Raw genomic sequence first — 72,089 nt, forward strand, 5'->3', positions numbered from 1 at the left:
TTGTAACCTCCTCACCTCCTTCTCACTTCCCCACTCTCAGCAGACAGTGACTGGGATGATTTTAACCTAACATGTGTCAGTAAACTGACAGGATCAGGTGTGATACTAGTTGTACACTCCACACAATTGTAATCTCCATTGAAGTTGAAGTTGACGGAGAACGATATTGGGCAGGTGTAAAATCAGCATTCTAACCAATCCCATGGGATTACCATCTGATGAATGAGGTTAGAATCACCCCAAGCAATGGATCTGTGAAATGGCAAAGATGATCAGAGAGGAGAAGACACATTAGGGATAATATTAGCCTGCAAGATATGAAACAGACAAATAATCAAGCTTTATTTCATTTTAAATGTTTTATTTCTTAATCTTAACTGTACTCATGCCTAGGATTACCCCAATAAGTCATGTGACAGAACTGTAGATATTCTGACACAGCGGTGTTATGTACTTGAGGATTATCTCTTAGCCAACAGTTTCAAGGTTTTGTGTGATGTATAAGCATTACACGCAGTGTCAAGTACAGCTTGAACTACTTTAGCAACCGTTTCCCAAGAAACAGATGTGTCATTGGATTGCTGTTGCTTCTTTAGTAACTCGATCTGTTCCTGCATCATCTGAGCTTTCGTTTGAAAACCTTTCTCCATTAATTCCTTCTGTTCTTTCAGTCTGCTGTCCAGTGCCATGCTCTGCTCTCTCTGCAAGTTCTCTTTCTCTTCCTCCATCTTTTGCTTCAGCTGTTTGACACTCTCATCATAAAGCAGCTTCTCGTTGTTCCTCATCTTCTCTATGGTCTTCACTGCCTCTTCCTGAGTTTTTGCCTCTTGTTCGGCCTCAGCAGCTCTCTGCTTCTCAACTTCAAAAGTAGAAGAGAAACTCATCAGTAGTGACATTTACACACAGCCGCAAATAAGCACACGTATGCAAACATGCGCATGTACATCCATATTTGCGTGCACACACGTGCACACATGCACACTCTGCACTTCATAAATAACTTCTAAATTCTCTAAATTTACTGGCACACACATTGATTTTGATGCATTATATTTTTTATTCGCGATATCCTCCTTCTAAAGGAACGATTATAGACGTCCTGGTGACATTGAGCAATTGTGCATGTATCTGTTGTCGTAACGTTATTGGCTCCAATAATCAGTATGCAAACCCACATAATTCTGATTCGTCTTGAATTTCAAATTATGAGGGGTTTGATAAAATAAATGGGGAAAAACTGTTTCCTCTGGCAAGTGGGTCGGAAACCAAAGGCCATAGACTTAAAATATTAAAATCTGGATTCGCTACCTGAAAGGATGGTGGAATCAGATTCCAGAGGAATTTTCATAAGGTAATTGGACATGTATCTGAAGAGGATTAATTTGCAGCATGATAGGGAAAAAACTAGGGTTTGGTGCAAAAGTGGATATTACTTTGAAAACGCCGGCACAGTCTCAATGGGCCAAAGGAGCTCCTTCTGTCAATATAAGAATATATGAAATAGGATAAGAACTACATCAGATGGCCCCTCGAGCCTGCTCTGCCATTAAATACGTTCATGACTGATCATGGACTGCAGTTATTCTTTCCTGCCCAATTCCCATATCCTTGATTTCCCGAGTCTAATAATCTATCCATCTCAGCTTGACTATACTGAATGACTGAGCCCTCTAGGCTACAGAATTTTAGAGATTCACAATCCTTTGAATTTAAAAAATTCTCCTCATTTCAGTCTTAAAGGATCAACCCCCTATCCTGAGACTATGCCCCCTAGTTCTAGATTCTCTACTTTAAATACAAGATAGCCTGCAGGCATTTACCCTGTCAGCCCCCTCAGAATCTTATATGTTTCAAATGAGATCACCTCAGGATGGTGTGGTTGGAGTTGAACTTGCAGGTGCTGGTGTTCCCATTGCTCTGCTGGCCTTGTCCTTCAAAGTGGTAGAGGTCGTGGGTAGGGTTGGTGTATTGCTGCAGTGCATCTTGTAGATGGTACACACTGCTGCCACTGTGAGTTGGTTGTGGAGGGAGTGAATGTTTGTGGACAGGATGCCAATCAAGTGGGCTGCTTTGTCCTGGATGGTGTCGAGCTTCTTGAGTGTTGTTGGAGCTGCACACATCCAGGCAAGTGGAGAGTATTCCATCACACTCCTGACTTGTGCCTTGTAGATGGTGGAAGGCTTTGGGGAGTCAGGAGGTGAGTTACACGCTGCAGGATTCCTGGCCTCTGACCTGCTCCTGTAGCCACGGTATTTATATAGCTACTCCAGTTCAGTTTCTGGTCAATGGTAATCCCAGAATGTTGATAGTGGGGGATTCGTTGATCGTAATGCCATTGAATGTCAAGGGGAGATGGTTAGATTCTCTCTTGTTGGAGAGAGTAATTGCCTGGCACTTGTGTGGCGTGAATGTTCCTTGCCACTTATTGTCCAGGTCTTGCTGCATTTCTGCACGGACTGCTTCAGTATGAGAAATCACAAATGACGCTGAACACTGTGCAATCGTCAATGAACATCCCCACTTCTGACCATATGATTGAAGGAAGGTCATTCATGAAGCAGATGTGAATGATATTAGGATACTACCCTGAGGAACTCCTGCAGTGATGTCCTGGAGCTGAGATGATTGACCTCCAACAACCACAACCATCTTCCTTTGCACCAGCAGAGAGTTTTTCCCCTGATTCCCATTGACTCCAGTTTTGCTAGGGTTCCTTGATGCCATACTGAGCCAAATGCTGCCTTGAAGTCAAGGGTATTCACTTTCACCTCACCTCTTGAGTTCAGCTCTTCTGTCCGTGTTTGAACCAAGGCTGTAATGAGGTCAGGAGCTTGATAGCACTGTCGATAACACCTTCCATCATTTTACTGATGATCGAGAGTAGACTGATGGGGCAGTAATTGTCCGGGTTGGATTTGTCCTGCTTTTTGTGTCCAGGACACATCTGGGCAATTTTCCATGTTGTAGTATTGTAGCTGTACTGGAACGTCTTGGCTAGAGGCACGGCAAGTTCTGGAGCACAGGTCTTCAATACTATTACCGGAATATTGTCAGGGCCCATCGCCTTTGCAGTATCCAGTGCCTTCAGTCGTTTCTTGATATCACATGGAGTGAATAGAATTGGCTGAAGACTGGCATCTCCGATGCTGGGAACTTCAGGAGGAGGCCAAGATGGATCATCCACTCGGCACTTCTGGTTGAAGATTGTTGCAAATGCCTTATCTTTTGCACTGATGTGTTGGGATCCCCCATCATTGAAGATGGGGATATTTGAGGAGCCACCTCCTCCTGTTAGTTGTCTAATTGTCTGCCACGACTGGATGTGACAGAACTGCAGAGCTTAGATCTGATCTATCGGTTATGGGATCACTTAGCTCGGTCGAGAGCATGCTGCTTACATTGTTTGGCATGTAAATAGCCTTGTATTGTAGCTTCACCAGGTTGACACCTCATTTTTAGGTATGCCTGCTGCTGCTCCTGGCATGCCCTCCTGCACTCTTCATTGAACCAGGTTTGATCCCCCAGCTTGATGGTAATGTTAGAATGGGGATATAACAGACTATGAGGTTACGACTGTGGTTGAGCACAATTCTGCTACTGATGATGATGGTCCACAGTGCCTCATGGATGCCCAGTTTTGCATTGCTATATCTGTTTGCAATCTATATCATTTAGCATGGGGGTAGTACCACACAACACAATGGAGGGTACCCTCAATGTCAAGACGGGACTTATGTCTCCACAAGGACTGTGCGGTGGTCACTCAGAGTTCTACAACACAGAAACAGGCCCTACAGCCTACATTGTCCATGCTGGCCATCAAGTTCCTATCTATTCTAATCCCATTTTCTAGCACTTGGCCCGTAGCCTTGTATGCTATGGTGTTTCAAGTGCTTATCTAAATACTTCTTAAATGTTGGGATGATCCCGGCCTCTATCACCCCCTCAGGCAGTGCGTTCCAGATTCCAACCACCCTCTGGGTGAAAATTTTTTTCGTCAAATTCCCTGTAAACCTCCTGCCCCTTACCTTAAATCTATACCCCCTGGTTATTGACACCTCCACTAAGGGAAATAGTTTCTTCCTATCTACCCTATGTATGTCCCTCATAATTTTGTATACCTCAATCAGGTCCCCCTCAGCCTTCTCTGCTCTAAGGAAAACAACCCTAGCCTATCCAGTCTCTCTTCATAGCTGTGACTCTTCATAGGGTGACTCCCACCCGACTGTACACCACTGTGCCGTCACCTCTGCTGGGTTTATCCTGCTGGTAGGACAGGACATACTCGGGGATGGTGATGGTCATGTCTGGGACATTGTCTGTAAGGTATGATTTGGTGAGTATGATGATGTCAGGCTGTTGCTTGACTGGTCTGTTAAACAGCTCTCCCAACTTTAGCACATATACAATGGGCTCATCACAGTCTGAAAACATAAAAACTGGGTTTGTGTTTCAGCTGTGAACTCTTCATCAGAGTCAGCTTAACCTTAGAGGAAATCTGAGCTGAGCCCTGTCCTGTTCACCTTCAATATTATAAGACCCCTGCAGATGTTAATAAGGATGACTTTGCAGGGTCGACAGGGCTGGGTTTGCCGTTGTCGTTTGCCGGTGCCAAGGTTGATGCTGGGAGGTCCATCTGGTTTCATTCCTTATTGACTTTTTAGTGGTCAGGTGCAACTCAGTGACTTGCTAGGCAATTTCAGAGGGCATTTTAAGAGTCAACCACATTGCTTTGGATCTGGAGTCACAGGGAGGCCAGACCAGGTAAGGACAGCAGATTTCCTTCCCTAAAGGACTTTAGTGAACCAGATGGGTTTTTGTGACAATCGACAATGGTTTCATGGCCATCATTAGACTAGTTTTTTTAACTCCTGCTGTTGCTATCACTGCTATTGCTGCTACCGCTTGTACGACTGGTACTGCTGCTACTAACTACGACTAATACTGGCACTGATATTACTATTGTTACTAGTACTGTTGCTTGTGTGCATGCATTTGTACAGTGGCTTGAACAATGTCCCAGTGTGTTTGAAAAAATAACAAACCGGCACACCGAACTACAGACGGCCTCCTCATCACTGTCCAGTGGTCCCTGCTGCAAACTGCAGGGGTCTTATAATATTGAAGGTGAACAGGACAGGACTCAGCTCAGATTTCCTCTACGGTTAAGCTGACTCTGTTGAAGAGTTCACAGCTGAAACACAAACTCAGTTTTTATGTTTTCAGACTGTGATGAGCCCATTGTATATGTCATGCATTGTTGATCTCCAACCGGCAGGTATTTTCCATTTTTATTACTTCTACTACATGTCCATGACTCTCTTGCACAGCACATTAAATTGCTTAATTCTTAACCCTTTGATTCCTTCACCAACAAAGTTACTGTAACATCCTTACCTGCCAGTTCTTTAGCCTTGTCTGTAAGCACCTTGTCAGCCTGCAGCACAGAATTAGCTTCTGGACCTTTCTGTTTCATAAAATTGTTCAAGGCATCTTCGGCCTGTGGATGTGGAGAATTTCAAATACAATTAAGAAAATGTCTGAAGGGGGCAAATTTACTGGGCAGGACATAACACTGATTTATTATTGAGAATTAGACCTGCTGGGGAGGGAGAGGTCACTAATTTATTATTGAGAATTAGACCTGCTGGGGAAGGAGAGTTCACTGATTTATCATTGAGAATTGGACTTGTTGGGGAAGGAGAGCTCACTGATTTATCATTGAAAATTAGACCTGTCAGGGAAGGAGAGTTCACTGATTTATCATTGAGAATTAGACCTGTCAGGGAAGGAGAGTCCACTGATTTATCATTGAGAATTGGACTTGTTGGGGAAGGAGAGCTCACTGATTTATCATTGAGAATTGGACTTGTTGGGGAAGGAGAGCTCACTGATTTATCATTGAGAATTGGACTTGTTGGGGAAGGAGAGGTCACTAATTTATCATTGAAAATTAGACCTGTCAGGGATGGAGAGTCCATTGATTTATCATTGAGAAGTAGACCTGCTGGGGAAGGAGAGCTCACTGATTTATCATTGAGGAGTAGACCTGCTGGGGAAGGAGAGTTCACTGATTTATCATTGAGAAGTAGACCTGCTGGGGAAGGAGAGTTCACTGATTTATCATTGAGAAGTAGACCTGCTGGGGAAGGAGAGCTCACTGATTTATCATTGAGGAGTAGACTTGCTGGGGAAGGAGAGTTCACTGATTTATCATTGAGACGTAGACCTGCTGGGGAAGGAGAGTTCACTGATTTATCATTGAGAAGTAGACCTGCTGGGGAAGGAGAGCTCACTGATTTATCATTGAGACGTAGACCTGCTGGGGAAGGAGAGTTCACTGATTTATCATTGAGAATTAGACCTGCTGGGGAAGGAGAGCTCACTGATTTATCATTGAGACGTAGACCTGCTGGGGAAGGAGAGTTCACTGATTTATCATTGAGAATTAGACCTGTTGGGGAAGAAGAGCTCACTGATTTATCATTGAGGAGTAGCCCTGCTGGGGAAGGAGAGGCCACTGATTTATCATTGAGGAGTAGACCTGCTGGGTAAGGAGAGTTCACTGATTTATCATTGAGAATTAGACCTGTTGGGGAAGAAGAGCTCACTGATTTATCATTGAGGAGTAGACTTGCTGGGGAAGGAGAGTTCACTGATTTATCATTGAGAATTAGACCTGCTGGGGAAGGAGAGGCCACTGATTTATCATTGAGGAGTAGACCTGCTGGGGACGAAGAGCTCACTGATTTATCATTGAGGAGTAGACCTGCTGGGGAAGGAGAGTTCACTGATTTATCACTGAGAATTAGACCTGCTGGGGGAAGGAGAGGCCACTGATTTATCATTGAGAATTAGACCTGTTGGGGAAGAAGAGCTCACTAATTTATCATTGAGGAGTATACCTGTTGGGGAAGGAGAGCTCACTGATTTATCATTGAGGAGTAGACCTGCTGGGGAAGGAGAGTCCATTGATTTATCATTGAGGAGTAGACCTGCTGGGGAAGGAGAGGCCACTGATTTATCATTGAGGAGTAGACCTGCTGGGGAAGGAGAGCTCACTGATTTATCATTGAGAATTAGATCTGTTGGGGAAGAAGAGCTCACTGATTTATCATTGAGGATTAGACCTGTTGGGGAAGGAGAGGCCACTGATTTATCTTTGTGAGGTAGACCTGTTGGGGAAGGAGAGTCCACTGATTTATCTTTATTTTTTTTTAGAGATACAGCACTGAAACAGGCCTTTCAGCCCACCGAGTCTGTGCCGACCAACAACCACCCATTTATACTAACCCTGCAGTAATCCCATATTCCCTATCACCTATCTACATTAGGGGAAATTTACAATGGCCAATTTACCTATCAACCTGCAAGTATTTGGCTGTGGGAGGAAACCGGAGTACCCGGCGAAAACCCACACGGTCACAGGGAGAACTTGCAAACTCCGCACAGGCAGTACCCAGAATCGAACCCGGGTTCCTGGAGCTGTGATGCTGCGGTGCTAACCACTGCGCCACTGTGCCGCCCCGTTAACCTTTCAACCACTTGGTTCTCAAGAATCCATTTACCTCTGCCTTAAAAATATTTAAAGTCTCTGCTTCTCCCACTTTTTGAGGAAGAGTTCCAAAGACTTACAACCCTTTGTGAGGTAGACCTGTTGGGGAAGGAGAGTCCACTGATTTATCATTGAAGTAGACCTGTTGGGGAGATAGATCATACAAACATGCAAAATAGGAGCAGTTGTAGGCCACTCGGCCCCTTGAGCCTGCTCTGCCATTCAATAAGAATATGGCTGGTCTGATTGTAACCTCGACTGCACATTGCCGCCTCCCCCCCGATAACCTTTCAACCACTTGTTTCTCAAGAATCCATTTACCTCTGCCTTAAAAATATTTAAAGTCTCTGCTTCTACCATTTTTGAGGAAGAGTTCCAAAGACTTACAACCCTTTGAGAGAAAAAAGTTCTCCGCATCTCTGTCTTAAATGTGTGACCCCTTATTTTTAATCAGTGACCCCTAATTAGTTCTAGATTCTCCCACATCCTTTCCACATCCACCCTGTCAAGACCCCTCAGGATCTTATATGTTTCAATCTAGTCACGTCGTTCTATTCTAAACTCCAGCGGATACAAGCCTAGCCTGTCCAACCTTTCCTCATAAGACAATCCGCCCATTCCATGTATTAGTCCAGTAAATGTTCTCTGAACTGCTTCCAACATATTTACATCTTTGTTAAATAAGGAGAGCAATACTCCAGATGTTGTCTCACTAATTCCCTGTATAACTGAAGCATAACTGCCCTACTTTTGTATTCAGTTCTCCTCGCAATCAATGAAAACATTCTATTAGCTTTCCTAATTACATGCTGTACCTGCATACTAAATTTTTGCGATTCATGCAGAGGGATCTGGGTGCCCTTGTGCATCTCAGATCTCTGCAATCACTCACTATTTAGATAATATGCTTCTTTTTCATTTTTCCTGGCAAAATGGACAATTTCACATTTTCCCACAATGTACCCCATTTGCCAGATCTTTGCCCATTCACTATGGGTGGCACAGTGGCGCAGTGGTTAGCACCGCAGCCTCACAGCTCCAGCGATCCGGGTTCAATTCTGGGTACTGCCTGTGTGGAGTTTGCAAGTTCTCCCTGTGTCTGCGTGGGTTTTCTCCGGGTGCTCCGGTTTCCTCCCACAAGCCAAAAGACTTGCAGGTTGGTAGGTAAATTGGCCATTATAAATTGTCCCTAGTATAGGTAGGTGGTAGGGAAATATAGGGACAGGTGGGGATGCGGTAGGAATATGGGATTGGTGTCGGATTAGTATAAATGGGTGGTTGATGGTCGGCACAGACTCGGTGGGCCGAAGGGCCTGTTTCAGTGCTGTATCTCTAAACTAATCTTTCTATATCCCTTTGTAGCCTCCTTATGTCCATTTTCTCAACTTACTTTCCTACTTATCATTCACTCATCAGCAAATTTAGCAACCATACCTTTAGTCCCTTCATCCAAGTCATTTATATAAATTGTAAAACGTTGAGGCCCCAGCACTGATCCATGTGGCATTCCACTCATTACATCTTGCATCTATGACAACCAAAAATTACCCATTTATGCCGATCCTCTGTTTCCTGTTAGCTAGACAATCTTCTATCCATGCCAATATGCTAGTCCCTACACCATAAGCCTTTATTTTCCACAATAACCTTTGATGTGGCACCTTTTCAAATGCCTTCTGGAAATCTAAGTACAGAACATCCACTGGTTCCCCTTTATCCATAGCACATACTTCTTCAAAGAACTCCAATAAATTTGTTTAATACGATTTCCCTTTCAAAAACCATGTTGACTCTGCCTGATTACCTTGAATTTTTCTAAGTGCCCTGCTATAACATCTTTATTAATAGCTTCTAACATTTTCTTTCTGACAGATGTTTAGCTAACTAGCCTGTAGGTTCCTGCTTTCTGTCTCCCTTTTTGAATAAAGGAGTTACATTCACTATTTTCTAATCTAATGGAATCTTGCAAAAATCTAGGGAATTTTGGAAAATTAAAACCAACACATCAACTGGCCACTTCTTTGAAGACCCTAGGATGAAGTCCATCAGTACCGGGGACTTGTCAGCTCCCAGCTCCAACTTTTCTCAGTACCACTTTCCTGGTGACTGTAATTTTCTTGAGTTCCTCCCTCCCTTCCATTTCCTGATTTACAGCTATTTCTGGATGTTACTTGTATCCTCTATGTGAAGACCAATGCAAAAGACCTGTTCAATTGATCTGCCCCCATCTTCTTATTTTCCCTAATTAATTCCCCAGACCCACTTTCTATAGGACCAACACTCACTTTGTTAACTCTTCTTTTTTAGATGTCTATAGAAACTCGTCTTATCTGTTTTCATATTTCAAGCCAGCTTTTACTCGTACTCTAATTTTTCCCTCTTTATTAATCTTTTGGTCATTCTTTGCTGTATTTTATATTCTGCCCAATCTTCTGACCTGACACTCATCTTTGTGCAATAGTATGCTTTTTCTTTTTAAGTTTGATACTACCTTTAACTTTTTAAAGTTAACCACAGCTGGTGGGTCCTCCCCTTGGAATTTTTCTTTCTCATTGCAATGTATCTATTCTGTGTATTCTAAAATATCCCCTCAGATGTCTGCCACTGCATCTCTACTAACCTATCACTTAACCTAATTTGCTATCACTTTAGCTGGCTCTGCTTTCATGCCCTCATAATTGCCCTTGTTTAAGTTTAAAATACTAGTCTTGGATGCATTCTTCTCTCCTTCAAACAGAATGTAAAATTCAATCATATTATGATTGCTGCTACCTCGTAACGGCTTCACCATGAGGTCATCAATTGATCTATATCGTTGCACAATACCAGGTCGAGTGTAGTCTGCTCTCTGGTTGGTTCCAGAATGTGCTGTTCAAAGAAACTGTCCCGAAAACATTCGATGAACTCCTCATCTAGGCTACTTTTGCCAATCTGACTTTTCCAGTCCATATGTAGATTACCCTCCCACACCCCCTCCCCTTCCAATGGTTACCTTTCTGACAAGGTCCCATTATTTCTTCCTTTGTATTCTGTCCTACCGTGTGGTTACTGTTCGGGGTTCTGTACACCACTTGCCGAGTGACTTTTTGCCTTTATCGTTTCTCATCTCGACTTAAACTGCTTCTACTTGCTGGTTTCCAGAACTTAGGTCATCCCTCTCAAATACCATAATTAATTAATAGAGCCACCTCTACACTTTTTCCTCACTTTCTAAATGTCATGTACCTTCAATATTCAGGTCCCAATCTGTGCCATCCCTCTGTAATGGCGATCAGATTGTAGTGATTTATTTTTATTTGTGCTATCAGTTCATCTGTTTTGTTCGAATATCATAGAGAAATACAGCACTGAAATAGGCCCTTCGGCCCACCGAGTCTGTGCCATACATAAACCACCCATTTATACTAATTCCACATTAATCCCATATTCCCTACCTTCCCTCAATTCTCTGACCACCTACTTACACTGGGGCAATTTACAATGGCCAATTTACCTATCAACCTGCAAGTCTTTGGCTGTGGGAGGAAACCAGAGCACCTGATGGAAACCCACGCAATCACAGGGAGAACTTGCAAACTCCACACAGGCAGTACCCAGAACTGAACCCGGGTCGCTAGAGCTGTGAGTCTGCGGTGCTAACCACTGCGCCACTGTGTCGCCCCAAATGTCATGTGCATTCAGATACAGAGCCTTTAGTTTTGTCCTTTTATTATTTTTGTAACTTATAGCTTCGACTGCTGATTTACTCTAAGATTTGTGCTCTCTGTCCCTTCCTGGCACGGTTTGTTTATTATTGTCCGTATTAATATCTTTCTCTCTTGCCTTGTCTCTACTCTTGGATTTATCACATCCTCCAAAATTTGATTCCTTGCCCCCACTATTTAGTTTAAAACCCTCTCTACTTCCCTGGTTACACAGCTCGCTAAAACACCAGCCCCAGCACGGTTCAGGTGTAGACCATCCCAATGGTACAGCCCCCACTTTCCCCAGTTCTGGTGCCAGTGCCCCACGAACCAAAACCCACTTCTATCACACCAGTCTTTGAGCCACTCATTCATTTCTGTCATCTTATTTGCCCTATGTCAATTTGCACGGGGCTCAGGTAATAATCCAGAGACTATTACCTTTGAAGTTCTGCTTCTTATGTAGAACCTCCTTCATTGTCCTGCCTATTTCACTGGTACCTTCATGGACCACGACAACTGTATCCTCCCCTCCCACTGTAAGTTCCTCTACAGTCCTAAGCGGAAGTCCCAAACCCTGGCACCAGACAGGCAACACAGCCTTCTGGACCCTCGCTCTTTGCTGCAGAGAACAGTGTCAATCCCCCTCATTATACTCTCCCCTACTACTACCACTACATTCCTTTTTGCTTCACCCACTTGAATGGCTTCCTATATCATGATGCCATGGTCAGGTTGCTCATCCACCCTGCAGCCTCCACTCTCATTCAAACAAGCTGAAAGAACCTCAGACCTGTTGGACAATCGCAAAGCCTGAGGCTCCTGCACTCCTGCCTTCTGGGTCCCCTTACCTGCCTCAGCTGCCGCCACACTCTCCAGTCCCTGACCACTGATCAAATCAGAAGACTCCATCCTAAGGGGTGCGACCACCTCCTGGTAAAAAAAGGTATCCAGGTAACTTGCCCCTCCCTGATGTGTTGCAGTTTCTGCAGCTCAGCTTCCAGCTCAATGACTCTGAGCCAAAGCTCTTCAAGCCACAAACATATATTGCAGATGTGTTTGCCCTGGACCACACTGGCATCCAGCAGCTCCCACGTGCTGCAGCCATGATACATCACCTGTCCTGCCAATCCTTAATGTGTTTTAATTAACTACTTAATTATTTTATTCAATCATTTATTTTCCTTTTATAAATATTTTGTTAACTTTACCACCTGTTCCTGTACTATTTTAAACATTAGGAATAAAATAGACCTTACCCACTGACCAGATACTCACAAAACAGCTAGCTTCTTCCCTTGTGGTAGAGCAAGAACCAATTCCTACAGGGTGTAAAAGTTAGAAAAAGCAAAGGAGTACCTCCTTCCCCTCCTCACCCAACTCCTTCACTGATTTGTCATTGAGAAGTAGACCTGTTGGGGAAGGAGAACTCAATGATTTATCATTGAGGATTAGACAATGTTGGGCAGGATGCCTCACTGGTTTCGGAATTACATCTGCTAAACATGCCTGGGGTAGGAGTATTCTCGTTCATTACTGGGCAAATCTGTTGTCCCGTTGGGCAGGAGTGCTCAATGGTTTATTATTGAGAAGAGGCACTGGTTCTTTTCCAGGTTAATGGAGTCACTGATGAAGGTAATTTGGAGAAGGATTGAGTTAATGTAAAATTGGAATACATTCCCTGATCATAAATCAGATCTAAATGGGTGCGTTGTATTTACCTTATTACCCTTTCCAATAGCAGAGCGGAATTGCAGAATCATCTTCTGGCGATCCTCTTCATAAAGCTGATACCCACCAGGGCGAGAGTAAATCCCTTCTTGCATTTTCCTCTCCATTTCGGTGGACAGGGAGACCAGCAGGTTTGTGCATGTCTCCATGGAAGCAGCTTCATTCTTGATGCAAAGTTCAGAATAATGCTTTTGCACCTCAGCCTGACAACCAGACAAAATCCAAATATTGAAATCAGATGTAAAGACAAATTTGGCACAGGAATCCCATTGAGGGTGTCAAGTTAGCCTGAAATACTAAAAGCATTGTTTAAAACTGTGACTGCTGGGAAATACACAGCAGGTCAGCAAACATGTGTAGACAAAATAATATAGTTTAATACTTCTGACTGAACACATCATTAATATTGAAGATGAACAAATAGAGACAGTGGTGGGGGAGAGCAGGGGAAGAGAGAGGTATGTGCAAACAACTAATAGAGCAATCACAAATGGGGAAGTTGAATGTTCTGCAACCTGCTTGAAAGGAAAGCAGGAGCTTGTGAAATGATCTAAGGAATCTTCTCAGTTGTTGGGCATCTAGTTAACAAAATATAACGTGCAAATAACTAAGTTAGCGAGAGACATACCCTTGGAAAAACAGGTGAAAATGTGGAAAGCCTGTAATTAAATTTGGTGGAGTAGATTGAGAGTGAAAGTTGGCAAGGTGGATAAATATTAGGTTAGGAAAAGGCTGGCTGGTTCGATAGTGTTAATGTTCTAGTCAATGAGCTTTCAGCAGAATTGGAAGTTAGAGATTTACCAGTTTAGAAGCAAGTCCAGAGTCAAGGGGAAAATAGTGATGGGGGATGGGGGAGTGGGAGGAAACACCTCCTCTAGACCTGACTTTTGTTTCTTTACTTGTCCAGATACTGCCCCCCTCCCCACCCGTGCCTTACACCACCATCCCTTTGGTCATTTACTTACTTCTACCCTCCCTCCCATCCCTCAACTTTTCCCTCAGGCTTTATACTTGCTTGAATGAAAACTGTTAAATCTCTAACTTCTTCCAGTTCTGGTGAAAGCTCACTGACCTGAAATATTAACCCTGTTTCCCTCTTTCCACAGATGCTGCCTGACCGACTGAGTATTTTTCATATTCTCTGTTTTTATTTCAGATTTCCAGCTTTGTTTTGTCTCTTTATATTTATTTATTTATTTATTTTATTTAGAGATACAGCTTTGAAACAGGCCCTTCGGCCCACCGAGTCTGTGCCGACCAACAACCACCCATTTATACTAACCCTACAGTAATCCCATATTCCCTAACACCTCCCCACACTCGGGGCAATTTACAACGGCCAATTTACCTATCACCTGCAAGTCTTTGGATGTGGGAGGAAACCGGAGCACCCGGTGAAAACCCACGCAGACACAGGGAGAACTTGCAAACTCCGCACAGGCAGTACCCAGAATCGAACCCGGGTCCCTGGAGCTGTGAGGCTGCGGTGCTAACCACTGCGCCACTGTGCCGTGTTTTTCAATTCACGGGATGTGGGTGTCACTCACAAAACCAGCATTTATTGCCCATCACCAATTGTCCTTGAGAAGGTGGTGGTGAACTGCCTTCTTAAATACAACTGCATAGCTTTTTAGGCCATTTCAGAGGGCAGTTAAGAGACAACTACATTGCTGTGGGTCTGGAATCACATAAAGGTCACACCAGGTAAGGACAGCAGATTTCCCTTCTTAACCAGATGGGTTTTTTTATGACAATCCAGTCGTTTCATGGTCACCATCACTGATTTTGACTTGTTTCTCAAATTCCAGATTTATTTATTAATTAAATTTAAATTCCCCAGCTGCCATGGTGGGATTTGAACACATGTCTCCAAATCATTAGTGCTGGCCTCTGGATTACTAATCCAATAACATAACCAGTATGTGACTGTATCCTAACTACATGGGTATGTTCCCCCTGTGCTGTTGGGGTATGGGGGTGCAGTGGGGGGAGGTGGGTGGTGGCAGTGGGATCGGGGTTATCTGAAAAGGCAACAGATCAGGCCTGAACAGTGTAAAATGTAAGAATGAATGAATATTTGATCATCTTTGGGGAATCAGGGTGTATTTTAACAGGATGAGTTCTCGGGAGGTGAAAAAGACAAGGTAGGAGTTCATGAAGTTGTTTGCACTGGGTCTGTGGAAGAAGCAGGTCTTTGATGGGCTGAATGGCCATTCCAATTCCACGCTTCTTTTTATGATCTCATTTTATTTTCTAAACATGGTCTGGATTCTCACCAACAGCTGTTTGTAATAAGCCTTATCCTGATCATTGAAGGAGCTCCTCATGAAGACATCAATGGCCTCTTTCCAACACTGTGTGTGCATCTTTGCCAGCTCTTCAGTTTCAGCTGGTAACTTCACCATCAGGTCCATCTGCTTCTGGTAGAGAGCTAGGCCATCTGTGACAGCTGCTGTATTTTCAATCTTAGCCATACTGGTGACAGCATCCTCTATGCAAGGTACCATCCCACTGGCAATAGTTTCAACGTAGGTTTTAGCCAAGATTGCCAACTCTGCAACAAATGACAGAATGAACAGTTCATTACAGAACATTGGTATAAATAGGGGGGAGCCACTTAGTGAGGATGACATACTCAACGACACTGCCTGCTGTCTGGCATCAACTGACACTAAATTGGTAATGTCATTCTGAGAGCAAAACCTGAGTCAAAGTGCAAAACTGGAAATTGCCACAGTGGTGCATTAAGGGATGGCATTATGAGGTTTCGACTGAAACACATCGATGAGGGAGCCTCAGTTCATCTACTGTTGACCTGGAAGCGCTTGATGTGAACACTCAGAGGGGAACACTGGGGTTCATGAATTGGAAAGTATTTCTTTGCTCACCACCAGCATCCCTCATCTTGATGAGCAGCAAACTTAAAGCAGAGAAAAAAAGAGAGATCTCACTGGACTCAACACTTCAGTGCCAAAGCCATTAAACAGCTTGGTGGATATAACAACAGCCTTCAACACTTCAGTGAGCTGACGTAGATCATTGTCCTATTGTGATGCACTTACTTCTACCATTGATCCTATGACCACCTTTGATTGTCTTAAGCTTCGATTCAATGTAGATGTACTGGCAGAACTCTTGGCACATGTCAACAAATTTTGGATCAAGCTGACTTTCTGGGAGTGTTTCCACCTGGTTTATGTTATTACTGTCAGTCGGCTGAACAAAAATGAAACACTTGCGAGACCTGAAGTAGTTCCTGATGCACTCACGGGGCTGGTTAAAATCCGTCACTTTTTTCCCAACACCTGTATTCAGCAGAAATAAAGAACAAAAATCACATCCTTTAGGTGCCTGTATGACTCTTCAGCAAAACATGAAATACAAAGCCCTTAAATCTATTTTCCCACCTTTGTTCCACATCCCTTGATACTTTTACCCAATAATAATCTATTCATTTCAATCTTGGAAAATTTCAATTTACCCAGGATCTGAACATTTTTGAGGAGAGTTCGAGATTTTCACTACCCTTTGTGTGAAAAAGTGCTTTTCGAGTTCACTCCTGAATATCTTGGCTCTAATTTTAAGATATGCTGAAAATAGAGACATGTTGCTGAAACTTTTTGTCTTGCACTTATCAGGACAATATGCAAGAATAACCAATGTAAGGGAAAACAACTTAAGTTATTCTTGTGTCTTGGAGTTATTCATGGAATGTATACGGGATGGTTTTCTGGACCAATACGTGGAGGAACCAACTAAAGAACAGGCCATCCTTGATTGGATATTGTGTAATTTCATTTATTTATTGTGTAACGAGAGAGGAATAATTGACAATATAGTTGTGCGAAACCCCTTGAGGATCAGTGATCATAATATGATAGAATTCTTCATTAAGACGGAGAGTGAAGTAGTTGATTCTGAGACTAGGGTCCCGAATCTTAATAAAGGAAACGACGAAGGTATGAGGTGCAAGTTGGCTATGATGGATTGGGAAACGCTACTTAAAGGGATGACGGTGGATAGGCGATGGCAAACATTCAAAGAGCACATGGATGAACTGCAACAATTGTTTATTCCTGTCTAGTGCAAAAGTAAAATGGGAAAGGTAGCCAAACACGGCTTACAAGGGAAATTAGAGATAGCATTAGATCCAAGGAAGAGGCATACAAATTCTCCAGAAAAAAACAACAGACCTGAGGATTGGGAACAGTTTAGAATTCAGCAAAGGGGGAACCAAGGGATTGATTAAGAAGGGGAAAATAGAGTACGAGAATAAGCTTGTGGGGAACATCAAAACTGTCTCTGAAAGTTTCTATCGGTATGTGAAGAGAAAAAGATTGGTGAAGACAAATGTCTGTCCCTTACAGTCAGAAACAGGGGAACAAAGAAGTGGCTGACCAACCAAATGCATACTTTGGTTCTGTCTTCACAAAGGAGGACACAAATAACATACCAGAAATGTTGGGGAACACAGGGTATGGTGACAGGGAGGAACTGAAGGAAATCAGTATTAGAAGAGAAATGGTGTTGGGAAAATTGATTGGATTGAAGGCTGATAATCCCCAGGGCCTGATAATCTACATCCCAGAGTACGTAAGGAAGTGGCCCTAGAAATAGTGATGCATTGGTGGTCATCTTCCAATATTCTATAGACTCTGGAACAGTTCCTACAGATTGGAGGGTAGCTAATGTAACCCCACTATATAAAAAGGGAGGTAGAGAGAAAACAGGGAATTATAGACCAGTCATCCTGACGTCAGTAGTGGTGAAAATTCTAGAGTCCATTATAAAAGATTTGATAGCACAGCACTTGGAGAACAGTGGTAGGATCAGACATGGATTTACGAAAGGGAAATCATGCTTGACAAATCTACTAGAATTCTTCGAGGATGTAGAGTTGATGAAGGCGTGCCAGTGGATGTGATTTATTTGGACTTCCAGAAGGCTTTCGACAAAGTCCCACATAAGAGATTAGCATGTAAAATTAAAGTGCATGGGATTGGGGGTAGTGTATTCCAAGGATAGAAGATTGGTTGGCAGGAAACAAAGAGTAGAAATAAACAGATCTTTTTCCGAATGGCAGGCAGTGACTAGTGGGGTACCGCAGGGATCGGTGCTAGGACCCCACTAGTCACTGCCTGCCATTCACAATGTATATTAATGATTTAGATAAGGGAACTAAATGTAATATCTCCAGATTTGCAGATGACACAAAACTGGGTGAGAGGGTGAGTTATGAGGAGATGCAGAGAGGCTTCAGGGTGATTTGGACAAGTTGAGTGAGTGGGCAAATGCATAGCAGATGCAGTATAATGTGGATAAATGTGAGGTTATCCACTTTGGTAGCAAAAGCTGGAAGTCAGATTATTATCTGAACGGTTATAAATTGAGAGAGGGAAATATGCAACGAGACCTGGGTGTTCTCGTACACCAGTCGCTGAAGGTAAGCATGCAGGTGCAACAGGTGGTAAAAAAGGCAAATGGGGTATGTTGGCCTTCATAGCGAGAGGATTTGAGTACAGGAGCAGGGATGTCTTGTTGAAATTATACAGGGCCTTGGTGAGGCCACACCTGGAATATTGTGTGAAGTTTTGGTCTCCTTATCTGAGGAAGGATGCTCTTGCTATAGAGGGAGTGCAGTGGAGGTTTACCAGACTGATTCCTGGGATGGCGGGAGTGACGAATGCGGAGAGATTGAGTCGGTTAGGATTATATTCGCTGGAGTTCAGAAGAGTGAAGGGGGATCGCATAGAAACCTATAAAATTCTTCTGGACTTGACAGGGTAGATACAGGAAAGATGTCCCTTATGATGGGGGAGTCCAGAACCAGGGGCCATAGTCTAAGAATACAGAGTAAACCTTTCAGAACTGAGATGAGGAGAAACTACTTCACCTCTGTGGTGAGCCTGTGGAATTTGCTACCACAGAAAGCAGTTGAAGCAAAAACATTGCATGTTTTCAAGAAGGAGTTACATATAGCTCTGGGGGTGAAAGGGATCAAAGGATATGGGGGGAAAGCAGGAACAGGTTACTGAGTTGGATGATCAGCCATGATCATAATGAATGGCGGAACAGGCTCGAAGGGTTGAATGGCCTACTCCTGCTCCTATTGTCTATGTTTCTGTGTCTTTATTTTCAGCAATTCTCAAGTTCTGTACTACAAAATGACTAAATTCAAAATTTTGTCCCCTTGATCTGGATTCCTCCACCAGAGGAAATCTTTCTTTCTTTCTTTTGGGCCTCCTTATCTCGAGAGACAATGGATACGCGCCTGGAGGTGGTCAGTGGTTTGTGAAGCAGCGCCTGGAGTGGCTATAAAGGCCAATTCTGGAGTAACAGGCTCTTCCACAGGTGCTGCAGAGAAATTTGTTTGTTGGGGCTGTTGCACAGTTGGCTCTCCCCTTGCGCCTCTGTCTTTTTTCCTGCCAACTACTAAGTCTCTTCGACTCGCCACAATTTAGCCCTGTCTTTATGGCTGCCCGCCAGCTCTGGCGAATGCTGGCAACTGACTCCCACGACTTGTGATCAATGTCACACGATTTCATGTCGCGTTTGCAGACGTCTTTATAACGGAGACATGGACGGCCGGTGGGTCTGATACCAGTGGCGAGCTCGCTGTACAATGTGTCTTTGGGGATCCTGCCATCTTCCATGCGGCTCACATGGCCAAGCCATCTCAAGCGCCGCTGACTCAGTAGTGTGTATAAGCTGGGGATGTTGGCCGCTTCAAGGACTTCTGTGTTGGAGATATAGTCCTGCCACCTGATGCCAAGTATTCTCCGAAGGCAGCGAAGATGGAATGAATTGAGACGTCGCTCTTGGCTGGCATACGTTGTCCAGGCCTCGCTGCCGTAGAGCAAGGTGCTGAGGACACAGGCCTGATACACTCGGACTTTTGTGTTCCGTGTCAGTGCGCCATTTTCCCACACTCTCTTGGCCAGTCTGAACATAGCAGTGGAAGCCTTACCCATGCGCTTGTTGATTTCTGCATCTAGAGACAGGTTACTGGTGATAGTTGAGCCTAGGTAGGTGAACTCTTGAACCACTTCCAGAGTGTGGTCGCCAATATTGATGGATGGAGCATTTCTGACATCCTGCCCCATGATGTTCGTTTTCTTGAGGCTGATGGTTAGGCCAAATTCATTGCAGGCAGACGCAAACCTGTCGATGAGACTCTGCAGGCATTCTTCAGTGTGAGATGTTAAAGCAGCATCGTCAGCAAAGAGGAGTTCTCTGATGAGGACTTTCCGTACTTTGGACTTCGCTCTTAGACGGGCAAGGTTGAACAACCTGCCCCCTGATCTTGTGTGGAGGAAAATTCCTTCTTCAGAGGATTTGAACGCATGTGAAAGCAGCAGGGAGAAGAAAATCCCAAAAAGTGTGGGTGCGAGAACACAGCCCTGTTTCACACCACTCAGGATAGGAAAGGGCTCTGATGAGGAGCCACCATGTTGAATTGTGCCTTTCATATTGTCATGGAATGAGGTGATGATACTTAGTAGCTTTGGTGGACATCCGATCTTTTCTAGTAGTCTGAAGAGACCACGTCTGCTGACGAGGTCAAAGGCTTTGGTGAGATCAATGAAAGCAATGTAGAGGGGCATCTGTTGTTCACGGCATTTCTCCTGTATCTGACGAAGGGAGAACAGCATGTCAATAGTCGATCTCTCTGCACGAAAGCCACACTGTGCCTCAGGGTAGACGCGCTCGGCCAGCTTCTGGAGCCTGTTCAGAGCGACTCGAGCAAAGACTTTCCCCACTATGCTGAGCAGGGAGATTCCACGGTAGTTGTTGCAGTCACCGCGGTCACCTTTGTTTTTATAGAGGGTGATGATGTTGGCATCGCGCATGTCCTGGGGTACTGCTCCCTCGTCCCAGCACAGGCATAGCAGTTCATGTAGTGCTGAGAGTATAGCAGGCTTGGCACTCTTGATTATTTCAGGGGTAATGCTGTCCTTCCCAGGGGCTTTTCCGCTGGCTAGGGAATCAATGGCATCACTGAGTTCCGATTTGGTTGGCTGTATGTCCAGCTCATCCATGACTGGTAGAGGCTGGGCTGCATTGAGGGCAGTCTCAGTGACAGCATTCTCCCTGGAGTACAGTTCTAGGTAGTGCTCAACCCAGCGGTCCATCTGTTTGCGTTGGTCAGTGATTATGTCCCCCGATTTAGATTTGAGGGGGGTGATCTTCTTGATGGTTGGCCCAAGAGCTCTCTTCATGCCATCATACATTCCTCTGATGTTTCCGGTGTCTGAGGCCAGCTGAATATGACTGCATAGGTGTTGCCAGTAGTCGTTTGCGCAACGCCTAGCTGTTCTTTGTGCAGTACTTCTGGCTGCTTTAAGTGCTGCGGATGTTAAATCGCTGGGGGCTTTCTTGTAGTTCAAAAGTGCAAAGCGCTTAGCGGCTATGACAGGTTCCAGCTCTTCATTATGAGATTGAAACCAGTCTGCATTTCTCTTCGCACTTTTGCCGTAGGTGGTCAAAGCTGACTCATAGATGGCGTCTCTGATGTGGGCCCACTTGGTCTCAGCATCCCCTGTGGGAGTGTTTTGAAGGGCTGTTACAAGTGAATTTAGAAATTTTTGTAACAGCTGTGGGTGAGAAATTCTGCTCGTGTTGATGCGCGGGTGGCCCTTCTGCTTGGAATGATGCAACTTCTTTGGTCTGAGTCTAACCTTGCTGTCCTTGCTAACCTTGCTAACCTTGCTAACCTTAATCTCTCTGTATTTACCCTATTGAATCCTTTATTCTTTTACAGACCTCAACTAGGTTCCCCTCAACCTTCTAAACTCAAGGGAATACAAGGCAAGTTCATGCAAGCTGGCCTTATAATTTTACCTTTTTAGTCACGGTATTCTGGTGAATCTGAGCTGCACTCCCTCCAAGCCAATAGTAAGCCTGTTGCACAGTAGAGATTTAGACAAGATGCTGAGGACATTTACTAGAATGGTACCAAAGATGTGGGACTTCAGTTATATGAAGAGACGAGAGAAGCTAGGTTTGGTCTCCTTAGAGCAGAAGGGGAGATTTTATAAAATGATGAGGGGGTTTTGATCGAGTAAAAAAGGAGAAATTGTTTCCACTGGTAAGAGGGTCAGTAACTGGAGGGCACAGATTTCAGGTAATTGCCAATAGAACCGGAGGGAAGATGAGGAGAATACATTTTACACAGAGAGTTATGACGATCTGGAATGCACTGCCTGAAAGGGTGATGGAAGGAGACTCAATCATAATTTTTACAACACACAAGAAATAGGAGCAGGAGTAGACCAAATGGCCCACCGAGTCTGCTCTGCCATTCAAAATGATCATGGCTGATCTTAGGATTCAACTCCACTTTCCCACCCGCTCGCCATATCCCTTGATTTACTGAGAGGCCAAAAAACTGTCTATCCCAGCCTTGAATGTATTCAACAATGGAGCATCCACAACTCTCTATAACCCTCTGGGGTAGAGAATTCCAAAGATTCACAACCCTTTGAGTGAAGTAATTTCTCCTTATCTCAGTCCTAAATGATCGGCCCCTTATTCTGAGACTGTGCCCTCGTGCTTTAGATTCCCCAACTCGCGGATATAATCTCTCAGTGTCTACCCTATCCAGCCCCTTTAGAATCGTATATGTTTCAATGAGATCACCTCTCATTCCTCTAAGCTCCAGAGACTATCGCCCCAAAAATATTTAGTCTCTCATCATAGAACAACCCTCTCATCCCATGGACCAATCTAGTGACCCTTCACTGTACTGCCTCCAATGCAAGTACATCCTTCCTTAAATATGGAGACCAAAACTGCACACAGTACTCCAGATGTGGTCTCACCAAAAGCAATACTTCCTTATTCCTGTACTCAAATCCCCTTGCAATAAAGGCCAACATGCCATTTGCCTTCCCAATTTCTTGTTGTACCTGCATGTTAACTTTCTGCGTTCCTTGTACAAGCACACCCAAGTCTCTTTGAAAATCGACACTTACAAGTTGCACACCTTTTAAAAAATATTCTGCTTTTCTATTCTTATGACCAAAGTGCACAACTGCACATTTCTCTCCATTATACTTCATCTGCCATTTTGTTGCCCACTCAGTTAACCTATCTATATTACTTTCAAAAGGGAATTGGAAAACTATTTTAAGTGGGACAACTTCCATGGTTATGGGGATAAGGCAGGTGAAGTGGGACTAATTAGAAAGCTCTTTCAAAGAACCAGCATAAACACGATCGGCTGAATGGCCTCCTTCTGAGCTGTATCATTCTCGAAGTGCACTGGCCCAGAATGGAAAGTACCAGTGATAACATGTAAAGTATAACACAATCTCACATGGGTGAAAGATATTGGATACATTGTGCAACAACCTTTTTTCAGTTGTAGACTGTGATTTAAATAGTCATCTGCTGTGGCATCCTGGCCATTGATTTTCAGTTCCAGGGTGAAATCCCGCACTGCCCAAACAAAGGCCGGAGAGACCTTCAGTAAATCTAGTTCTTCTTCATCATCATCTTCTTCATTGGCCTTCACTTTGATTAGCTCCGTCAGATTGGAAACAAAACTGTATTTTGTTAAGGAACGGTCTTTTGATCCAGACAGTTGCTTTAAAACATTGTAGGAGGTGGTTGCCTATAAACAGTTGTCCCTTACATGACAAGTCATCTCAAAGGCAAGTCACCTCCTCTGCTGCTTAATTTTTGATATTTATATGCTTTATTTTTCTGAATTGCCAGTCACAGCAGTTCTTTATCCCCCCCTCACCCCTCCACCACTCCCACCCTTGCCCCACCCCTAGTTGAATTGCTTTTATGTTTCTTGATTCTTCTTCCCATTAGCTCTACCCTTGTCCCTGGTCAGTTTCTCCTTCTACCCTGATGAAATATTTTGCCATTTGTTTCTCAGCTGCTCTGCTGCTTCCACCCCCTCTTCAATCAGTTCACCTGAATCTTTCCTTTCCCAGCTACATCTGTTCCACTCCCTGAAATGCCACAAACAACTCAACTGGGATAGAAGAGGAACCACTGTGACTGGCAGTTTATAAAAATAAAACATATAAACACCAAAAATTAAGCAGCAGAGGAGAAATTTTAAAATTCCAGATGATCAAAGGAGATGAAAATTATGACTGGAAAGACAAACTACATCCTCTATTGTATTATTAAAATTCTAGTGTAAGACACACACATCTTGTCCACCAATCCAACTTCCCTGTCATAGGTTCGGGTCACTCATTTGCATTTATTGTAAACTGCGAGGCTGACATTTCCCATTAACTATTGCCATCAATTATCATCATGTAGTTGTAGGTACAAGCCACTGAATAGACCAAGTTGATAAAAGTTTCTCTCTGAACTCCATCACTGGGCAACATTTTTCCTGATCCGACCCTCAGGGAGCCGGCCAGTCAGAAAGTCCGGGGGGAGACCACAGTTCGAGAGTCTCTCCCACGATGTGGAGCTTTAAGTTGTTCCTTTCTCCCCCATGTACTTATCTAGCTTCTCCCTGAAATGCATCTACACTTTTCACCTCTACCACTCCTCGTGGTCACAAGTTCCACATTCTCATCACGCTCTGAATGAAGAAGTTTCTCCTGAAAGTTAGAACAGAATAAAAAGATACTGGAGTTTTTCCACTGCATATTGGTCAATGGTTCCCACACTGTTGTACACGAACGTGCTGCTCAGGAGCACAGCCAGAGAGAAGATCCAGCAGTCGTTCTGCTGATCACCCTGTTAGAACATGGACATTTTGAGAAACACACCACTCGTCTCACTGTTAACAATATGAAGAACTATACAAACAGGAATGAAGGGCTTGCATTTCCGCAACCTCAGGATGTCCCAAAGAACTTTACAGCCAATTAAGTTCTTTTTGAAATGTAGTCATAGTTGTAGTGTCAGAAACACAGCAGCCAAAATGTACACAGCAAGATCCCACAAATAGTACTGAGAGAAATGGCCAGATAATCTATTTTGTTGATAATGGTTGAGGGATAAATATTGAACCAGGACACCTGGGAGAACTTCCCTAATTCTTCAAAATAGTGCCCGTATGATAGTTTACATCTACCTGAGAGGCAGATGTGACCTCAGTTTAATGCCAGTTCTGAAAGACGACATGTTCAATGGTGCAGCACCCACTCAGTATTGGCATTGGAGGGTCAGGATGGATTATGTTCCTAGGTCTCTTGAGTGGGACTTTGACTCAGAGACAAGATTACTATCCACTGTGCCAAGGCTGACACCTGTGTGAGGTGCATGTGTATATATAATTACCTGATCATATAATTTAGTTAACCAGTTAAAAAGGTATATTGAGAATCAATGAAGTCTCCTTACTTTCTCAACATCACCCAGGCCTTCTGTATCCAGGAGCACCAAGCAGTATTTAGACTTCTTAGGGTGAGGCACGCACCACATCCAGATCCCCTTGGTGTGGGATTGTACAGTGGACCCAAGAGAGAAACCTGGAGAACCAGAATTACAATCACAAAGATTAATGGACTGTTTGGGAAACCTTCAACTGTTTAAAATAAATGTCCCTCTACAGTGTTATTAACTCAAGTTGTTATTACATTGTTACGACTGGGTGAGAAAGGGGTCTAGGGCTCCCTCTCTCGGCCTCTCCTGATTTGGCCATAACAGGGTTTAACTTTTCAAAACACCGTGTTTCAGCTTCCCTCTCAGTGAGTCCTTGCTCACTGCTCTCGAATTGGAATGGAAAACAAATCAACCAGACAGGTTTTCTCAGATTTAAACAAGAAAGATGTAAGTTTATTAACCTTAAAACTCTAATTCAGTTAAAACTATTAAAAATACGTGACGCGACCATGTTAGCTTCAAATGCACGGACAAGACGGGCTGAATGGCCTCCTTCTGTGCTGTAATTTTTCTCTAGCTCTTTGGTTTTTCATATACTGACATTGTCAGGCAAACCCCCCCACCTACCAAGACTAAAGCACACCTTATTTCGCCACATGAAACTTAAAATTGTAAGCCCCTGACTGGAAGGACACTTACATAGTAACAGACAGTGTTGGAACAAAAGGGACCCAGTCGTTGCTTCCCCAATGCACAGAAGTGGTGGTCAAACCAGTTTTAGTCACATGATTAGCTCGCTGGAATTTTTTTGAATTTGAACTCCCAACAAAGGATTTGAACACACAGAACGCCATGTGCTCCTGGAACTGAAGCAAGAAAACCTCTTTCCTGCCTGCTTCCGTCTCCTTCCCACGGAACTGAATCTTGGGAAAACACGTGAAACTCAAAGAAAGAAAAGTTTCCTACGTAAACAAGGTTTTAAGAAGACTACTCGGCCCCGACGTAAACGAGACTACTTACAAAAAGGACTAAACTGTGAGCTCAAAGCACCCTAACAAGATATTGCCTCAAACTGTTCCACCTTAACTTTTCTTCTCTTTTCTGTTCCTATGTGCATGTGTATATCACGTGTGCGTGTTAGCGAGGGTGTGTCGTATATCTGTAGGCGTGAACCGTATTAAAGTTTAAGTTTTAAGATATAATAACATTTCATCTTTCTTCTTTAAACCTGAGAAAGCCTCTGTGATTTGGTTTCGTTGTCTTATAATTGGAAAACTGTGAACAAGGGTTCACAAAAAGGAGAACTCAAAACACAGTGTGTTTAAAATTAAGCCCTGTTACAATAAGACCAGGTGAAGATAGCACAGATCCCTAGACACAGTTCTCATCTGTTCATAACAGACTTGTACAGCTATTGTAATTTCATGGGCTATTCTTATTATTTCTCTCCGGTACCTCTGTGGCACCACTAACTGCTGAAGCACTGTTCACTCTTTGTCTTCAGGACCGTGAAGAGAGCTCCTCTTTCTCATCAGTACCTCATTCCTTAAATAAATCAGGGACTCCCACTGCTTCAATTTCATTCCAGGCAGCCTGTGCTAACTCTCTGATACTTGGTTGGTTCACTGAGCCTCAGCTGGGAAAGATTAATTTAATTCATTCCTTGGGTCCTCTAACTTTCCAAAGAAAGTCTCAGACAGTCAGACCTCATGGTCATCTGCCTGCAATTCAGTCTCCTCTGAGGGAGCTGGTTTGGTCATGGCCCGATTCATTACATATTCAGGGGAATTGCAGGGGACCATCTCCTGCCACTGCCCTGTCTTTCTGACCTCCTGCAGTCTCTCTTTCATTACTGGAGAAGCTACCACCTTCACCCCTGCCCGATCATTACCTAGGAGTAGTTCAACCCCATCCACAGGCAAACTAGGGACAATCCCTATGGTCACCAGTCCCGAAACTAGGTTACACTCCAAGTGCACCCAGTGTAAAGGTACATGCGAACATTGCCCTCCAATACCATTTACCACCATTCTGATATTTACTGATCTCTCTGGGAGAAAGGTCAGGGATTTTCCCAATAAAACAGATCTGGTGGCCCCTGTATCCCTGAGGATTACTGTGGGTTTGCTTGCCCCACTTGAGGGATATGGGGTTACTCTCCCTTTAGACACAAAATCCCAATGGCCTTCAGGAATCCTATTAAATTTTCCTGCACCCACAGCAATATGTTTTCTGAGCCTTACTTCTGCTGCAGTTCAAGCCACAGTTTGTTCAGCTGTGCTTTCCATCAGGATCCTTTCTTCTTCACTGAGCCAGTTTGCCCTGATTAACCCTACAAACTTTCCCTGTAGTTTACAGAAGGCAGCTCTTCGATGACCTGCCTTATTACAACAGAAGCACACAGGTCTCCAAGTCTCACTCCTACTTCCAGCATATTCCTTTTTGGCCATAGGAGGGCACTCTGTGTCTCCTGCTTTTCTCTCTCTTCCAGGACTGCCTGGGCTCTTATCACCTTCCCACTCTTTGTCCTTTTCGGATTTGTGGGGATGACTGGGAAAGGTTTTCCCCTGGGGAACCGACTTGTATATTAGAGCAAGCTCATTATAGAGAATTGCAGCTTGCCTGGCTCTTTGAAGTTTTTGTTCCTCTACATGTTTCTTAATGGAGAGTGGGAGAGAATTTTTAAATTCCTCTAGCAGAATCACCTCTCTGAGATTTTCATAGCTGGGATGAACTTTAAGAGCCCTCAACCATGGGTCAAAAACCAGCTGCTTACTTCTCTCAAACTCCAAGTAGGTTTGATCAGCTTGCTTCCTGAGGGGTCAAAACTTTTGGCATTATCTTCCGCTACTATCTCATATGCCCGAGGATAGCATTTTTTGTCAGTTCATAATTTGATGAGATCTCATCTGGCAACAAGGAATAAACCTCATGGGCTTTTCCTGTTAGCTTACTTTGTAACAGAACAGTCCAAGTCTCAGCCGGCCACTTTAACTGCCTTGCCAGCTTCTCAAAAGGTACAAAAGAATTGCTTCCACGTCTCCCTCATTGAATTTTGGAATCAATCGGGAAAATGTTAACAATTCTGTAAACGGCCCTGCACTTGTATCTTTTATGCTTTCACTGGGGTTACTCCGTCACACCCCCCACCCCCCCCACCCAGTTAACTCAACCCGCCTCAGCTCTCTTTCCTCGTGTTCCTTCCGGAAGGTTCTTTCTTTCTCACTCTCTTTTTTTTCTCCTGTCTCTCCCTTTCTCTTTCTCTTTCCTTGTCTTCTAATTCAAGTTTCCTCTGTTCCAATTGTATCTTTGCGAGCAATACCCTGTCAAAGTCTATTTCTAACCCCGTTTCTGATTCTTCACATTCAAAGGAAAAATGGTTGGCCACTAGTCTTAGGAATTCTGATTTCCTAGCCTTGGTACAGAAATTGATGCCACACTGCTCAGCCACATTCTTCAACATTTCCATAGATAGTTCCTTTAATTTATCCCAAGTTACTTCACCCTTGCTTTGGGAGCTACTGGCTTCAATCACAGACATGTTCATATTCTAGCACACACAACCACAAGAAAACCTGTATTGAAATCTTTTCTCTTTTTTTGTTTGGGAACAATTTGACTTCCCACTTCCAATTTCTCGTTTGTCTGTGGGTCCAATCCGGGGCGCGAGACCCCAAATGTCTGTTACGACCAGGTGACAAAGGGGTCCAGGGCTCCCCCTCTCACCATCTTCCTAGTTTGTCCGTAACGGGGTTTAACATTTTAAAACACCATTTTTCAGTTTCCCTCTCAGAGAGCCCTTGCTCACTGTTCTTGATTGACAGCTCTCCTGTATGTGTACATCAGGTGGAGGGGGTAGGTGGGACCTGCATCTGACAGACTCCTGTCTGTGACTGGTCACTGATGCTCAGGTCGTCGTGGAAATCACGTTTAGCGAGGTGCTGGGAGGTTTGTTAGTGCTGTTGAGGAGGATTTAAACTAATTTGGCAGGGAAATGAGATACAGAGTGGAGTTACAGTGGGGGTGATGCACAGTCAAATGTAGAAGAGAAATTGAGTAAGTCTGGAAGGCAGAGCAAACATAGACCTGTTAAGGCACAAGTGAAAAATGCAAGGCTGGATTGCATCTATTTTAATGCAAGGAGTCTCACTGGTAAGGCAGATGAATTGAGGGCATTGATTAGCACATGGGATTATGATATTGTTGCTATCACAGAGACATGGTTGAAGGAGGGGCAGGACTGGCAGTTCAATATTCCAGGGTACAGAATCTTCAGGCATGATAGGGGAGGGTGTAAAAAAGGAGGTGGAATTGCACTGTTGATCGAGGAGTCAAATACTGCAGTAAGGAAGGATGATATCTTAACAGGTTCCTCAAATGAGGCCATATGGGTAGAACTTAAAAAGAAAAAGGGGCAATCACTTGGCTGGGAGTGTACTATTGTCCTCCAAACAGTCAGGGAGAGATAGAGGAGCAGATATGTAGGCAAATCTCAGAGAGGTGTAAAAATAATAGGGTAATAATAGAGAATTTCAACTTACCTAATATTAACTGGGATAATCATAGTGTAAAAAGGCTTCAAGGGGGCGGAATTTTTAAAATGCATACAGGAGAGCTGTGAGGTGATGCATTTTGAGTGGACTAACAAAGCAAGGGGATATACAATGGATGGTAGGACCCTAGGAAGTACAGAAGGTCAGAGGAACCTTGGTGTACTTGTCCATAGATCACTGAAGGCAGCAGCACAGGTAGATAAGGTGGTTAAGAAGGCATTTGGGATACTTGCCTTTAACAACCGAGGCATAGAATATAGGAGCAGGGAGGTTATGATGGAGCTGTATAAAATGCTAGTTAGGCCAGAGCTGGAGTACTGTGTACAGGTCTGGGCACCACATTATAGGAAGGATGTGATTGCACTTGAAAGGCTGCAGAAGAGACTCACCAGGATGTTTATTTATTTTTATTGAAACACAGAAACAGGTCCTTCGGCCCACCGAGTCTGTGCCGACCAACAACCACCCATTTATACTAATCCTACATTAACCCAATATTCCCCACCACATCTTTCTCCTACCACCACTAGGGGCAATTTACAATGGCCAATTTACCTATCAACCTGCAAGTCTTTGGCTGTGGGAAGAAACTGGAGTATCGGAGGAAACCCACGCGGTCACAGGGAGAACTTGCAAACTCCGCACAGGCAGTACCCAGAACTGAACCCGGGTTGCTGGAGCTGTGAGGCTGCGGTGCTAACCACAGCGCCACTGTTGCCTGGGCTGGAGCATTTCAGCTATGAAGAGAGACTGAAAAGGCTAGGGTTGTTTTCCTAAGAGCAGAGAAGGCTGAGGAGGAACACGATTGAGGTATACAAAATTATGAGGGGCATTGATAAGTTAGATCGGAAGAAACTTTTTCCCTCAGCGGAGGGGTCAATAACCAGGGGGCATAGATTTAAGGTACGGGGCAGGAGGTTTAGAGGGGATTTGAAGAAACATTTTTTAACCGAGAGGGTGGTTGTAATCTGAACGCACTGCCTGAAGAGGGGGCAGAGGCAGGAACCCTCACGACATTTAAGAAGTATTTAGATGAGCACTTGAAACACCATAGCATACAAGGCTACAGGCCAAGTGCTGGAAAATGGAATTAGAGTCATTAGGTACTTGATGGCCAGCACAGACATGATGGGCCAAAGGGCCTGTTTCTGTGCTGTATAACTCTATGACTGTCTGTGACTGGCAACAGGCTGCTCAGGTGGGGTTAGCATTGATTGATGGCTCGCGGGACAGATGCGTTGGGATCGGCTGCCCCTGAGGTTTTTGTACGGTTCATGGAGTAAGCAGGAACGGCTGCTGTGGGGAAGAGGGACGAGAAGCTGAGGAGAGAGCAAGAAGCCAACCAGCACACAGCCAGTGGTGCGGAGCTGAGGGAGCATGATGAAACAGAGATAGAGCAAAAGGAGCGGAGAACAGAAAACAGGGAGAGGTGAATGAGGAACGAAAGAGACAGAGAGAGAGAGTGCGTGCAGGGAAAGAGACTGAGAGAGAGAGAGAGTCAGAGAGAGACGGGGAGACACAGAGCGAGATGGAGTGGGAGAGATACACAGAGGGAGATAGAGGGGGAGAGAGTCACAGAGAGAGTGTTACACAGAGAAAGGGGGGAGAGACACACAGACAGCGTGCAGGGAGAGGGTCATAGAGAGAAAGAGAGAGTCACAGAGAGAGAGAGAGGCAGTGAGAGACACAGAGAGGTGGGGGGGTGTGGGTGGTGAGGGGAGAGAAAAAGAGATCAAGGTCACTCCAGACAAATGGATATCTATCTGGAATACTTGGCATCTCTAGATCAAGGGCGGCACAGTGGCGCAGTGGTTCGCACCGCAGCCTCATAAGTCCAGCATCCCGGGTTCAATTCTGGGTACTGCCTGTGTGGAGTTTGCAACTCCTCCCTGTGACTGCGTGGGTTTCCTCCGGGTGCTCCGGTTTCCTCCCACATGCCAAAGACTTGCAGGTTGATAGGTAAATTGGCCATTAGAAATTGCCCCTAGTATAGCTAGGTGGTAGAGAAATATAGGGACAGGTGGGGATGTGGTAGGAATATGGAATTAGTGTAGGATTAGTATAAATGGGTGGTTGATGGTCGGCACAGACTCGGTGGGCCGAAGGGCCTGTTTCAGTGCTGTATCTCTAAACTAAACTAAACTAAACTAAGTGTACGGGCAGAGTTTGACTACTTATACAAGCAAATACAATGCCAGATATGTCACTAAATCAGTGTCCAACATATTGACGAGAAAGTAAGTCAATAAATTAGTCTCATTTAAAGCTTCTTCACAAAAATGCATATTTGTTATTGTTTTGATGAATACCAAGATACATTTTTAATGCCTTTATGTTTCCAAAATTCTCTCAACAGCCCCCTATTTAGGACAAAAATTGTACTGTGGCCCCCCCAGGCGAAAGGTTTGGACACCCCTAGGTTTAACATGTTTGGACGTAATCCCTTGCTGCACTATGGGTAATGAATCGGCCAATGTGTCACGGTGAAGTTCCTCTTTGCACTATGGATAATGAATTGGTTCCATTGTCATCGGTATCCTACCATCTATGTTAGATGATTGACTTTCAGCAAATCCATTGGGATAGTTTCACATGGTGCACTTTTGCTGATGGCTGAAGAGACCAATCCGTGATAGGCAAGTTCCGCCACATTGCCACATATGAGCTGGTTTTCACTTGTGATTGTGAGGTGCCGTTTTCAGTGGTGGTGCCTGCAGTCTAGCTGTCGCCACTGATTATCATGGTGGTGCATGCTGGCCCACAGGTAATGTCGTCATTTCCGACCATTGCTGGCTAGTGCCTCCATGTGTGAAAATCGCGGTTAGGGCCTTCACGGCACGCTTGCAGGCATCTTTGAAGTGCAGCTTTGGGTGTCCTACTGGTCTTCTGGCTCTGGCTACCTCCCGATACAGAATATTCTTGGGAAGGTGTCAGTTTTCCAGCCTGTGAACAAGCCCGAGCCTGTGAAGTTCTCTCTGCTTGATGAGTGCTAGCATGCTTGGGAGATTTGTCTTTCGGAGGACTGTCACATTCAGGATTTTGTCCTTCCATGAGATGCTGAGAATGTTCCACAGACACCGAAGATGAAAATTGTTGAGATTCCTTTCTTGATAGCTGTAAATCATTCATGATTCACAGTCGTATAACAAGGTGCTGAGAACACAGGCCTCAGAAACCAGCATCTTGGTCCAAAGAGTCAGCTTGTTGTTTTTCCATGCACGTTTTGTGAATTGGCCAAAAGTGGGAGCTGCTTTCCCTATGCATGTCATGTTCTGCATCGAGAATCAGATTGTCTGTCACCATGGATCCAAGAATTTGCTAATCACTTCCAGCATTGTGCTGTTTATTGTGATCAAGGGTCAAGATATGACACTTTGTCCCATAACCACAGTTTTCTTGGTGCTTATAGAAAGGGAGAAAAGGTTACAGGCATGGGAAAGACAATCCATGAGTCTAAGTAACTGAGTTTCTGTGTGGGCGACCAGCTCAGTATCATCAGTGTAGAGGAGTACTCTGATCAAAACGTGCCATATTTTTGTCTTCAATTTCAGTCTAGACAGATTATAGAGCTCACTGTCTGACCTAGAATACAATGGGCGGCACAGTGGCGCAGTGGTTAGCACCGCAGCCTCACAGCTCCAGCGACCCGGGTTCAATTCCGGGTACTGCCTGTGTGGAGTTTGCAAGTTCTCCCTGTGTCTGCGTGGGTTTCCTCCGGGTGCTCCGGTTTCCTCCCACATGCCAAAGACTTGCAGGTTGATAGGTAAATTGGCCATTAGAAATTGCCCTTAGTATAGGTAGGTGGTAGGGAAATATATAGAGGGATAGGTGGGGATGTGATAGGAATATGGGATTAGTGTAGGATTAGTGTAAACGGGTGGTTGATGGTCGGCACAGACTCGGTGGGCCGAAGGGCCTGTTTCAGTGCTGTATCTCTAAACTAAACTAAACTAAACTAAACCCCTTCCATATCTGCAGGGAAGGCAAAGTTCAGGAGCACAGAAAAGAAAATACCAAAGAGAGTGGAGGAGAGGACACAACCCTGTTCAATCCATTCTTCACCCTGAAACACTCAGAAGTGGAGCTGTCAAACTGTACAATACTGTGCATGCTGTCATGAAAAGAATGGATGAGACGCAGGGGCTTCGGTGAACAACCAATTTTCACCAAAAGAGTCCTGCTCTCCTGACGGTGTCTTAAAGAGATCTATAAAAGCAAGGTAAGGATGCATGTCCTGCTCCCTACACTTCTCTTGTAGCTGGCATATGGAGAAGATCATGTCGACTGTCGAACTGCCGATCTGCAAGTTGATGAGTTTTTCAGCCTTCCCGGTGACACTGAGGGGTGCGATGCCCCTGTAGCTGTTGCCGCCTCCTCTGCACTGCATGGCCAGGGCATGGTTTTAGGAGGTGCAGACTTGCCTAGCATCTGAAACCCACCTCTCGATCTCATCAGCTAATATCCATAGGAAAGATAACAGCCTTTACATTGGAGGCCCAGTCGGGTGCAGGAATTGCCAGAAGGTGCTTGTTTCAGAGCAATCACCAACCATCTAATGGGATTCCTCTCCATATTTCTTGTTGGGTTTACCCCCCCCTGTAGTTCTCAGGTGCCCTATGGGTAATGAATTAGTTAATATGTCCCAGTGAAGTCTCTTTGCACTGTGGGTAATGAAATGGTTAATGTGTCACGGTGAAGTTCCTCTTTGCACTCTGGGTAATGAAATGGTTAATGTGTCACGGTGAAGTTCCTCTTTGCACTATGGGTAATGAAATGGTTAATGTGTTACAGTGAAATTCCTCTTTGTACTTTGGATAATGAAATGGTTAATGTGTCATGGTGAAGTTCCTCTTTGCACTATGGGTAATGAAATGGTTAATGTGTTATGGTGAAGTTCCTCTTTGCACTATGGGTAATGAAATGGTTGATGTGTCATGGTGAAGTTCCTCTTTGCACTATGGGTAATGAAATGGTTAATGTGTCACGGTGAAGTACCTCTTTGTGCTATGGGTAATGAATGGGTTAACATTTTCGGGTGACATTCCTCTTTGCCTGATAGGTTAATGAGTTTTGGTGAATACCTCTGTTCCTTAAATTAATGTTTTTTATTTTATCGATTCATGGGATGTGAGCATCACTGGCAACGCAAACATTTATTGTCCATCCCTAATTACCTTTGAGAAGGTGTTGATGAACTACCTTCTTGAACCACTGCAGTCTGTGTGGTTTTTATTTTAAACATGTTAATAACAGAAAGAAGAACTTAGCCTGAACATCTTTTTATAATTCAACGACCACTTATATTTATATAGTGTCTTTAACATAGTAAAACATCTCACGGTGCTTAAAATGGGAATAAAGAGGTAACATGAGATGTTGTGTTCATGGGATGGCTGTAAATATGGATTGCAGTTTATAAGGAGGGGGAGGTTAAGGGAGGGCAGGACGGTAGGGAACTCAGAGGAGAGAAGGCAGGGTGAGTTGAGATGGAGGTTGAGACCATCGAGGATGAGAAGTCACTTGGTGCAGAGGCTGAGGGAGGAAAGCAGCGAGGATACTTCAGGAAGAATCTTGGTAGGCGGTAGAGAGCCGGGATTTTAAAGGAGAGACAAAAGGGGTGGAATAAAGTGAGCTGATCAAAAGGTTAAGATGCCAAAGGATAAAGGGGGATAAAACACAGTAACAATTCATTCTGGGGATATGGGCATCACTGGTAAGTCCAGGATTTATTGCAACTCAGTGGCTTGCTAGGCCACTTCAGAGGGTAGTTAAGAATCAGCCATGTTGGTGTGGGACTGGAGTCACATGTACATCAGATTGGGTAAGGACAGCTGGTTTCCTACCATGCAGGGCACCGCTGAAACAGTTGGGTTTTTATGATAATCTGACAGCTGGAGGTTATTCAGTGAAATCAGAAGGCCAAGTAGGAATGGAGAGCCAGGGGCAGCCGAGGTTGATCAAGGGGGCAGCGGAGGTGTCTCAGGTGTTGATATTGTGCTCCAGTGAATCTGGTAAACTGACAGAAGACTGAGACCTGAGGACCAATAACAGTAAACACCAGGAAACCATGGGAGGGGGAAAAATAAATCACCAGGATCAATGCAAAAAATCCCAACAGTTCACCTCTATTGCCCTGACTGCTGAGTACATTGAAGAAAGAGATAGTATCTGGTGGAAGTGGGACCCACAAATGCTCAAATATCAGCTTCCCAGAGGGAATCAATTGCTTTTAGGGATGTTACAATACTGAATCCCACAAAATCTTTCTGATCTTCAACCGGAACAGCTCGCACCTTTACCGTGTGGCAAGGTGCTACACCAATGTTCACACCCCTCTCCCATCGCCATTGCGAGCAGACCAGATTCTTCAGTAATGCTACAAACAACCCCACTGCCATCGCCCCCCCTCCCCCCACGCCCATCACAATTTCAGGCTTCGTCTGGCATCACAGCAAACTAGAAATGTCATACTGTTGTAATTCTGGTGATAGAACTGAGGAGTTTTGGGCACTGTAACTACATCTAATTGGGTAACAGCCTTACCATGTGGATTGATTTTCCCATCAGGACTAAAGAGGAATATGCATTGCGTATCCAGTATCCATTGAGCAGTTCACTAACTCACTGCACAGTTCTCCTCACAACAGTCATCCCTCAGATTGCCACCAAAAGCTCATTAAATAACAGGTCAGGAATCTTACCATGCGTTTTTCCTGCCAATCGGTTCATCAAGTAGGACTTGCCGGTCCTGTAAAATCCCACGATAGATACAACCACCACTGTCTCATTAATGTTGGAGAGAAGTTGCAGTGCTTTCTCATTGATCACCAGTTTCCCCTGCTCGGTGTTTTCAATCAGACACATGGGATTTTGCATGTAGGTGCGGGAAGTCATTTTAACAAGCTGAAATAATAAAAATGCAGCAGTTATTTGACACTGTTCATTGAACGTCTCGACCAATAAAGATGTTTCAAAAAAGCTGCTCTGATGGTTCTGATGACCAAGACAGTATAAGACTGAGACAAATCAGAGCAGCAAGAAATTTAGGTTCAATCCCCAGTCAGTGCTGAGACAGCTTATCTTAACCAAAGCAGTGAGAGGGGCTTGGTTTATTTTCCAGGTTGTGTTCAAATAGATTTTGGCAGAAGGAATAGGGTGAGGCAATATCGACTTAATGACACAGTTGTAAAGAGTATGCAGGAATGGAGGGACATGGGGGTGCATATGCATAGATCTTGGAAGGCGGCAAGACACAAAGAGAGTGGTTCATAAAGTATGCGGGATCCTGGGCTTCATAAATAGAAGCATTGAGCTCAAAATCAGGGAAGTTATGCTGAAGGTTTTGCTTTATAAAGCTCTGGTTAGGCCCCAATTGGAGTACTGCATCTAGTTCTGGTCACCACACTTTAGGAAGGATGTGAGGATCCTGAGAGGGTGCAGAGGAGATTTACCAGAATAGTTCTAGAGATGGGGGATTTTAGCGACAAGGTTAGATTGGAAAAGCTGGGTTGTTCTCCCTGGAGCAAAGGAGATGGAGGGAGATTTGGTAGAAGTATATAAGATTATGACAGGCTTAAATAAGTTAAGATTCTGACAGGCTTAAATAAGTTAGACAAGGAAAAACTGTTCCTATTAGCTGATGGCCCAAGGACAAAGGGGCACAGATTTAAGGTTTTCACAGAATCATAGAATTGTTACAGTGCATAAGGAGGCCATTCGGCCCATCGTGTCCACACCAGCTGTCTGAAAGAGCAACTCCCTCAGTTCCATTCCCCTGCCTCCTCCCCGTAACCATTCACATTTGTCCTTTTCATATAACAGTCTAATTCCCTTTTGAATGCTTCAATTGAACCTGCCTCCACCACATCCTCAGGCAGTGCATTCCAGACCTTAACCACTCACTGAATGAAAAGTTTTTCCTCATGTCACTTTTGCTTCTCTTCACAAATACTTTAAATCTGTGCCATCTCATTCTTGAACCTTTCACGAGCGGGAACAGTTTCTATCTACTCTGTCTAGACCCCTCATGATTTTGAATGCCTCTATCAAATCATCTCTCAGCCTTCTCTTCTCCAAGGAAAACAGTCCTAACTTCTCCAATCTATCTTCATAACTGAAGTTCCTCATCCCTGGATCCATTCTCATGACTCTCTTCTGTACTCTCTCCAATGCCCTCATGTCCTTCCTCAAGTGCGGCGCCCAGAATTGCACACAATACTCCAGCTTAGGCTGAACGAGTGTCTTATACAAGTTCAACATAACTTCACAGAATCATAGAAAGTTTAAGGCACAGAAAGAGGCCATTGGGCCCAACATATCTGTGCTGGCTGAAAAACGATTCACCTATTCTAATCCCAACTTCCAGCATTTGCTCCGTAGCCCTGCAGCTTACGGCACTTGAGGTGCATATCCAGACTCCTTTTGAATGAGTTGAGGGTCCCTGCTTTAACTACCCTTTCAAACAGTGAGCTCCAGACCATCACCACCCTCTGGGTGAAAAAGATTTTCCGCATCTCCCCTCTAATTTTTCTACCAATCACTTTAAATCTAATCCCCCTCATCACTGACCTCTCTGCTAAGGTGAATAGACCCTTCACCTCCACTCTATCCAGGCTCCTCAAAATTTTGTACATTTCAATCAGATCTTGCCTCAGCCTTCTCTCTTCCAAGGAGAACAACTCCAGCCTATCCAATCTTTCCTCATAGGTGCATTTTTCCAGTCCTGGCAACATCCTTGTAAATCTCCTCTGTACCCTCTTTAGTGCAATTACATCCTTTCTGTAATGAGGTGACCAGAACTGCACACACTACTCAAGTTGTGGCCTAACCAATGATTTATACAGTTCCAGCATAACCTCCCTGCTCTTGTATTCTATACCTCGGCTAATAAAGGAAAGGATTCCATATGCCTTCTTAACTACCTTATAGACTGGTCCTGCTACCTTCAGGGATCTGTGGACATTCACTCCAAGGTCCCTCACTTCCTCTGCACTTCTCAGTATTTTCCCATTAATCGCATATTCCTTTGCCTTGTTTGACCTGCCCAAATGCATCAGCTCACACTTCTCCAAGCTGAATTCCATTTGCCACTTTTCTGCCCACCTGACCAGGCCATCGATATCTTCCTGCAGCCTACAGCTATCCTCCTCGCTATCTACACAAGGCCAATCTTTATGTCATCCGCACACATCTTGGTCATTCCCCCTACATTTACGTCCAAATCATTAATATACAAAAAGCAGGGCACCCAGTACTGAGCCCTGTGAATCGCTACTGGAAACAGCCCTCCCACCACTAAAACACCCACAACAATCATCCCTTGTTTCCTGCCACTGAGAAAATGTTGTATCTACCTTGCTGTATTTCCCTGGGTCCCATGGGATTTTATTTTTTAACCAGTCTGCCATGTGGGACTTTGTCAAAAGCCTTGCTAAAATCTTTGTAGACCACATCAAATGCACTAGCCCCATCTACCTTCCTTGGTCAAACAAGATCCTCCCTTAACAAATCCATGCTGACTATCCTTGATTAACCTGTGCCTTTCTAAGTGACTGTTTATCCTGTCTCTCAGAATAGATTCCAATAATTTGCCCACTACTGAGGTTAGACTGACTGGCCTATAATAATTCATTCTATCCTTCTCTCCCTTTTTAAGCAGAGGTACAACATTAGCTCATCTCCAATCCTCCGGCATCATACCTGTACATTTCATCCAGCCCTGGTGATTTATCAACTTTCAAGGATGCTAATCCCATTAATTACTTCCTCTCTCCTTATGTTTATCACTTCCAATTCTTCACACTTTTCCTCCTTAACTACAATATCTGCATCATCTCCCTCTTTTGTGATGACAGACACAAAGTATTCATTAAGAACCATATAATATCTTCCACTCCTGCATATAGGTTTCGTTTTTGGTCTTTTATGGGCCCTACTCTCTCCTTGGTTATCGTCTTACTCTCAATGTATTGATAAAACATCTTTGGGTTCATCTTGATTTTGCTTGTCAATATTCTTTCATGCCCTCTCTTTGCTTTCCTAATTTTCTTTGATTTTACCCTTCACTTTCGATAGTCCTCTCGACTTTCTGTAGTAGAGTTCTCGGTGTTGGACATAAGCTTTCCTTTTCTGCATTATCTTACCCTGTAGGCTCCTTGACATCCGTGGGGCTCTAGATTTGGCCGCTTCATCCTTTTTCTTTATGGGAACATGTTTACCCTGAACCCCTTGAATCTCCCCTTTGAATGCCTCCTCTGTTCTGACACTGATTTACCTTCCAGTCCACTTTCGCTAAATCACTCCTCAGTCTAGTAAAATTGGCCTTGCCCCAATTGAGAACTCTAACTCCTATTATATCTATGTCCTTTTCCATAATTATGTTAAAACTGACTTGAATTATGATCACTACCACCAAAATGCTCTCCCAAGGCCACTTCTTCCACCTGCCCATCTTCGTTTCCTAAAACTATGTCTAAAACTGTGCCCTCTCTTGTTGGACTTGCTACATACTGAGCAAAAACATTCTCCTGAATGCACCTCTAGAATTCTGCTCCCCCAATTCCTTTCACACTAAAACTATCCAAGTTAATATTGCGGCAATTAAAATCCCCTATTACTGCCCTACTGTTCTTGCTCCTGTACTCTATGCCCCTGTTAATAAAGCCGAGGATACTGTATGCTTTATTAACTGCTCTCACAACCTGTCCTGCCACCTTCAATGATTTATGCATACATACACCCCTCTGCTCCTGCACCCCCTTTGGAATTGTACCCTGTATTCTATATTGTCTCTCCATGTTCTTCTGACAAAAATGTATCGCCTCACATTTCTCTGCATTGAATTTCATCTGCCACCTGTCTGCCCATTCCACCAACTTGTCTATGTCCTTTTGAAATTCTACACTATCCTCCTCACAGTTCACATTGCTTCCAATTTTTGTATCATCTGCAAACTTTGAAATTGTGCCCTGTACACCAAGGTCTAGGTCATTAATATATATCAGGAAAAGCAAGGGTCCCAACACTGATCCCTGGGGAACTCCACTACAAACCTTCCTTCAGCCTGAAAAACATCCATTAACCACTACTCTTTCTTTCCTGTCACTCAGCCAATTTCATATCCATATTGCTACCGTCCCTTTTATTCCACGAACTACAAGTTTGCTCACAAGTCTGTTGTGTGGCACTGTATCAAATGTCTTTTGAACGTCCATGTACACCACATCAACAGCATTGCCCTCATCAACCCTCTCTGTTACCTTCTTAAAAATTCTATAGCAAGTTAGTTAAACATAATTTTCCCGTAAAAAATCCATGTTGGCTTTTCTTAATTAACTCGCATTTGTCTGTGCGACTATTGATTTTGTCCCAAATTATTTTTTCTAGACATTTCCCCACCACCAAAGTTAAACTGACTGGTCTGTAGTAGATGGGCTCATCTTTACACTCTTTTTTGAACAAAGTTGTAACATTTGCAATTCTCCAGTCCTCAGGTACCACCCCCCCTAATCTAAGGAAGACTGGAAAATTATGGCCAGTGCCTCTGTGATTCCCACCCTCACTTCCCTCAGTATCCTTGGATGCATCTCATCCGTCCCTGGAGCTATATCCACTTTAAATATAGGCAGCCTAATTAATACATCCCTTTTATCAATTTTAAACCCTGCTAGTGCCTGACTTACCTCCTCTTTCAACATTGCCTGGGTTGCATCTTCTTCCTTGGTAAAGACTGATGCAAAGTATTCATTTAATACCCCAGCTATGCCCTCTGCCTCCATGTGTAAACCCCCTTTCTGGTCCCTAATCGGCCCCACTCCTCCTCTTACCACCCTTTTACTATTTATATGTCTGTAGAAAACTTTGGAATTTCCTTTAATGCTAGCTTCCAGTCTCTTTTCATGCCTTCTCTTTGCTTCTCTTATTTGGTTTTTCATTTCCCCTCTTGGCCTTCCATATTCAGCCTGGTTCTCAATAGTATTTTCTACCTGGCAGCTGTCATAAGCACACTTTCTATTCTTCTATCTTAATCTCTACCTCTTTTGTCATCCAGGGAGCTCTGGATTTGTTTGCTCTACTTTTCCCCTTCGAGGGAATATACCTTGACTGTGCCCGAACTATCACTTCTTTGAAGGTTCTTTGATTGTTTCATCTACTGGTTTTCCTGCCAGCTCTTGAATCCAATTTATTCGCCTCAGCTCCATTCTTACCCCAATGAAGTTGGCCTTCCCCCAGTTAATTATTCTTACCCTGGATTGCTCTTTGTCCTTTTCTACAGTCAGCTTAAACTTTATGGTACAATAATCAATATCCCCTAAGTGCTCTCTTACTGATACTTGATCCACTTGGGCCACCTAATTCCCAAGAGCCATGTCCAGCAGTGCCTCATTTCTAATTGGATTGGCAACATACTGTTGTAGAAAATTTTCCTGAACACACTATTGGAACTCTTGCCCCTCACTGCCTTTAACTCTATTGTACTGCTCTATATTACTATTTTGGGCAAGAGATACAGGGGAATGGGAGGAAGAATCTTTTTTACACAGCAGGTGGTAATGACCTGCAACTCACTGCCCACGCGGATGGTGGAAGCAGAGACAAATCAATGATTTCAAAAGGAAATTGGATGACCACATGAAGGAATTAAACTTGCAGGATAATGGGGATCAAGGGGGGAGTGGGATTGACTGGATTGCTGCTCGGAAATGTGGTATAGGCTCCATGGGCAGAATCACAGAATCGTGTCCATTGTGTCTGTGCTGACTCTCTGATGGAACAATTTACTGAGTGCCATTCCCCCACCTTCTCCCTGTAGCCCTGCACATTCCTCCTTTTCAGATCCAATTCCCCCTTGAAGGCCGCGATTGAACCTTTCTCCACCACACTCTCAGACAGTGAATTCCAGATCCTAACCATCCTCTGTGTGAAAAAGTGTTTCCTATTGTCACCATTGCTTCTTTTGCCAATTGCCTTAAATCTGTGTCCTCTTGTTCTCGATCCTTCCACAAATAGGAAACAGTTTATCCTTATCAGACCATGCGTGATTTTGAACACCTCGATCAAATCTCTTCTCAACCTTCTCTTCAAGAAAAACAGTCCTAACTTCTCCAACCAACCGAACTGAAGTTCCTCATCCCTGAATCATTCTCCTGAATCTTTTCTGCAATCTCTCTAATGCCTTCACATGTTTTCCTAAAGTGTGGCGACCAGAACTGGACACAATACTTCAGTTAAGGCTGAACCAGTATTCTATACAAGTTTAACATAACTTCCTTGCTTTTGTACTCTATGCCCCTATTAATGAAGCCTAGGCTGCTGTATACTCTATCGACCACTCTCTCAACCAGCCTTGCCACCTCAATGATTTACGCACCTTACACTCAGGTCCTTCTGCTCCTTCACTCTCTTTAGAATTGCAACCTTTATTTTATATTGTCTCTCTGCATTCTTCCTATCAAAATTAACCACTTCACACTTCTCTGCATTAAATTTCATCTGCCACTCATCCACCCATTCCACCAACTTGTCTATGCCCTTTTGGAGTTCTACACTATCCTCCTCACAGTTCACAATGTTTCTGAGTTTCGTATTATCCACAAATTTTGAAATTGTGCCCTGTACATCAGTGTTTAGGTCATTAATGTATATCAGGAATAGCAAAGATCCCAACACTGTCCCTTTGGAAACTCCCGACAAACCTTCTGCCAGTCTGAAAAACATCCATGAACCACTACTCTCTGTTTCCTATCACTCAGCCAATTTTGCATCCATGTTGCTATTGTCTCTTTTATTTAATGAACTATAACTTTGTTCGCAAGTCTATTGTGTGGCACTGCATCAAATGCTTTTTGGAAGTCCATGTACACTACATCAAAAGCATTTCCCTGATCAACCTTCTCTGCTACCTCATCAAAGAACTCCAGCAAGTTAGTTAAACATGATTTGCACTTCACAAATCCATGCTGGCTTTCTCTAATCAAGTGACTGTGAAGTTTGTCCTGAATTATCATTTTGAGAAGCTTCCCCATCACAGAAGTTAAACTGACTGGCCTGTAGTATCTTTACTTCCTTTTTTGAACAAGGGTGTAAAATTTACAATTCTCCAGTCCTCTAGCACCACCCTCTAAGGAAGACTGGAAAATTATGGCCAGTGACTCTGCAATTTTCATTCTCATTTCCCTCAGTATCCTTGGATGCATCTCATCCGGTCCTGGTTCCATAGCAACTTTAAGTACAATTAACCGATACAAAACCTCATCCTTATCCATTTTAAACCATCCAAGTGTCTGAATTACCTCATCTTTCACCATGACCCATGCAGCATCTTCTTCCTTGTTAAAGACAGATGCAAAGTTCCTATCTCAGCCATGCCCCCTGTCTCCATGTGTAAATCTCGTTTTGGGTCCCTAATTGGCCCACTCCTCCTTTTACCACCTTTTTACTGTTAATATACCTATAGAAGGCTTTTGGATTTCCTTTTATATTTGCTGCCACTCTCTTTTCATACTCTCTGTTGGCTTCTCTGATTTGCTTTTTCACTTCTCCTCTGAACTTCTATATTCAGCCTGGTTCTCCATTGTATTATTTGCCTGACATCTGTCACAAGCACACTTTTTCTTCATCTTAATCTTGATCTCTTTTGACATCCAGGGGCTCTGGATTTGTTTACCCTACCTTTCCCCTTTGTGGGAATATACCTTGCATGCGCCCAAACTATCTTCTTTAAAGGCAATCCATTGTTCAGTTCCTGTTCTGCCTGCCAACTTTTGATTCCAATTTATCTGGGCCAGTTCCATTCTTACCCCATTGAAGTTAGCTTTCCCCCAGTTAATTATTCTTACTCCGATTGTTCCTTGTTTTTTTCCTAGGTCAGCCTAAACCTGATGATACAATGATCACTGTCCCCTAAATGCTCTCCTACTGACACTTGATCCACTTGGCCCACCTCATTCCCAAGAACCAGGTCTAGCAGTGCCTCCTTTCTCTTTGGACTGGAAACATACTGTTGCAGAAAAGTCTCCTGAACACACTCTAGCAACTCTTGCCCCTCTCTGCCCTTTACATTACTACTATTCCAGTCAATATTCACATAATTAAAGTGCTTCATTATAACCACTCTATAATTCCTGCATCTCTCCAATTTCCTTGAAATTTTTTCCCTCTACATCTTTCCACTAATTGGTGGTCTATAGACTACACAGAGCAATGTAATTGCGCCTTTTTTGTTCCTTAACTCTAGTTAAATAGCTGTCCTTGACCACTGCGACATCTTCTCTCTCTTTAATGAAAACTGCCTCTCCCCATTTCCTTCCTTTCCTATCTTTCCTGAACATCTTGTATCCAGGAATATTTAGAACCCAGTCCTGCCCTTCTTTAAGCCAGATGTCTGTTATAGCCACAACATCATATTTCCACGTGGCTGTCTGTGCCTGCAACTCAATGACACTATTTTCCACACTCTGTGCATTCACATCAATGCACAGTAACCCTGATTGAGACTTTAATACTTTCCCTCTTACTCTGACCCCACTTAATGCTTCACTATTTCCTACTCTTATGCAATCTGTTTCTCCCAATTATCTGTGCACCTGGCATTTCTCTCTTGTATTATCTCCTGGTTCCCGTGCCCCCTGGCAGGTTTATTTAAACCCTCCCCACTAGCATGAGCAAATCGCCCTGCCTGGAAATTTTCCCAGCTCAGTTCAGGTGCAACCTGTCTGGCCTGTACAAGTCCCATCCCCCCCCAGAACTGGTCCCAATATCCCAGAAATCTAAAGCCCTCCCTCCTGCGCTATATTTTCAGCCACGCATTCAACTGCTGCATCCATCTATCTCTATAATGTTATGACCAAGGTGGGAGGAGTGCACTGTTTATTTTAATTCTCCACTGGTCACATCATATATTTCAATTTTTATCCCAGTAAAGCACACCAACCAAGGTTTCTTTGATAAACAACAAAATTATCAGTTTATTATAAACCAAGTCTTAACCAATAATGAAGCAAAACATAAACACACAGATTGAAATATAAAAGTTACCTTTTACCTTAGCCCCCCACACACAGACACACACATGCATACATACATGCATACATTGGTTAACTGGAAAAATAACAGGGATTTTCGTTTTTGAGCTCTATTACAAACAAAAAGAGACAAAAAAGAGCTGAATACTAGCTCATTCGTGAAGAAAAAAGAGGAAATGGAAAGATGTCCTTTGTTTAGGCTTAGCATCCCAAATGCGGACAGACGTCTGTCACTGGGATCTTCTTGCAACAATTCTTTTCAGGTGACATTGAGGATGAGTTTGGGTAGGCTTTCCAGTAAATGCAGGAACGGAGGTTCCAGACAGGCCTTACAGGAGGAATGCAGCAACAGTTTCAGTTTGCTTCTTACACTTGCATCTCAGCTCCTCAAGAGATGGAAAACTGGCAGGCATTTTCCAAAGAGCTGGGATCGACTGAATTGGGGTGGTTTGTTCTTGGCAAGTTGATTCTTTAACTCCTTTTCAAACAACTGTTCAACCTCAACTGTCTTTTGTAACAATTCAAAGTGAAACTAAAAAAATTCCAGAAGTCAAGACTGCTATAAATCTTGACCTGTCACTTCTCTGTAAACATTCTTCTCCAAGTCAAAAAAAGCTCCCTGCTGGGTATTTATCTGAAAATAGATGCTTCAAGTAACTGTTTACAATCCAGACCTCTCAGTGACCCTTGAAAACAAAAGCATCCATGAACTCCTTTTCAGTTTGAACATCAATTGTCAAAATTTAACAAAAATGGAAGCACTCATAACAATACTCAATTGCGTGTTTATCCGGACACTACCACTATTGAGGTCCTGCTTGCTACTTTCTAACCGAGCTCTCCAAACTCTGACTGCAGGATGGCATCTCTCTTGCTACCTATGTCATTGATACCAATGTGGACCACGACTGCCGCTGTTCACCCTCACTCCTCAGAGTGATCTGCAGCCATTCAGTGACATTTGCTTTTCTTTAGAACGCTGACAGTCAACACGGAACACAAAAACGAACGTGCACCAGCCCAGCTATTTGAACTCCACTGGCCTGACTCTGCTCCCTCACAGGCCTCGTTATGTAAAATCCACTGCCCTGACTCTGCTCCCTCACAGGATTCGCAATTAAAACTCGACAGCCCTGACTCTGTCCCCTCACAGGCCTCGCTATTTAATCTCCACTACCCTGACTCTGCTCCCTCACAGGCCTCGTTTTGTAAAATCCACTGCCCTGACTCTGCTCCCTCACAGGAGTCGCTAATTAAACTCTACCGCCCTGACTCTGTCCCCTCACAGGCCCCGCTATTTAAACTCCATCGCCCTGACTCTGTGCCTCACAGGTCCCGCATTTTAAACTTCACTGTCCTGACTCTGCACCCTCACAGGCCTCGCTATTTAAACTCCGCCGCCCTGACTCTGTCCCCTCACAGGCCCTGCTATTTAAACTCCATCGCCCTGACTCTGCTCCCTCACAGGCCTCGTTATTTAAACTCCATCGCCCTGACTCTGCGCCCTCACAGGCCCCGCTATTTAAACTCCATCGCCCTGACTCTGCGCTCTCACAGGCCTCATTATTTAAACTCCGCCGCCCTGACTCTGTCCCGTCACAGGCCTCGCTATTTAAATTCCACTGCCCTGACTCTGCTCCCTCACAGGCCCCGCTATTTAAACTCCACTGCCCTGACTTTGCTCCCTAACAGGCCTCGCTATTTAAACCCCACTGCCCTGACTCTGCTCCCTCACAGGCCTCGCTATTTAAACCCCACTGCCCTGACTTTGCTCCCTCACAGGCCCCGCTATTTAAACTCTCCTGCCCTGACTCTGCTCCATCACAGGCCTCGCTATTTAAACTCTACTGCCCTGACTCTGCTCCCTCACAGGCCCCGCTATTTAAACTCCACTGCCCTGACTCTGCTCCCTCACAGGCCGCGCTATTTAAACTCCACTGCCCTGACTCTGCACCCTCACAAGTCCCGCTATTTAAACACCACCACCCTGACTCTGTCCCCTCACAGGCCTCATTATTTAAACTCCACTGCCCTGATTCTGTACCCTCACAGGCCTCGCTATTTAAACTCCACCACCCTGACTCTGCTCCCTCACAGGCCCCGCTATGTAAACTTTACTGCCCTGACTCTGCTCCCTCACAGCATCGTGATTTAAACTCCACTGCCCTGATTCTGTTTCCTCACAGGCCTTGCTATTTAAACTCCACTACCCTAACTCTGCTCCCTCACAGGCCCCGCTATTTAAACTCCACTGCCCTGACTCTGCTCCCTCACAGGCCTCGCTATTTAAACTCCAACACCCAGACTCTGCTCCCTCACAGGCCTCACTATTTAAACTCCACTGCCCTGACTCTGCTCCCTCACAGGCCTCGTTATTTAAACTCCACTGCCCTGACTCTGCTCCCTCGCAGGCCTCACTATTTAAACTCCACTAGCCTAACTCTGTCCCCTCACAGGAGTCGCTATTTAAACTCCACTGCCCTGACTCTGCTCCCTCACAGGCCCCGCTATTTAAACTCCACTGCCCTGACTCTGCTCCCTCACAGGCCTCGCTATTTAAACCCCACTGCCCTGACTCTGCTCCCTCACAGGCCCCGCTATTTAAACTCCACTGCCCTGACTCTGCTCCCTCACAGGCCTCGCTATTTAAACTCCAACACCCAGACTCTGCTCCATCACAGGCCTCACTATTTAAACTCCACTGCCCTGACTCTCTCCCCTCACAGGCCCTGCTATTTAAACTCCACTGCCCTGACTCTGCACCCTCACAGGCCTCGCTATTTAAACCCCACTGCCCTGACTCTGCCCCCTCACAGGCCTCGCGATTTAAACTCCACTGCCTTGACTCTGCTCCCTCACAGGCCCCGCTATTTAAACTCCACTGCCCTGACTCTGCTCCCTCACAGGCCTCGCTATTTAAACTCCACTGCCCTGACTCTGCTCCCTCACAGGCCCCGCTATTTAAACTCCACTGCCCTGACTCTGCACCCTGACAGGCCCCGCTATTTAAACACCACCACCCTGACTCTGTCCCCTCACAGGCCTCGCTATTTAAACACCACCACCCTGACTCTGTCCCCTCACAAGTCCTGCTCTTTAAACTCCACTGTCCTGACTCTGCTCCCTCACAGGCCTCGCTATTTAAACTCCACTGCCCTGATTCTGTCCCCGCACAGGCCTCGCTATTTAAACTCCACCACCCTGACTCTGCTCCCTCACAGGCCCCGCTATTTAAACTCCACTGCCCTGACTCTGCACCCTGACAGGCCCCGCTATTTAAACACCACCACCCTGACTCTGTCCCCTCACAGGCCTCGCTATTGAAACTCCACTGCCCTGACTCTGCTCCCTCACAGGCCCCGCTATTTAAACACCACCACCCTGACTCTGTCCCCTCACAGGCCTCGCTATTTAAACACCACCACCCTGACTCTGTCCCCTCACAGGTCCTGCTCTTTAAACTCCACTGCCCTGACTCTGTCCCCTCACAGGCCTCGCTATTTAAACACCACCACCCTGACTCTGTCCCCTCACAGGTCCTGCTCTTTAAACTCCACTGCCCTGACTCTGCTCCCTCACAGGCCTCGCTATTTAAACTCCAACAGCCAGACTCTGCTCCATCACAGGCCTCGCTATTTAAACTCCACTGCCCTGACTCTGCGCCCTCACAGGCCTCGCTGTTCAAACTCCACCATCCTAACCCTGCGTCCTCACAGGCCCCACTCTCTTCTAATCTGACTCACTATTTCAGACTGCTCCTTATTTTGTTAAACTTCTTAGCTGCATCTGCTGTGTCACTGAACCAGATTCCCACACTTCCTATTATTCCGATATCAGAATCTGTCACGAGCTGCACTCAGTCACCAGCTGTTCCTTTCCTCTGTCCATGCCGTCACGTAATGTTGAAAAATTAGCCCAGCTCGAGTTGCTGGTGTCAGTCTTGGCTCAGGAGTAACACTCTCACCTCTTAGCTTCAAGCCCCACTCCAGAGAATTGAGCACAAAATCTGTAAAAGCAATTTGTAATATCCTGAGCTTGTAAAAGGTGCTACAGAAATGTGAGTTCTTTATTTCTCTGCAAAGTGAAACAACCTACAAAGCGACTGTACATTCTACAGTTACTGAAAATAATTTCCATTATTCCAGCTCCCACCCAGTCTTGCTGCATGAAGATAAACAGTGCAAACAATTGTAACAATGTCGATCATTCCTGTTATTAAATTCATACACTACCTTCCTGCTGCAACCAGAGCTGAAAAGAGAAGAGGTTTTCAATCCGACTGCTACCGAGGAACTGCCTGCTCTTTCTGACAGTCTGGGGAAGGAGGAGGTTTTGAACTAAACAGAATGAAACTGAAAGGAGCTTGTACTGACAGGCAATAAATGACTCACTGACCTTCTAGTTATACTCCACAGGCCGAAAAACAAATAGCAGTTTAGTGTGTCACCAATGTAGGAGATTCAGGGGTGATGGGGCCAATGTCTTCAGAGCATCCTGTGTGAGAAACGTAGCCCACTTGATAATAATTTACACCAAGTCAAACTCTGAAGAAGTAAGTTTATTTAACGGTCTTGCAAGATCGGGTGTCCTACAAGCAGGCACACCGATCAACATATTCAGTTCATGTTTATACAATACAAATCCATTTGTCCACGCCTTTATTTTACATTATTGGTTATAACGTATTATGACACTAACCTATCCTATGGTTGCTACAGTCTCCTCCTCTGTTTACTTCTCCCCCTACTCTAACTTTCTAGCCCCTAACTCTTGTTTTTGTTTTACCTTATTTGGCTCTCCATTATGTGTTTTAACTTGCAGCTGTCAGCCTTTATCTTAGTGGGGCAGTTTCTTATTCACTACATCCTTTGTTCTAACTCTTGCTGTTTCTCTGTTATCTGCCGAAGCACAATTTTTAAGTGATGTACTGTCCCAAGGTCTGTACTTACATACCCTTATCAATTCTCTTTGTCAGTGATTTACTGTCTTAAGGTCTCCACTGACATATCCTTATCAGTTCTCTTTTTCAGTGATTTCATTATGTTGTGCACAAATGACTTCTTGGTAACTTTCCACAAGCTGTAGAAACAACATTTCAGTATTTCTTATTCTCACAATTCCCCCTTTTCTTTTACTTAATCCTTGTTGTTTTCTACATACTGCGGAGGGTTCTCATATGTCCTCTCAAATCCTCTGAGCATTATTTCAGCCGCCTTTTCAATGTCTGTATTTCCGTTGATTCTATCCAATTTGTCATTACCTAACAGGTATATACTTTCTTCCTGGCCTTTTTGTATTGACATCTGCTTCGTCAAAGCTGTCTCAATCTATCGCTGTGTCAGCCCTCTTACACAAGGAATAATACAACACCCGATGGCTATTAGTATTCCAACAACCATGATCAGGGAGGTAAAAACCGAGATTATCATGCCTTTCCATTTTCCAAACCAGGATTCAAGCCACCCCGTCAGGGAAGTGTCTGCTCCTGAATTTTCGGCCATCTCCTCTGCTAAAGTTGTTAACCCTTGCAGTGCTCGGGTGATTGAACCATCGGGTGCTGTGTTATTTGGGATAAATGTGCAACATTTCCCTCCTAACATTATACACACACCTCCTTTTTCTGCTAAGATCATATCTAGAGCCAGTCGATTTTCCCAAGCCATTCTACTAGTGGCATCTAATTGTTCAGCTATACCTTTTACCGCATCTCTAGTATAATTTATAAATCTTTGTTGGTTGTAATAAATATAATTTATCCAATCTACATTTTTGTTAATAGTGACCCACCAAAACAAAGACTCGAAACCGGCGGTTATTTGTTTTCGGGCCTTGAATTCATCAGGTACCCCTCTTGGGACCCCTATGAAATCCATGTAAACCTGGTCGTCAAAAGAGTTCGCTATCGCTTCCCTTTTACCCCTTTCCCTCGTTATTATCTTTTGTTTCTCAAATGCCGAGGTGAATGGTATTGCCAATTGAACAATTGCGCATGTCCCCTTCCACTGGGAGGGTAGGGTCTGTCTCAGGATTTTTCCTCCGCAATACCACCATAAATCCGCTCTGGGGACATTCAATGATGATTAGTTCCCTCCCCTGACTCTTCCAGTTACGTCCTCAGTCTCTATGCATGACTTCAACTCTCCCATATTTCTGGTTAGCTCCGCACCGTGTCGACGTACGCATGATGTGTGATTCACACTGGTGGCTAAAAATGAAGGGGGAGTCCTTGAATCCTTTTTCTCTAGGGGAGGGAACATTATTGACAAGGATATGCAAGTTTGAATACCGTCTTATCCTGATATAGGGCTAACATGCATTCCATGCCCTTTCGGTCACGCTCCCACCCCAGCGGGAAAGGTACTACTTGAGCTATCGGTCTACCAGATGCACAAGCATAGCAATTGTTTTTGTTCAAACTTTTTACAGGTAATTTTATCCATTCTACCCAGGCATTTGTGTCCCCGTAACCGGTTTCTATCTCAATTGTCTTTCTCAGGTCCTTTACCTCTATTATTTTTACTATGTTAGGATCGTTATGAGAGGTCCCTTTTAGTTTGTTAGATGGTTTACCAGTCTTATCTATTGTTACCTGAAAACAACATTTTAATTCACCTTTCTTTTTCCCTTCTCTAACTGTTACTCCAAACACCTTGTTGTCTAATTGGAAGTGGGTAATACAAAAACATCCAACCCATTTTATTTCCTGGCTACTTTTGAAAAGAAAGAGAGAAGGCACACAATATTACAGACAGTATTTCCGCGCTCGCGCCGCTATATAAAACAAAGTTCGTTACTCAAAGTCTTTTTAGCTTTAGTTTCAATGGTTCTTCTGTTAATTCGGTTGTCCAAGTTCCTTCCTCGGCCGGGGGTTGTACCGGCCCCTTGATTCTTGTGTAGTGGGTCCAACCTCTTTCTGCCGTTCTTATGGCTGTTTCAGTGGTTAGGAGAGTCTGGTATGGTCTTTCCCAGTTCAGTTGTAGTTTAGTCTCTTTCCACGATTTCACCAGAACCCAATCTCCTGGTTGGATCTTGTGCACTGCAAATTCGAGAGGTGGTGTCTGTGCTAACAGGCCTTGCTTCCTGAGGAATGACAATGAGGAAGACAACGCCAGTATATAGTTCTTTAGAAACGAATCTGTGCTAACAGGCCTTGCTTCCTGAGGAATGACAATGAGGAAGACAACGCCAGTATATAGTTCTTTAGAAACGAATCTGTGCTAACAGGCCTTGCTTCCTGAGGAATGACAATGAGGAAGACAACGCCAGTATATAGTTCTTTAGAAACGAATCTTTAGTTTCTAAGGTTGGCATCTTGCCCCTGGTTCCCATATAGGGTAATCCGAATAGCATTTCATAGGGAGACAGTCCCACATCTTTTCTAGGGGCTGTCCGAATTCTGAGTATCGCTATAGGTAAACATTTTGTCCAGGGTAGCCTTGTTTCAAGTATCAGTTTGGACAGGTGTTTCTTTAAGGTCTGATTCATTCTTTCCACCCGCCCTGAAGAGGGAGGGTGCCAAGGGGTATGGAAGTCCCATTGGATTCCCAATCCCCTAACTATTTCTTGTAATAGCTTCGAGGTAAAATGACTTCCTTGGTCTGAAGTGCTGTGGCTGCCACAGCTTGCACACACTCTGGCCATCCCTTCTAGCTATTTCATTGTGGTTTCTGCCACTTAAAATCAAAGCTCAGCAAAGCTACTATTCCTAACTTTGCTATATTTCCCATTAAGCATTGTACCATGCCTAAAAGCAACTATAAAAAAACTCAGCAACTGCTGAATCAGAAGGGTAGGCTGAGCCACCCTCTAACAAGGGGGCGTGTATTAGCCTGGTCGGTATGTTTTTCATTCTAACTTTGTCATGTCTGGGTGATAAGAAGAGTGCTGTTGAAGTATAATGTCTCTCTCTCTCTCTCTCTGTACCAGCTGCAAGGCCAAGTTGCCTCTGCAGCCCTGAAGTTATGAAGTCATTTCTGATGAGCTGTCCCTCCCTACAGCACTGAAGCTAGCTTGTTAGCAATACATGACTGATTAATTGTTTCATCTTAAATGTTCCCATGTATTTCTGTTCTTAAAAATTCTAAAATCTAAATTCTGTTCTCACAGTCCCCCCTTTGATTCTTCAAAACATTTTAAAAAATCAATCCCTTGATCCCACCTAGGTGCCTTTAATGGTCTCTATTTGTCTAGAAACAGCCTTCAACACCCAGAGAGGTCGCACTCAATATGTCGCCTGCTTGTGCCATAAGAGGAGCCTGCGGTAACTCTGTAAAGGCATAAATTTTGCAGGGGCTTCAACTACTTGTTTACAACAATGCCTTTTACTATCAGATTTCTAAGGTCTTTCATCTGGCCCCGATGGCCGATATTATTGTTCTGCCACTGCGGGTCTTGATTAGGGTATTTTTGTTCAGCTGGTTCGTTTCCCCCTACCCCGGGAGGGTTTTCTCTTTCCCAAATTTTCAGGGGTCTTCTACGAGGACTTTCATTTCCTTTTTAAACACTCTTACCTCTCCTGACGTTAATGGTGCACTAACAAATCCAATTTCATTATTTCCTATTGGTACCTTTCTCAAGGGCATCATTGTCTTTGGAGACTCTGTCTCTATCATCGTCGTTATCGTCGGGTTTAGGGGTGGTCCTTCTTGCTGTCCTTAGATCATATTTGGGTCTTTTTCTCCTTGGTTTTTGACTCTAAATCCCAATACTCCAACATCCGTCCCAATGGACTTTCTGGAGGGATGTTGCCGGCAGACTTTCCTTGTCTCCCATCGTCTTCCTTTTTAGACGATTTATTTCCCATGATTAACTGAAGGGTCTTGTACCCTACGGTATTCACCTCCTAGCTGAAGGGTCTTATACCTTACGGTATTCACCTCCTAACTGAAGGGTCTTATACCTGACAGTATTCACCTCCTAACTGAAGGGTCTTGTACCCTACGGTATTCACCTCCTAGCTGAAGGGACTTATACCTTACGGTATTCACCTCCTAACTGAAGGGTCTTATACCACACAGTACTCACCTCCTAGATGAAGGGTCTTATACTGCCCCACAGTATTCACCTCCTAACTGAAGGGTCTTATACCTTACGGTATTCACCTCCTAACTGAAGGGTCTTATACCCTACGGTACTCACCTCCTAGCTGAAGGGTCTTATACTGCCCCACAGTATTCACCTCCTAACTGAAGGGTCTTGTACCCTACGGTACTCACCTCCTAGCTGAAGGGTCTTATACTGCAGTACTGAGAAGGTCTTATCCTACAGTTAACCAGTATTCACCTTCGAACTGAAGGGTCTTATACCCTACGGTACTCACCTCCTAGCTGAAGGGTCTTATACTGCAGTACTGAGAAGGTCTTATCCTACAGTTAACCAGTATTCACCTTCGAACTGAAGGGTCTTATACCTTACGGTATTCACCTCCTAGCTGAAGGGTCTTATACTGCCCCACAGTATTCACCTCCTAACTGAAGGGTCTTGTACCCTACTGTATTCACCTCCTAGCTGAAGGGTCTTATACCATACAGTACTCACCTCCTAGCTGAAGGGTCTTATACTGCCCCACAGTATTCACCTCCTAACTGAAGGGTCTTGTACCCCACGGTATTCACCTCCTAGCTGAAGGGTCTTATACCTTATGGTATTCACCTCCTAACTGAAGGGTCTTATACCATACAGTACTCACCTCCTAGCTGAAGGGTCTTATACTGCAGGACTGTAAAATTCACTCCTCAAGGACTTTTAGTACTTAGAAGGTCTTATCCCACAGTTAACCAGTATTTACCTCCTAACTGAAGGGTCTTATACCTTACGGTATTCACCTCCTAGCTGAAGGGTCTTATACTGCCCCACAGTATTCACCTCCTAACTGAAGGGTCTTGTACCATACAGTACTCACCTCCTAGCTGAAGGGTCTTATACTGCCCCACAGTATTCACCTCCTAACTGAAGGGTCTTGTACCATACAGTACTCACCTCCTAGCTGAAGGGTCTTATACTGCCCCACAGTATTCACCTCCTAACTGAAGGGTCTTATACCTTACGGTATTCACCTCCTAACTGAAGGGTCTTATACCATACAGTACTCACCTCCTAGCTGAAGGGTCTTATACTGCAGGACTGTAAAATTCACTCCTCAAGGACTTTTGGTACTTAGAAGGTCTTATCCTACAGTTAACCATAAGTCACCAAGATAATACTTAAAAGTCGTTTTTCTTACCTTGGTCCGTGCACGGAGTTGCCTGACTTCACGTGTGTACCTGCCGCACTAAATACTCGTTCAGAGTGACTTCCCTCGGATCATTTTCAGTCGATTACTCGGGTCCGCTACCAACGAGAGAAACGAGACCGTTTTTAAATTAACGGGACGCGTCTTCTCGTCTGTCGTCGGCCGCGGTCCCGGCAATGATGAAGAGATCCCGGACGAGCCCCCAATTGTGAGAAACGTAGCCCACTTGATAATAATTTACACCAAGTCAAACTCTGAAGAAGTAAGTTTATTTAACGGTCTTGCAAGATCGGGTGTCCTACAAGCAGGCACACCGATCAACATATTCAGTTCATGTTTATACAATACAAATCCATTTGTCCACGCCTTTATTTTACATTATTGGTTATAACGTATTATGACACTAACCTATCCTATGGTTGCTACAGTCTCCTCCTCTGTTTACTTCTCCCCCTACTCTAACTTTCTAGCCCCTAACTCTTGTTTTTGTTTTACCTTATTTGGCTCTCCATTATGTGTTTTAACTTGCAGCTGTCAGCCTTTATCTTAGTGGGGCAGTTTCTTATTCACTACATCCTTTGTTCTAACTCTTGCTGTTTCTCTGTTATCTGCCTAAGCACAATTTTTAAGTGATGTACTGTCCCAAGGTCTGTACTTACATACCCTTATCAATTCTCTTTGTCAGTGATTTACTGTCTTAAGGTCTCCACTGACATATCCTTATCAGTTCTCTTTTTCAGTGATTTCATTATGTTGTGCACAAATGACTTCTTGGTAACTTTCCACAAGCTGTAGAAACAACATTTCAGTATTTCTTATTCTCACAATGAGGCTGGGTGAGGCTGACAGGTCTGAGTGAAGCAGTGCTCTTAGACAAGAGCAGGAGAATAAAGGGCAGTGGGAAACCTGGGTGGGATTATAAAGAGAAAGTGTTCTATTCTCTCTTTTAGACTAATACACATGAAACTGAAGGGCAGGTAGAAAAGGTTTAAACACAGAGCTTCAGTTTACACGTGCTAACTTAATCTGTAAAAAAACTGAATCGTGTGATATTGCATCACTTCCTGTGATGATATGCAGATTAGCATCAACAACCTAGTTCTGTCTGGGTGCATTGGATATTGTCCTGACTGGCATTTCGGACCCGAGGGCTTGCCAACACACTCTCCCTGCGGTAATTGCCTCATATCTGCGTCCGTCCTGTAGCATACTCTTCACATCGTGTCCCTTTGGCTTTTCCAGGACGTCTTTCTGCAACGCCTCAATAGGAGTGGAGGCAGCCACCAACTCCATAATTCATTCTGAGAATTCTGCTTCAGAGAAGTCACATTTTGCTTTCTCTCTGCATCAGTTTACAAAGTTATCCAAGCTCTCGTTGACTTTCTGTCTGTACCGCATGAGTTGCAGGCGGTTTACTCTGAAATTAAATTTAATCTTCGACTGACTTTTTAATGTTGCCCATAGCTTTGATGGATCCTTCTGGTCAGCAGCAGATAGGCCAGGGGTATTGTTGCTGCTCAGACCTTCATTTCCTATGCTGATCCTAATTATTATAGTCTGCTTCTCTGCATCCACAATCTCCTGCTCGAGGAAACATAATTCAATCATCTGCTTAAACAGTTTGAACTCATCTGGGACATCAGGTGCTTTCCAGTCCACCTCTGGAAATTTGGCTGCCATTACCTCAGCCTTCTACTCTTTTCTCCCCCTGAGGAATAAACCTTGCTTTAAAAGTTGTAGCAAGCAGCGATGCCTGCAGAGCTGAGCAGGAGCCACACCCTGAGCTGAGCTGGGGCAGCGCAGGCTTGTGAGCTTGTTGGCGGGAGAGACCCAAGCGTCAGAGTCGGCTATTGGCTAATGGCATGCAGCAATGGCGGTAAGGGCTCTGTGCCAGAACACAATGCTGCACTGATCTCTGGCTGAAACTACCAAAATTTTCTTGCTGGCTCAGTTGAAAACGGTGAGTACGTCCAGATTGCATTCAGTCTCTGCTCACACTGTTGCTGTCTGATGTGAGCATTGTGATCTGGTCAAGGCACTTCAGGTAGGGCTTCCGATTTTGAATTTTCATTTTCAGCTGCTGACCCGTGCTACAACTCACTACTGCTGCCACCATATTGTATTACCTCTTCTGGAGAGGGGGATGATGGTGAAATGGCACTGGGCTAGTACCCCGGGGACACGGGTTCAAATTTTAATTAAAATCTGGAAATTGAAAGCAAGTGTCAGTAATGGTGCCATGGAACTATCGTAAAAACCCATCTGGTTCACTAATGTGCTTTAGGGAAGGAAATCTGCCATCCTTACTTGATCTGGCCTACATGTGACTCCAGACCCACAGCAGTGCGGTTGACTCTTCACTGCCCTCTGAAATGGTTTAGCAAGCCACACAGTTGTCAAGGGCAATTAGAAATGGGCAACAAATGCTGGCTTTGCCAGCAATGCTCACCTCCCATGAAAGAATTTAAAAAAAACAAAGCTGAAGGGCAAGCATAAAGGTTTGAATGCAGATATTTAATGGAGACTTCCTGTTGCTTCAGCTAACTGACCTTGCAGGAGAACTGAATCATGTGAAATTGCATCACTTCATATGATGATATACAGATTCGCATAAACATATATTTCAATGATTATATTTAACATATTAACAAATGCACTATCACAACAGAGAACATACTTGCATTTTACATTGTGCCTCTCGTGTCTTCAGAGTGCTGTCTGTAGCCAGTTTTTTGGGCACTAAATGGATCTGAGGAGCAGGCATGAGAGTGGAGTTGAGGTAGGCAATCAGCCATGATCTTACTGAATGACAGAGCAGGCTGGAGGGGCCACATGTCCTACTCCTGCCCCTATTTCTTATGTTCTTAAGTAGCTCAGGTCCACAGTCTGGCCGGGGAGGAAGCCATGATCAGTGGCCTTTGATCCTGTTCCAGGTAGGTCTTGAGTAAAATGGCTGTAACCAATTCTAGAGCTTCAGGTCAGGGAGTGTGTAACACCGTTCGGGTGGTGGTGAAGGATAATGAAGGAGGTGGACCTGTTGGCCATACCTTCTTTATTAAGAAAATCCTGATAGATTGCTGTGGATCCCATGCTGCAGACATCTTCTGCCTGCAGGGCTTCCCCAGCAGTGGATCTTTCGACGTGACGTTCAAGAACGTGGCGGGATGCATCAAGTTCCTGAAGGTGTTCAAGGAGAAGGGAAACCAGGTGCCGCTGTCGATCCTCACAGTGGAGTCACTCTTCACGCTGCCGTCTCAATGTGACCAGGTGCTGACAATTCACCTCGATAACCTCACGTTCCTGTGGTGGATGTACTCACCTTCCTCGCCAGGTACGTCGAGGGGACCGGCAGCAGTACTGGTGTCAAGGACCCATTTGGGATTTGGACCAGCAAGCGGCAGGTCAAGGTGACCTTGAAGGTCGATGCCAACGGAGCCATCATCCATCCTCCCTCCAGCTTCGCTATCGGGGGAAGTCGAGGCTTCTTGTTCTACGTGGGGCAGCCCAGAGTTCGTCAAACCTGTGTCAAATCTGGTCACGTGGCAGCTAACTGCAGCACAGTCATCTGCAAGAACTGCAAGAAGGAAGGGCATCAGACCAAGGACTGTAAACAGAGTAAGTGCTGCAACCTGTGTGGTGGGACAGGCCACCTCTACAAAACCTGCCCCAAACGCTGCCTCAGTTATGCTCAGGCAGCAAAGTCCAGGGAAAGGCCGGGAGAAGGAACGGTGAATGCGTCTGGTGAAGGAGACAAGCAATCCTCTCCGCAGCGAGGAAAGTCTACCTGAGAAGGAGAAGAAAGGGGAGACAGCTGCATTCAGCAACCCAACACCTGCCCTGTGCCTGTGAACCCCACATCTACAGACAGACTCAATGGAGGAGGAGTCAGCAGACGGACAAACTGGTCAGTGACAAGTGGTACAAAGGAACCAAAATAAAAAACTCCAAAAAAGGAATAGCCCACCACCTAAATCAGTGGCGAGAGAGGCTACCGTCTGAGACAGACTACAGCAGCTCCTCCTCACTGGACGAGGGCATGTGACCAGGGCACTGGAAGCTGTGATGGGCCCAACGCGCCCCAAGCCCAAAGCTGCGAACTCAGCGACATGCCCAGCGCACCCCAGCTCCGGGACACCGAGAGCAAAGAGACGCCGGGCGCACTTCAGCTCCAGGAACACGGGAGCAGTGACGTCTTCAAGGAGGAACAGAGGGACACCAACAGCATAGGAGAGCCCAAGCCTTGCTGCCTCGAAAACCGACGGTCACTTCCAGAATGACCAGCGGGTTGGCAGGGGGACATGAAACTCAATGATACACTGCTAACCCCAGAGAACGTTGAGGAACTCTAAAGGGATTACAAAGGTTGGAGAACCGTGACACCCCTCTTTGAGTCTCCGGTGCACTGGTGGGAGGCGATCAAGGAGAACTTCAAGAGGTTCTTTATCTTCAAAGGTGTTCAGAGGGCAAGAGAGAGACAGAGGGAAATGTCCCGACTCCAGAAAAGAATGCAAAATCTGCTCCAGCTACAGTCGATGGGGGTCGAGGTCAAGGAGGATCTCCAAGAGGTGAAGAGCCAGCAGGCCTCGCTCTTTGCCATGGAGACCTCCAAGATCATCCTCCGGCCCAGACCTGCAGGAAGAATACAAGAGTATGCTTCCAGCCGACAGCATGTCAGAATCCATGAGGAAAGGCCTTATCACCTTCAACTGCAAGCGAAAGGGGGAGAGGGTGGAAATCAGAAATTGGCGGCCCATCTCATTGCTTAATGTAGACTACAAGATTCTGTCCAAAGTCATTGCCAGTCAGGTCACGTCTGGAGTTGGTGATTCACCCTGATCAGACCTGCACTGTACCCGGCAGGAAGATCTCTGATAGTCTCGCTCTACTCAGGGATACGATCGCCTATGTATGGGACAGGAGGGTGGACACCTGCTTCATCAGCTTGGACTAGGGTAAGGCTTTTGATAGGATATCGCACACCTACATGATGGACGTACTCTCCAAAATGCGGTTGGGGAGGGAATCTGCAATTGGATCAAACTGCTCTACACAAACATCAGTAGTGCAGTCTGAATCAATGATTGGGATCAGAAAGTTTCCTGATCCAATCTGGAGTCAGACAGGGCTGTCCTCTCCCTCCTGTCTTGTTTGTTTGCTGTATCAAACCTTTTGCTGAGTCCATTTGGAAGGATGTGGGCATAAGAGGGGTGACAATCCCAGGCAGCGGAGGCACTCAGGTTAAAACCTCCCTGTACATGGTCGACGTCGCCTTCTCCTGCTTGGATCCACTGTCCGTTCACAGACATATGAGCATCTGCGACCTGTTTGAACTGGCCTCAGGAGCCAAAGTTAACCACGACAAGAGTGAGGCCATGTTCTTTGGGAACTGGGCTGACTGATCCTTTGTCCCCTTCACTGTCAGGTCAGACTACCTGAAGGTGCTGGGGATATGGTTCGGAAGGGCTGGGGCATGTACCAAAACCTGGAGGGAGCGAGTAGCCAGGGTACACCATAAACTGAGCATGTGGGAGCAGCGATCTCTCGCCATTGTGGGTAAGAACCTGGTCATTGGGTGCAAGGCACTCACATTGTTGCTGTACGTGGCACAGGTCTGGCCAATCCCCACTTCTGCGCCGTGGCAGAAGGTCTCCTGAGCCATTTCCGCTTTATCTGGAGATGCAAAATGGAGGGATACGATGTTCAAACCTCTGAATATGGGCGGACAAATGTATCCAATGTCACCCTCATCCTGATGACCACCTTCATGTGCGGCTGCCTCAAGCTGTGCGTAGAGCCCTAGTACACAAACACCAAGTGTCAGTACATGCTGAGGTTCTATCTGTCTCTGGTGTTGTAAAGGATGGGCCTGGCCACATTGCCGTGGAACATTCCATCCAGTTGGACCGTGCTGTACCACCTATCCTTCGTGGGAAAGTTTCTGCAGAATAACACCTTTGACCACCAATCCATCAGGCAGTGGTTCTGCATGAATTAGAATTAGAACATTACAGCGCAGTACAGGCCCTTCGGCCCTCGATGTTGCGCCGACCTGTGAAACCATCTGACCTACACTATTCCATTTTCATCCATGTGTCTATCCAATGTCCACTTAAATGCCCTTAAAGTTGGCGAATCTACTACTGCTGCAGGCGGGACGTTCCACGCCCTTACTACTCTCTGAGTAAAGAAACTACCTCTCACATCTGTCCTATATCTATCACCCCTCAACTTGAAGCTATGTCCCCTCGTGTTTGCCATCACCATCCGAGGAAAAAGACACTCACTATCCACCCTATCTAACCCTCTGATTATCTTATATGTCTCTATTAAGTCACCTCTCCTCCTCCTTCTCTCCAACGAAAACAACCTCAAGTCCCTCAGCCTTTCCTCGTAAGACCTTCCCTCCATACCAGGCAACATCCTAGTAAATCTCCTCTGCACCCTTTCCATAGCTTCCACATCCTTCCTATAATGCGGTGACCAGAACTGCACGCAACACTCCAGGTGCGGTCTCACCAGAGTTTTGTACAGCTGCAGCATGACCTCGTGGCTCCGAAACTCGACCCCCCTACTAATAAAAGCTAACACACCATATGCCTTCTTAACAGCCCTATTAACCTGGTTAGCAACCTTCAGGGATTTATGCACCTGGACACCAAGATCTCTCTGTTCATCTACACTACCAAGAATCTTCCCATTCGCCCAGTACTCTGCATTCCTGTTACTCCTTCCAAAGTGAATCACCTCACACTTTTCCGCATTAAACTCCATTTGCCATCTCTCAGCCCAGCTCTGCAGCCTATCTATGTCTCTCTGTACCCTACAACATCCTTCGGCACTATCCACAACTCCACCGACCTTAGTGTCATCTGCAAATTTACTAACCCACCCTTCTACACCCTCTTCCAGGTCATTTATAAAAATGACAAACAGCAGTGGCCCCAAAACAGATCCTTGCGGTACACCACTAGTAACTAAACTCCAGGATGAACATTTGCCATCAACCACCACCCTCTGTCTTCTTTCAGCGAGCCAATTTCTGATCCAAAGCTCTAAATCACCTTCAACCCCATACTTCCGTATTTTCTGCAATAGCCTACCGTGGGGAACCTTATCAAACGCCTTACTGAAATCCATATACACCACATCCACTGCTTTACCCTCATCCACCTGTTTGGTCACCTTCTCGAAAAACTCAATAAGGTTTGTGAGGCACGACCTACCCGTCACAAAACCGTGCTGACTATCTCTAATGTACTTATTCTTTTCAAGATGATTATAAATCCTATCTCTTATAACCTTTTCCAACATTTTACCCACAACCGAAGTAAGGCTCACAGGTCTATAATTACCAGGGCTGTCTCTACTCCCCTTCTTGAACAAGGGGACAACATTTGCAATCCTCCAGTCTTCCGGCACTATTCCTGTCGACAATGATGACATAAAGATCAAGGACAAAGGCTCTGCAATCTCCTCCCTAGCTTCCCAGAGAATCCTAGGATAAATCCCATCTGGCCCAGGGGACTTATCTATTTTCACACTTTCCAAAATTGCTAACACCTCCTCCTTGTGAACCTCAATCCCATCTAGCCTCGTAGCCTGAATCTCAGTATTCTCAACAACATTTTCTTTCTCTACTGTAAATACTGACGCAAAATATTCATTTAACACTTCCCCTATCTCCTCTGATTCCACACACAACTTCCCACTACTATCCTTGATTGGCCCTAATCTAACTCTAGTCATTCTTTTATTCCTGATATACCTATAGAAAGCCTTAGGGTTTTCCCTGATCCGATCCACCAATGACTTCTCGTGTCCTCTCCTTGCTCTTCTTAGCTCTCCCTTTAGATCCTTCCTGGCTAGCTTGTAGCTCTCAAGCGCCCTAACTGAGCCTTCACGTCTCATCCTAACATAAGCCTTCTTCTTCCTCTTGACAAGCGCTTCAACTTCTTTAGTAAACATGCATGGAATAGCCTCAGGGCCTTACGGGATAAGGAGACGGTGGATCCTGTTGGATATTTCCCAGAGCAGACTGCCAAAGCCATTTGGCAGAATGCCTCATCACCAGAACTTTCAAACAAGCACCAAGATGTAGCTTGGCTGGTGGTGAGAAGGGCCCTCAAAGTGAACTGCAGAGCTGGACCCATATGAGACCCCTCGGGCTGTCTGCACCAAATATGGGTTTGCTGTAAAATGTACATGGCATGTAAAATGGAATGGAATGGAATACATTCCAGGATTGAAGAAAACTGATTTCCTTTACACTTTTTGGAATGTCAACTTGGTGCTGTTTTGAACTGTTTTGTAATGTATTTTTTTTTTACAGATTTTTATGAAAAAAGTATACTTTTGGGGGGGAAAAAGTCCCACATAAATGTCCTTTTGTCAATGTGAGGAAAAGAAGGAGATGCAGGTGTTAAATGGAACCCAAGCCAAACAGCGAAGAAGGAAGCTTGACATAAATCCTTTTCTTGATCACTGGTTTATTCACAGAATGCAGCATTACATAGTTATGCCTTCTGTCTTCACCACTGTGTCCCAGCAGGTTCTTTTTATATTGGCTCTAAGTTCTTAATTCAACAATGCCCTTCACCTGTGTATCTGTAACATAATTAGCCTACTATGAACCGATTCCCCTTTCTTTAAACAGAAACTTTATAACATACTTAAGCAAGTACAAAGCAATCAAAGAGAGAAAAAAAATGAGTTTTCATATTTCTTACAACTCATCATAATACATTCTAGGACCTCCAGCAATTTCTTGAAGCAAGCATTCCTTTTTTTGTAAAACAGTCTGATCCTTTTTTTGTTAAACAGTCTGATAATTGGTCACTTGTGTCGATGCATTTTGTCCATAGTCATTTGGTAGTACAGAACTTGAGTACTGCTGAAAATAGAGACATGTTGTCAAAACTTTACGTCTTGCACTCATCAGGGCAATCCGCAAGAATACCTTTGTAAGGGAAAACAACAACTTTATACTGTATGAGAAGAACGTGTTGATTGGTTGGCAAGTGAATTCTGATTGGTACAGGTGTTGCCATGGAGAATGCACCAGTTTACGGTGACTGACGGTTAACTGCCAAGTTTTGTTTGAAATTTAAACCAGGCAGCTTGACTCTGATCCTGACAGGGTGGTGGAAGCAGATCCAATAATAACTTTATTAACTAAAGTGGAAAAACCTGCAATGATGTGGGGAGAGGGCAGGGGAGTGGGAATAATTGGACAGCTCTTTGCAAGAGCCAGTTCAAGCATGATGGGCCGAATGTCCTCCTTCTGTGCTGTATCATTCTATAAAGTCAACAAGTCCATTTCCTCCCTGTTGCAAACCACATGGACTATTTTGAATTTTCTCTCATCATTAAGAGGACACGAGCTGTTTCCTGTTCTTTCTGTGACAGGAAATGGTCATGTAAAGCCAACATTGTTCCATAGATTACAGCCCAAATAAAACAACAACAAAATAAATCCTCACACCATCAGCAGCAGTTCCCAGAACTATTGCCTGCTCTCGGACCAAGCTTTCCGTTAAGTATTTAACGTTTAATCCAGGTTCTGATCACACCGTCCGTTCTGATCACACTACCTTGCAATTCCAGACATCCCAAACCCAACTTCTCATAAATCAAGAGGCAAACTCTTAAAAATCAAGAGATTTGGTACAAAAATCATGAGTTGCTATTCTTTTCAAACATAAATCAATAGAGATTGAGAGTTGGTTTATGAACCTCATTCGAGGATTATTTATTTTGTAACAGGTCAGAACTCTCTGCAACATCCGACCACATTGCTATGAACCTTAATTCTGAACAATTTCTCTTGCGAAAAGATATTTCCCTGGAAAAACAGTGCAAGCTGTTCCAAGGCAATTAGAAAAAAAAAACTTGCATTATATAGTACCTTTCATGACCTCAGAATATCTAAATTTTTATACAAATTATTCACATGTTTCAAGATGTTTTAAAATGGGTTTTGCCATCTTGTGAAATGAAATTCTACCGAATCAAGTTAGTGACATCCAGAAATGTGGGCAGTCGTTTATTCCTCTCAGCTGGTACATTTTGAACAGTTTCAAAGCTACATCTTAAGTCAGAAGCTGTTCAATAATACTGATCTTACAACAATAAAAGTGGATATAATGGTTATTACATTGACTAACATGGACTTGTATCCATTGAGCTTTTCTCTTGCTCGAGTTTGGACTTTAAAAAGCGTTACTATTTCTTAACAACAGCATTATCTTAATTAAATTCAACAAATCGTTAAAAAGTCAAAAAATGCTACAGAAAGTGAATCCATCATCTTAATTGAATAATGCAATAGACTGACAAAGTCCTTTCATGTGCATAAAGTGGGCTTAATATGAGGCCAGACCAAGTGTTATCACCTCACATCCAACAATGTCATGGTGAATGTGTGGAATTTTCACACAGTTACACTCTGTGTTTTCTCTCCCAGGATTTTAGTCAGGCATAATGATGAAACTATGTCTACCTGAAGTACAAAAACACCTGCCAACTAGTGACAGGAAATAAATGTCAGCCTTGCCAGCGATGCCCACATCCAGAGAATTCTTTTCAATTTTAAGACTGGTGACAAGGGTTCAGAAATCAGGGCCTGTGCAAGTGCACAGGGAGGAGTGCCCTTGAGCAGGTCCAAAAAGCATGGCAAAATATTTCTCATTAAAACATTGCAGGCAGCTTTTATCTCGAGGCTAACTTATTTGTGAGAAGAATTATTGCTAGAGACCAGGGAGCCAACGTGATAATTAGCCTAAAGCTAGCAAATTTTGCCGGGGTTAGTGATGCAAAGTTACAAAGTTCGCTCAATTCCAGAACCATTCCTTTAGATTGGAAAATTGAACATGTCACGCCGCGATTTAAAAAAAAGTGAGAGAGGAAAATCAGGGAACTACAGACCGGTTAGCCTATGATTTGTTGTTTGGAAATTGCTAGAATCTAGAATTAAGGGTAGGGTGAATGTACGATAGAAGTGTCATGGTTTAGAATATCTGCATTCTGTTTAAAATAAAGGCCGGAAAGAGTTCTGAATGTCGAGCTAGGTTAAGCACTCTGTAAGTTACTAAGGTCATGTCTCAAGATGCATCCTGTCATTCTAAAGAAAAACCACAGCAGAAGCGGTGAGAGATAATTGCTGACATTTCTGCAAAAATAGCAGCAGAAAAAAGGAGTGATTAAAGCACCAAGTGCTATGGTTTAATGGTGAGGAAGCATCTATGAGTTGTTTTAAAGGAGCATGTTCTTGTGTTCTCTGGTATCATGAATTGTTATTTTTTTTTACATGTGAAAACATAGCTGAAGATAGGATGTTTGCCCAGAGGCTGGTACCTGCACTAACAGGCTGAACAATTGTGAAATTGTCACACGACAACAGGGAACAATACATTGTAAAAGAAAACAGATATCAACACGTGGTAAAAATGGTAGCTGGGATGAAGTAATATCAGTGCATGACCTGCCAAAGATCAAGCAAGATCGCACTTAGGGAAGGTCATAGGGCTTCTCAACCAACCAGTGGAAAGCTAGACGATTATGGCCAAATATGGTAGAGAGGCTGCTGAGTCACGGACATAAAAGGATTTGCCTCAATGCACAGAGCAGCACAGCAAAGTGAAGCACAGTTCTAGAAGAAAGGAGAAGAGAACAAGCTGAAGACAATGTCACCTGTTCCCAGCGGCTTCAGGGACCAAAGACTGAATGTTAAATATAGTTTTACTTCCTTAATAAACTCTTGTTTGATTTGAAAAATATATCAGTCGTCCGCCTGCCTGAGTAGATAAAGTCTAATCTGAGACCTTACAGTGACTGAACGCTATTGTTACCTATGATCAGAGTGAGCAATTATGATATTATTGCTATCACAGAGACATGATTGAGGGAGGGGCAGGACTGGCAGCTCAATATTCCAGGGTACAGAATCTTCAGGCAAGACAGCGGAGGTGGTAAAAGAGGAGGTGGCATTGCACTGTTAATCAAGGAATCAATTACTACAGTTAGGAGGGATAATACCTTAGAAGGTTCCTCAAATGAGGCCATATGGGTAGAACTTAATAACAAAAAGGGGGCAATCACTTGGCTGGAAGTATACAGGCTTCCAAACAGTCAGGGAGAGATAGAGGAGCAGATATGTAGGCAAATCTCAGAGAAGTGTAAAAATAATAGGGTAATAATAGTAGGGGATTTTAACTTTCCCAATATCAACTGGGATAGTCTTAATGCAAAAGGCTTAAAGAGGGCAGAATTCTTAAACTGCATGCAAGAGAGCTTTTTGAGCTAGTACATAGCAAGTCCTACAAGAGAAGGGGCAGTACTGGACCTAATCCTAGGGAATGAAGCCAGACAAGTGATAGAAGTGTCAGTGGGAGAGCATTTCGGGGATAGTGAGCATAACTCTGTAAGATTTAAGAAAGTTATGGAAAAGGACAAAGATGGACCAGAAATAAAAGTACTGAATTGGGGGAAGGCCGATTTCAATATGATAAAACAGGGATCTAGCCAAAGTGGACTGGGAGCAGCTACTTGTAGGAAAGTCTACATCTGACCAGTGGGAGTCATTCAAAGAGGAAATAGTGAGAGTTCAGAGCCAACATGTACCTGTTAAGGTGAAGGGTAGGACCAACAAGTCCAGGGAACCCTGTATGTCAAGAGATATGGAGGATTGGATCAGGAACAAAAAGGAGGCCTATGGCAGATTCAGAGCACTGAAAACAGCGGAGGCACTAGAGAAGTATAGAAAGTGTAGGGGGGTACTTAAAAAAAGTAATAGGAGAGCGAAGAGGGGACATGAAAAAACACTGGCAGGCAAGAAAAAGGAAAATCCCAAGGCATTTTATAAGTATAGTAAGGGCAAGAGGATAACTAGGAAAAGAGTAGAGCCCATTAGGGATCAAAGAAGCAATATGTGTGTGGAGCCAGAGGACATACTTGAGGTTTTAAATGATTACTTTTCATTGGTGTTCACTATGGAGAAGGACGACGTAGGTGTAGAGATCAAGGAAGGGGATTGTGATATACTTGAGCATATCAGCATTGAAAGGGAGGAAGTATCAGCTGTTTTATCGGGCTTAAAAGTGGATAAGTCTGCAGGCCCAGATGAGATGAAACCCAGGCTGTTATGTGAGGCAAGGGCGGAAATAGCAGGGGCTCTGACACAAATTTTCAAATCCTCTCTGGCCACAGGAAAGGTACCAGAAGACTGCAAATGTGGTACAATTATTCAAGAAATGCAGCAGGGATAAACCAGGTAATTACTGGCTAGTGAGTCTAACATCAATGGTTGGGAAACGATTGAAAAAAATTCTGAGGGACAGGATTAATCTCCACTTGGGGAGACAGGGATTAATCAGGGGTAGTCAGCATGGCTTTGTCAGTGGGAGTTCGTGTCAACTAACTTGATTGAATTTTTCGAGGTGGTGACTAGATGTGCAGATGACAGTAAAGCAGTTGATGTAGTCTACATGGACTTCAGTAAGGCTTTTGATAAGGTGCTGCATGGGAGATTGATTAAGAAGGTGAGAGCCCAGCATTTTGTCAAATTGGATCCGGAATTGACTGAGTGGCAGGAGGCAGAGGGTGATGGTCGAGGGTTGTTTTTGCGAGTGGAAGCCTGTGATCAGTGGTGTACCACAGGGATCAGTGCTGTGACCCTTGCAGTTTGTACTGTACCTTAATGATTTAGATGTGAATATCGGAGGTATGATCAGTAAGTTCTCAGATGACATGAAAATTGGTGGTGTCGTAAATAGTGAGGAGGAAAGCCTTAGGTTACAGGACGATATAGATAAATTGGTGAGATAGGTGGAGCAGTGGCAAATGGAATTTAATCCTGAGAAGTGTAAGGTGATGCATTTTTGGAGGACTAACAAGGCAATGGAATATACAATGGATGGTAGGACCACAGGAAGTACAGAAAGTCAGAGGGACCTTGGTGTACTTGTCCATAGATCACTGAAGGCAGCAGCACAGGTAGATAAGGTGGTTAGGAAGGCATAAGGGATACTTGCCTTTATTAGCTGAGGCATAGAATATAAGAGCAAGGAGGTTATGATGAAGCTGTATAAAATGCTAGTTAGGCTACAGCTGGCGTACTGTGTACAGTTCTGGGCACCACACTATAGGAAGGATGCGATTGCACTGGAGTGGGTGCAGATGAGATTCACCAGGATGTTGCCTGGGCTGGAGCATTTTAGCTATGAAGGGAGACTGAAAAGGCTCGGGTTGTTTTCCTTGGAGTAGGGAAGGCTGAGGGGGGACGTGATTGAGGTATTCAGAATTATGAGGGACATTGATAGGTTAGATAGGAAGAAACTTTTTCCATTAGCGGAAGGATAAATAACCAGGGGGCATAGATTTAAGGTAAGGGGCAGGAGGTTTGAGGGGATTTGAGAAAAAATGTTTTCACTCAGAGGGTGGTTGGAATCTGGAACACACTACCTGAAGAGGTGGTAGAGGCAGGAACCCTCACTCCATTTAACAAGTATTTAGAGTAGAATTGACTAAAATGAACCACTCGATGCTCAGGTCTGTTCCAATCGTTAAAAGGTATATTTTACACTGGTGGGGAGTAAGACACTGGGTTTACCATGCGCTTCTCCACTGAACAAAGGAAAATCCACAACGGATATACAGTTACTCAGCCCATCCCGGCTGGACACAATCCAATCATATCGTTTATTGATGACATACATTACATTCATTACTAATAAAATTATTAATTATGCATCATGTGGTTGTGGGGATAGCTCATGGTTCGCCCCTGACCATCTCAGCTTGTTTACCAAACCCCCTTATCAACTATCCTTGAGTATTCACAATGAATCTTCTACCTCTGTCAGGCCTGCATTCCTAGTTGCTTTGTGTAGTCCGCAATTAGACAGAGCAGCTGTCTTATGTACTGATATGGGGGGCCCTCCTTGGTCAGGCTAATTGCCTGTGATAAGCAGTACCATGCTCAAGGCTGCAAGCTAACTATCTTGTCCCACAATGCCTTGGGTAAGTACTCCATTTTGTAACAATAAGTGGCTACACTTTCATCTTGTATATATGTGTATATTTATTTAGCTGCATCGGCCACAATTTTTCCCCCTACAATGAGCACTTGAAGCACCACAGCGTACAAGGCTACGGGCCAAGTGCTGGAAAATGGGATTAGAATAGCTAGCTAATTGATGGCCGGCACAGGTATGATGGGCCGAAGGACCTGTTTCTGTTCTGTATAATTCTATGACTCTATGACTCTATGAGTCAGACTCTATGACTCTATGAGACAGCATGGATTTGTAAAGACTAGGCCATGTCTGGCGAATCTCATTCAATCTTTTGAGGAGGTGACAAAAAGTAGTCCATGGATGTTATTTATGTGGATTTCCTGAAGATATTTGATAAAGTCCCTCATAAGAGATTGGTAGCTAAATTTCAATCTCAGAATCACAGAATGACAGTGTTGTTACAGCCCAGAAGAAGACCATTCGGCCCATCGTGTCTGCACTAGCTCTGTGAATGAACAATTCATCTAATGCCATTCCCCGCCTTCTCCCCGTAATCCTGCACATTCTTCGTTTTCAGATAACAGTCTCATTCCCTTTTGAATGCTTCAGTTAAACCAGCCTCCACCACACTCTCAGGCAATGCATTTCAGACCTTAACCACTCACTGTGTGAAAAAGAATCTCAAGGAATTGAAGGCAAATTATTGACCTGGTTAGAAATTGTGTGAGTGGAAGGAGACCGAGAGTAGGGATAAAGGACAGGTACTATAATTGACTGGATGTGACAGGCGGTGTTCCTAAAGGATGTGTTGCAGCCTCAACTATTCCCTGAATTAGATGATGGAATAGAAAGCCACATATCCACATTTGCTGATGACACAAAGATAGGCAGCAATGTAATCAGTGTAGAGGGAAGTGTAAAATTAAAAAGAGATATTTATAGATTATGTGAATGGGCAAAACGGTGGCAAATGGATTTCAATGTAGGCAAATGTGAG

General features: G+C 44.3%; 1 protein-coding gene across 3 annotated transcripts; it reads right to left on the reverse strand.

Moving 5' to 3' along the window:
* Positions 1-353: 353 nt before the first annotated feature.
* Positions 354-50,462, reverse strand: LOC137346119 (guanylate-binding protein 1-like). Of its 3 annotated transcripts, XM_068009430.1 has the most exons (11): positions 50,083-50,178; positions 49,815-49,856; positions 36,530-36,731; positions 25,294-25,421; positions 24,575-24,684; positions 23,323-23,516; positions 16,032-16,274; positions 15,246-15,523; positions 12,960-13,172; positions 5,398-5,500; positions 354-859 (listed from the first exon to the last, which is right to left on the reverse strand). In XM_068009430.1, exons 3-11 carry the CDS (start codon positions 36,720-36,722, stop codon positions 462-464), a joined length of 1,860 nt encoding a protein of 619 aa, XP_067865531.1. In that variant the 5' UTR covers positions 36,723-36,731; positions 49,815-49,856; positions 50,083-50,178; the 3' UTR covers positions 354-461. The 3 variants fall into 3 exon arrangements, with proteins under 3 accessions (XP_067865531.1, XP_067865532.1, XP_067865530.1); XM_068009431.1 differs by lacking the exons at positions 49,815-49,856; positions 50,083-50,178 and adding an exon at positions 50,246-50,462; XM_068009429.1 differs by lacking the exon at positions 49,815-49,856 and having other exon boundaries at positions 50,083-50,188.
* Between the last annotated feature and the right edge of the window lie 21,627 nt (positions 50,463-72,089).

Source organism: Heterodontus francisci, chromosome 29, assembly GCF_036365525.1.
Source record: "Heterodontus francisci isolate sHetFra1 chromosome 29, sHetFra1.hap1, whole genome shotgun sequence".
Lineage (NCBI taxonomy): Eukaryota > Metazoa > Chordata > Chondrichthyes > Heterodontiformes > Heterodontidae > Heterodontus > Heterodontus francisci.

Coding starts and splice junctions, on each gene's coding strand:
- LOC137346119 (XM_068009431.1), bottom strand. CDS start 36,722: ATGACTTCCCGCACCTACATGCAAAATCCCATGTGTCTGATTGAAAAC. Junction 25,422..36,529: donor ATTGGCAGGAAAAACGCATG/GTAAGATTCCTG, acceptor CTGGTTCTCCAG/GTTTCTCTCTTGGGTCCACT. Junction 13,173..15,245: donor CTTATTACAAACAGCTGTTG/GTGAGAATCCAG, acceptor TCTGGTTGTCAG/GCTGAGGTGCAAAAGCATTA.